Below are 72089 nucleotides of genomic sequence, written 5' to 3'. Positions count from 1 at the left end.
GAAGACAAAATCCCTGTTTGGGATCCTTGTCTTCTCCCAGACATTAGCCTTCCTCATTTTCATTTCTGCATCTGCTCTCTTGCTGGACAAGAAAGAACTCCAGACTTATGGTCTGTGACAAAGAAGATCTAACAGTTGTAAATATTTATGCTCCCAACTTGAAAGCACCCAAATACATGATACAATTAATCACAAACATAGAGAAACTTATTGATAATAATAGAATAATAGTAGGGGACTTTGACACCCCATTACAACAATGGACAGATCATCTAAGCAGAAAATCAGCAAGGAAGCAATGGCTTTGAATGACACGGTGGACCAGATGGACTCAACATATATTCAGAACTTTTCATTCTAAGGAAGCAGAATACACTTTCCTTTTGAGTGCACTAGAACATTCTCCAGAATAGATCACATACTGGGTCATAAATCAGCCCTCAACAAGTACAAAAAGATTGAGGTCATACCATGCATATTTTCAGATTACAATGCTATGGAACTTGAAGTGAACTGCAAGACAAAATTTGGAAAGCCCTCAAATACATGGAAGTTAAAGAACATCCTATTAAAGAATGAATGAGTTAACCAAGAAATTAAAGAAGACCTGAGCCAAAGTCAGAAGCTTAATTGACTGAGCCACTCAGGCACCCTGTTGGATTTGTATATACCAGTAATGAAGCAGCAGAAAAACAAATCAAGGAATACAGATACAACTGCACTTAAAACAGTAAGATACCTAGGAATACACCTAACTAAAGAGGTAAAAGATATATACTCTGAAAACTATAGAGCACTTATGAAAGAAATGGAAGAGGACAAAAAGAAATGGAAAAACATCCCGTGCTCATGGATTGGAAGAACAAACACTGTTAAAATGTCTATACTATCCAAAACAATCTACAAATTCAATGCAATCCCTATCAAAATACCACCAGCATTTTCACAGAGCTAGAACAAACAATCCTAAAATTTGTATGGAACCACCAAAGACCCTGAATAGCCAAAGCAATCCTGAAAAAGAAAAACAAAACTGGAGGCATCACAATTCTGGATTTAAAGCTACATTACAAAACTGTAGTCATCAAGACAATACTGTATTGGCACAAAAACAGACACATGGATCAATGGAACAGAATAGAAAACCCAGAAATGGACCCACAAATGTATGGTCGACTAATCTTTGACAAAGCAGTAAAGAATATCCAATGGGAAAAAAACAGTCTCTTTAACAAATGGTGTTGGGAAAATTGGATGGTGACAAGCAGAACAATGCAACTGGACCACTTTCTATAGCATACATAAAAATAAATTCAAAATGGATGAAAGATCCAAATATGAAACAGGAAACCATCAAAATTCTAGAGGCGGCAACTTCTTTGACCTTGGCTGGAGCAACTTCTTACTAGACACATTGCTGAAGGCAAGGAAAATAAAAAGTAAATATGATAACATCATGTTGACATCAAGATAAAAAGGTTCTGAACAGTGAAGGAACCAAGCAATAAAACTAAAAGATAGCCTATGGAACGGGAGATGATATTTGCAAATGGCATACCTGATAAAAGATTAGTATCCAAAATCTATAAAGAACTTATCAAACTCAACTCTCAAAAAACAAATAACCCAGTTACAAAATGGGAAGAAAACATGAACAGACACCTTTCCAAATAAGACATCCAGTGGCTAACAGACATGAAAAGAGGCTCAACATCACTCATCATCAGGGAAATACAAATCAAAACCACAATGAGATGCTACTTCACACCTGTCAGAATGGCTAAAATTAACAACACAAGAAACAACAGGTGATGGTGAGGATGAGAAGAAAGGAGAACCCTCTTGCTCTGTTGGTGGGAATGAAAAGGGGTACACCCACTCTGGAGAACAGTATGGAAGTTCCTCAAGAAACTAAAAATAGAACTACCCTATGATCCAGCAATTGCACTATTAGGCATTATCCAAAGGATACAAAAATACAGATTCAAAGAAGTACATCCACCTTAATGTCTATAGTAGTTTATCAACAATAGCCAAACTATGGAGAGAGCCCAAATGACCATCGACTGATGAATGGTTAAAGAAGATGTAGTATGTATATATGTACATACTATATGTACATATAGTATGTACATCCCACATTATATACATATATAATGGAATATTACTCATCCATCAAAAAGAATGAAATCTTGTCATTTGTAATGACATGGATGGAGCTAGAATGTATTATAATAAGAAAAAATAAGTCAATTAGAGAAAGAAAAGTACCATATGATTTCATTAATATGTGGAATTTAAGAAACAAAACAGATGAACATATGGGAAGGAGTGGGAAAGAGGAGAGATAGAAATAAACCACAAGAGACTTTTAACGATAGAGAACAAATTATGGGTTGATGGAGGTAGGTCAGTGGTTGATGGGCTAGATGGGTGATGGGTACGAAGTAGGGCACTTGTGATGAGCACTGGGTGTTGTATGCAACACTGAATTCTACTCCTGCAACCAATATGTAACTGTATATTAGCTAACTAAAATTTAACTTAAAAAAAGAACAAAAAAATTAAGATGTAATGCTATAAAATGTTAAAAAATAACATAGAAGGCAAGAAAAATAATCAGAGTAACAAGAATTAGAAGAAACAAATAGAAAACAAATAGTAAAGTGGCAGACTTAATCGCTAACATATCAACAATTTGATTGAACGCACATGGTCTAAATACAACAGCCAAAAGACAGAGATTGGAAAAGTGCATTAAAAAAATCCAACATGACCTACCTATATTCTGTTCATAAGAAACTGACTTCAAATTCATTGGCATAGGTAGGCTGAAAGAAAAAGGATGGGAAAAGTTAGGCTCTATAATTTTTAACAAACTAAAGCAGGAGTGGCTACATTAAGACCAGATACAATAGACCTCACTTCAAAGAAAATTACCAGAGACAAAGAGAACTATTACATATTTTATGAGGATTAATCCACCAGGAAAAATAATAATTCTAAGTATACACCAAACAACAGTCTCAAAACATATGAATAAAATGTGATCCAGTTGAAAATAGAAATAGAGAAATTTACAATTACACTTGGATATTTTCAACTCCCTTCTGACAAACTGATAGAACTAGTATGCAGAAAATAACCCAAGAGACAGATGAGCTGAAGAACACAATCAGTCAAAAGAGTTTTTCATATATAGAATTCACTCAGCAGTGAGAATATATACATAGTTTTTGTTTTTGTTTTGTTGTTGTTTGTTTGCTTCTTTGTTTGTTTTTTAGGCTAGACTCTAAGGTTTGCCCTGCACCCAGGAGGGCTCTTAGCCATCTTTCCTCCTGGTTCTCTCTGGTAAACTAGCCAGCTGATGGTTTAGCTTGTTGTCTTAGAGCAACAAACTTCCTCTTAATTGCTTATCATCAAAATCTCTATTGTTTGAAGCATACCCTTAAGTTTGAATTTCCTACACACTATTCTAAATAAACTAATTCATTTGAAGAAGTGTTCAGAGCTCTGTGTTTTATTTTTCATTTATTTTTATTTATTTTTAACATTTTTAAATTTATTTTTGAGAGAGAGAGAGAGAGACAGAACATGAGCGGGGGAGAGGACAGAGAGAGACAGAGACACAGAATCCGAAGCAGGATCCAGGCTCTGAGCTGTCCACACAGAGCCCGACGTAGAGCTCAAACCCATGAACTGTGAGATCATGACCTGAGCCAAAGTTGGACACTTAACTAACTGAGCCACCCAGGCACCCCAGAGCTCTTTGTTTTTATGGCTTGCCTCCTGCTCTGTGCAAAATATCTGAGCAACTACTCCAGAACTGGAGATAGAAACAGTTGTTTGCTTATTCTCTCAGAGAGACACATCTGCATTACTAGTAGTCACTGGGCTTGGGCAGTAGCCTCTAGGTTTTTAGGTTTGATGTACCCGTCCTGTCATGAAACCTCCTTCCTATGAATGGTGTGATGGAAAGCAAGATAGGGATTTATGGCTGTTAGCTTGTTGGGTGATGGGTAGAGCTTGGCACTACAGGTAGGAATGGGTAGATGAAGGGAACCACCTACCTCTTGGCCAAGTTCACTTGCAACTTAGTCATGCAACATAGAACAAGAGATCATGAGATATACTAATGGCCTGCCTACACAGGAGAGATACTGTAGCCTTTGACAACAAAGAGGGGGTACTATTTTTATGGCCTCCTCTGCCCAGTGTTGACCTTCTGCCATATTAACCTGGAGGAGAAGAAACAGAAGGAGCAGATTGTAGCTTAAGTAGATCAAGACTCTCACTAAACCTAGATTATGTTGATTTTTTTGAATGAATGTTTCTTCACCTGTTTTGTGTCCTTGGGACAATTTCAGAAAGACTTGAATTTTTTTAAGCATGTAATATATCTGAAGAGGGCCTGATATCTGATGGCCACTTTTTAAGTGTGTGGGATTGAGTCAAAAGCCATAGCTTCCACATGGCTTCCACTCTGACCTTTTCGACTGCTTTAAGACAGGGCCCTCTGTTGACCTGCCTTTTAAGACTTCTGCCCACTATGGCAGGGCCAAAGCCAAATTTAGTAGAAAGGGACTTACCTTAGTGTTTCTCCCTCTAGTTTCACTGCCTGTCAATGTTTGTAGATGTCAGAGTGGTACAATTATGTGTTGTCTGCTTTCAATTGATGGAGGATAAACAGACATCCTCTGGATGCCTTCAGGAAACATGCATTTTGTTGCTGGTTAAGAGTTTTTCCAGATTCATACTTTAATAGCCATTCAGGAAGTAATTTTGTATGAATCTTAAATTCGTTGTAAAGGCCCCAAATTCTAACATAGTCATTAAATGTTTAGAAGATATTGTTATGTTATACTTAACCATTATTGACATCATCATTAACATTAATAATAAATGGGGTAAATGAAGAAGTGTTATTATGAACATCTTTGCTGAACACGAACGAAACTAGAAGGCTCAAGGCTGCACTTTCCAGCCTATAGTTGGGTCAAAGTTGCGTTTTGTGAATTTGGTCTACCCGAATTACTGCTTTGTTATGAATAATAAAAGGTCATTGGCTTGAAGGCAGGCAAATATCAACCTCTGTGAAAAATTTAGGGAAGCAGACTTAAATTCTGTGTTCACTCTATGCCCACATTGGAATCGCAGGCAGAATAGCTACCTGTGTAACCACCATGCATAGATTGAGTTTGAGAATATATTTTGTCAGTGAGTGACAAGAAGCAGGCATCCTATATAATTTAGAGGAAAACAGTTACAGTTGCCCAGAACCACAAATTCAACTGCTGAGTATCAAGAAACAATGAAATTGAATGAAGCATTAAGTAAGGGGGCACTATTTTTACCAATGATTTTAGCCAAACACTGGAGATACTGAAGATGAAGCTTTGAAAGACCAAGGTATATTACAGTAGCCTTTGGATCTGCCCATGAAAACACATTTTGCCATATATATATATATATATATATATATATATATATATATATATAAACACACGTGTATAGTGTATGCTGTGCATTTGTAAAATAAGATTACTTTCAGTGAAAAATGAATCTGGATATTTTTTCAAATGGAATTGTTAAGGTTGCTTATATTTAATCATGTATGAATAACACAACATTGAGGCTTTTTGTTTTTGTTTTAAATTGTTAGAACTCTAGATAATAGATCAAAGAAGTCCTGATGTGGTTCTTACAGGCCAAGATTTGGTTGTCATTGTTTGAATAGCCCATAATACTGTTATTATAAATAATGGAGGGGATACACATAATGCCTCACAGAGTAATGATCTATAAAGATCAACAATCTACATTTCTGAGAAGAATCCAGAAGACCAGAATCTTCCATAGCAGCATGGACGATAAGAGGCATATCCATAGCCACTGTAGTAGCCATATCCCAGGCCTCCATGGCCATAGCTCAGGCCATCATAGTAGTTGCTGTAGAAGCTCATGTGTGAGAAGAAGGCTCAGAAGAACAGAGTCAGTTTCTAGAGCTTTAAATTTATAATATACCCAGAACCTTACAAACGAACTGAGTGGTATGTGGGGCAAACCACAGGCACTGTTGGATTCATGTTTCAAACTAGTTGGTATTAAAACCATCTCAAGAATTTCTCATGACCAATATATTTAAGACAACTTTACTGTGTGTCAGGATGCCTATAATGAAATCATGTGCCTTTGATGAGAGATTCTTCTACTTTGGTGACTTGTTTATTCCAGATTCCAAATTTAGACTATGTTATTGCTACCATGCCATCATATAACCTATGCAGATTCTACCTGTGTAAAACCCTAGTTTTATTTAATAATATTCTCCTTACACCTGGATATTTTCTGTCTTGGGAACAAAAGGGTAGTTTAAAAGGGGGAGAGAAAGATGGAAAAATTGTGGGAGAGGAGACATAGTGCCAGGATTCACTTGTAAACATTGAATGACTAAGTGTTTTATCTTTTTTTGGGGGGAGTAATATTATTAGCTTTGGTTTTTACTTCACATGTACATGTAATCTATAATTTTATACATGACCCCAAACCAGACAGTGACCTTGAAGTTTGACCCAATTACCCCTAAATATATAGAAAAGAAGGGACTTATTTTATTAGAAATTTGAGTTTTAAAGGATGCCAGAAACTCTCAAGTGGTTTATTGATGTCATGCACTGTTGGGTATGTTGCCCCCAAAAGACACGTCTCTTCTGGTTTCCTTGCTCAAAATGTATACCCTCAATCTAGGTATGATAAAAATTCAGACAAATCCAAATTGGAAACTCTTCTACAAAACACCCAAATCTTTCAAGCTGTCAAGGCCAGGAAGGCCAAGGAAACACAGAGAACTGTCACTAATTGGAAGAGACTAAAAAGATCCTGCAACTAAATGCAGTGTGAATTGGATTCTGAAACATAAAAAGGACACTAATGGAAAAAAATGGTGAAACAAAATCTATAGTTTATTTTATTTTATTTTATTTTTAATTTTTTTAACGTTTATTTATTTTTGAGAGACAGAGAGAGGCAAAGAATGACCAGGGGAGGGGCAGAGAGAGAGGGAGACACAGAATCTGAAGCAGGTCCCAGGCTCTGAGCTGTCAGCACAGAGCCTGACACAGGGGTTCAACCCATGAACCGTGAGATCATGACCTGAGCTGAAATCAGATGCTTAACACAGGCACCTGTAAAATCTACAGTTTAAAGTATTGTTCAAAGTTAATTTCTTTGGTTTGATAAATATACCATGGTTATGAAAGATGTTAACATTATAGAGCATTGAGTGTTGGGCATATAAGAGTTTTCTGTACTATTTTGGCAACTTTCTATAGGTCTAAAGTTATTCCAAAATATGAAGTTAAAAAGAAAAGTAAAAATAATCTTTAATTTTATTGACTTGGCCATTTACTGATTCACTTGTCAAATTTTATTGAGAACGAACTATATACTAGGCACTATTATGAGCACTGGGATGGGGCAATGAACAGGACAGACAAGGATGCTATTGTTACAGAACTTATGTTCTAGACTAAGTAGGGGCAGAAATTCAAGACAGACAAAGATTAAGGGAGTGAATGAGATAACTTCTGATAGTGACGAGTCTATGTAAATAATAAATTAAGATGAGCTAAAGAAAACTTCAAGAGTTATTGGTGAAGGATTACTTCAGACTGACTGGTCATGGAAAGCTTCACTGAAAGAAGCAAGAGAAAGATAAGCCATTCTCGATGTTACTTCAAGAGATCAAAGGCAGAGACTTTAAGGTGGAAACAAGCTAGCGCCATTTGAAGAGCTGAGAAACCACTGTGATCTATAAATTATAATGGAGAGAATCATATGAGCTCATAGATGTAGTCAAGGCTCTGAGATGCAGGGTCATGTCGGCTGTATTTGCTAAGCTTCGGGGTTGCTAGGTGTAGCAAATAAATATTGAAATTCAAATTTAACTGCATGCCTGGTAGGTACTCAAGCCATCCTAATGTGGGTAGTAGACACTGAAGGATTACCATCAAGGAGGGCCATGATCTGATCTGTGCTACGCATGCTTTGAGACATAAAAGGAAAGAATGAAAAAGTCTGGGTAGTATAAATAATCATCAACTTAATTTTGTCATGTTAAATTTCTAATGATGATTAATCTATGAGGATATATACATTTATATATTAAGATTAGAAGTATATGAAATATTATATATAATACACCTGCAATGAGATTGGAAATATACATAGAGACTGATTGGAGAAGAGAATGTATACAAAGTGATCCATCTAACAAGAGTTTGGGTAGAGACCAGAGACCATAAGTGGGGCAAATACCTAGCGAGACATTCTCACATTTGAGGGTAAAATCTGAGACGTAAAAAGACAGGACACTTAGAAGAAGCAGTTACTGAGGTTGGGATTAAACCAAGTGTGCCTGGTAGGTTGAAAGTGAAGGTTGGAGAGCCTTTCAGGAATGAAGACAGAAGTTGGTGAATCTGAACGCTGCTCAGAGGCTGAGTAAAATAAAGACTTGACCTCTAGATTTGGCAGGACTGCGGTCTTGATGACGTCAGTAAGAGCAGTCTCAGAAGCATATTGGAGATGAAATATCGAAACACAGGACCAGAGCGATAAAGGTTCTCAGAACACTGCCATGGAAATACAGTTGTGAAGTTTTGTTATGAGGCAGGATATAGAAATGGGGATTACTCGGAAAAGTACTAATTTATGATAATAGAATATATTGAGAATGGAGTATATTTAGGACAACACACCAGAAAAGATAGAAAAAAAGAAAAAGGCAAGTGCAAAGCTTTCATTGCTATTATCAGAGAGAATAACTTAATTTTTCAGGAGAACCACATTAATTTTAGGAAGTAAATTCTAGAGAGATAAATGTCTAGCAAATGTTATTACAGATATCATTTGCACAAAATGCAATGTATTCGATATCCTTTTAAATCAAATACAAAAACCTTAATTATAGTTTTTTTTTAATTTTTTAATTAACTGATGCAATTCATGTTTACCAAATTTAGGCAATGTTTTAAGAGCGTAAGTATCTTTGAAGAACAATAAAAATCATGCTATTTCCACTATTTTTTCTTAAAAACTAATTGTTTGCTAAGGCTCTGAACTCTGAGAATTGAGTTTATTGCTATTTACTCCGTGGGAAATTTGAATGTCATGTGGTGAAGATGTCCTACACCTATATGTTGGTCCAGCCGATAGTGACTAAAATGTCACAATAATGTGGCACTTTACAAAAAATGCACCTACCAAGAAATGCACCTGGAAAGTACACTCAAAAACATTATCACTGAATGTGATGAATGTGTTGCTGTGATCATTAGTATGAAACAACTTTTTGTTTAAGAGGCTATTTTTTTTTTTTTGACTCATTTGAAATAATTACCACGTAAGACAAATTGAATAATTTGGGAAACTCTGTCGTTATTCTGATGATCTCCAGAGAGAGTTGATTAAAATGCAGAAGGTGTCTAACTTCTTGAACCATCTTCATGGTGATATAAAGCAGCCCCAATTCCATTCTACAAACCCTGCCTAACATTACTTGAGAGAATAGATAAAATGGCATTTTGCCTAAGAACTATAACCCAATATCAGAAATCAATGTGACTACATAGATAACACTGCCTTCCCACATGCATTTTTCTCAAATACACAGCACTACATTTTTTAACTCTAACATAAAACTCCCCCTCCCCACTTTTCTTTGGCATCACTTTAAGATGAGCTATCACACTATTTGAATGAAGATAGTTATAATTCAAGGGTTATACAAGAGGGCTCAGCATGTCGGGTCATAAAGCATACTGTTTTGAGAAAGAAACAGTTCTCTGTCTAAATTTATTAACAAAAATGCATGATGCTAAGCTTATTGGACAGTTACTTAGAATAGTAACTAATGATAGCATATGTAATTAGGACAAAAAAAAAGAAATGTAAAAATTGGATTCCACCAGAATAACTTGCATTGTCTTGTCCTTCAATAGAAGTTGGACATAAATGAGAGTAAAACTCATTGGTATAAGTGCAAAAGTAGAAGATATTTTGTTCAGACCTGTTTCCCTTGAAATTTTAATGAGTTAAATTATTATCAACATTATGAGCATGAAAGATGCATTATGTTTTCAATATAGAAAAAGCCACTAAATCCCTGAAGAAATTAATTATTTGGATCAAAAGAGAAGAAAAACTCATGAATGAAAAGAAATGCTATTCTCTGTGAAATGTTTTACAATAATATAATTATTTGGGGGCCAAGACCTGAGCAAATGTATTCTTTCTTGAAATAAAGGATGATTATAGGAGGTTAAAGTGAAGGTCTAGTTTGGGGTAGGACTGTGTAGATGTGATTGAGTGCCTCCCCTCATTCAAGTTCTAAACTGGATACATGAAGTCCGGACAAAGCAAATCACCGTAATACCTCTGAAGCTTTATCTTATGTTTGAAGAACAACAAACTAACCCAATTAGTCATAAAATTAGCCAATGACATGACACATGTAGCGGGCGACACCCACATCGAGAGCATATAAAAGGTCTCTGCAGGAAGAAATGTTCACAGTGAAGTGACACTTCTCCTCGCCTTCTCTACCCAAGCACAACCTCAACAGCCAACACCATGTGTGGAAGCTACTACGGAAACTCTTATGGAGGCTGCGGCTATGGAGGCTGCGGCTATGGAGGCTGCGGCTATGGAGGCTGTGGCTATGGAGGCTGTGGCTACAGAGGCTGTGGCTATGGAGGCTGTGGCTACGGAGGCTGTGGCTATGGAGGCTGCGGCTATGGAAGTTCTGGCTACAAAGGCTGTGGCTACAGAGGCTGTGGCTATGGAGGCTGTGGCTACAGAGGCCTGGGCTGTGGCTATGGCTCCTGCTATGGCTGTGGCTCTGGCTGTGGCTACTAGTAACGAGGGCACCGTGGCGGACTCTCACCCTCTCCTCTACACCTGGATGTGGCATTCACCAATTCTGAGCCTCACACTGTTGGGTGCTAATTATCCTACATCACAGGTTTTAGACACCACTTTTCTGAAGAGTTGAACTCTGGTTCTCTCTACGTCTGAACGACAAGTCCTTCCTTTCTTGAATATAACGCGTGAAAAGTAGAAGAATGTGAAAATTATCCTCTGAGCTCCTGTGTAGTGTTTCATCCGGATGAGGCTGTCATGGTTCCTGTCTTTTGATTTTCATACTGAATATTTTTCTCCATTTCTCTAATAAACTTCTTCAATTTGGCATAACAATCCTGGTTTTCTTATTTAATATTAATAGTTATCTTTTTGGCTTGTGAAAAATTATTTGTATTAAAGGAAACAGTAGCCTTCTTTAGGGGATATTTTCTTTTTATATTTCTAATTCCGTTGTCATACCAAGTCCTTGATTTGTGATATGAAGAAAGTAACAATCTTTGTAATGGTCAGTTTTCTTCTCTGGTTAAGCAGTAATAATGTGTGACGCTGGGCTATTGTTAAGAGAAAGAAGACAGTATTTGCCAATTTAGTTAAGCAGTACTATATATCCCATGTACTTTTACATCAACATTTTCATCTATGTGAAATTCCTTACAAGATATGAGTTTTGATGCATGATTCCAATATCTAGTCTTTGGTTGGGGCATATTTAAGCAACAAGTGTTTCTTACGCTTGTTCCACTCAAGAGTAAAGTGGTTCAAATCCACCCCAGCCTGTTTCCAGCTAACAAGTCTTGTTATGGTTTAAAAAATAGTTCTTAAAAGATTATGCCATTTCTAAAACCCATTATGTATTTTTAAAAAAAAATTTTTTTTTTCAACGTTTATTTATTTTTGCGACAGAGAGAGACAGAGCATGAACGGGGGAGGGGCAGAGAGAGAGGGAGACACAGAATCGGAAACAGGCTCCAGGCTCTGAGCCATCAGCCCAGAGCCCGACGCGGGGCTGGAACTCCTGGACCGCGAGATCGTGACCTGGCTGAAGTCGGCCGCTTAACCGACTGCGCCACCCAGGCGCCCCTAAAACCCATTATGTATTTATGTTTAAAGCTGTTTCATGGCATCCCCCATGAAAACAGGGTACTTGTTTATCCTCAGTTGTTTCTTTCCATTAATTGGGTGGTTTCACAGTTGTAGCTGTAGTTATTTGCCTTTCCCACGTGTGTGTGTGTGTGTGTGTGTGTGTGTGTGTGTGTGTGTGACTCATATGTCTGTAAACTTGTCAATTATTTTTTCTTGAAAAGTGATTTCTAAATCTTGGACATGAATGAGTTTAAGTGCTGTGCTTAGTTTAAGGTCATGGATATGCCCCAGTTCACAGGTTGATAGCTTCACACTTTGAAATTATTGACCTTGCAAGAAGGAATTAAGATAACTGGAAATATCAAACCCCCAAAGAGAGCATATTTTCCCCAAAGTATACCTATGTGAGGACTTGTCTTTCCTATTTATTCTTGAAGCTTAGAATTTTTGTTTAGTATTGAGTAAAAATTAGCCAATCTATGCTTATACATCGAAAGAAATAGTAGATTTTACAACTATTTTAACTTGCTTGGTAAGTCAAAACAGTTGGAGACAAGCAATGCCTTTGATGTAGTTCATGAGTGAAGATTGTTGGTTATGATTTTCCAAGATCTCCGCCCAACATACGTTTTAATGTCACCTAGAATTAATTAACATTCTTAGTAGCTCTAACATATTGAATCTGATGTTAAATGTTACCATTATCATCCCCAAAGAAACATCCATTTTTGTGCTCATATTTGTTGGTTTGTGTCTTCAAAGTCTTCAAATTATGAATATCTCTAATTGAAACTGAATTATATAGGCATCTTTTACACATTACCCTATTCCTTATCCGTGTCTCTCTTTCTCCAGAGTGACAAACCTCCACCCCAACAACGCTGTTTACCCTATCCAACGATATGCACAAAATATTTCCTAAATTACCACCCTAAAATGTAAAACATAGGTCTCATGACATTTGAAAAATTATGGAACCCCTTGGAAATTGGTGTTCTTACCTAAATGTGAGGTATAACGGTAGAACCAGTCTTCTCAGATTGCTATGAAATGTTAGTATCTAGTAAATGTAACTTTTTGCTATCTCATGCATGGCTTATTTTCTGAATTCTTTGCATATAAAAGAACAATTTTCTGTCAAGCTTATTCTGTGCTCCTTCTGTAATTCATATGCCAAAGCTCTGTATATATTTATATTTATAATATATATTTATAATCTAAATAATAATAATAATAATGTAGCGTTTTTAGCTGTTTACCATAGGACAATCACTTGCCAAGTCCTTATGCATATCATCCCACAGAAGCGCCAGAACAACTCTACAATGTGTTAAAATTACCCTGCTTTACAGCTGAATAAACGAGCAATGAGTTCACTCACTTTCTCACGGGCAGTTTTAATGTGGCAAAGGAATGTTTTATAACTACTTGTTTGTTTTCTCTGTCGTGTGAATATAAATTTCTATTGGTTTGTCCTGCTTACATAATTGCCAGGATTTTTTCCCCCCACTAAATGCAAAAGAAAGATAAGTTGAGTTACTAGTAGCATTTATTATTAACTAATATTAAATTAGTGTATAATGTGATGACCAAGTTTGTTTTCTAACGCTTCTTCCCCATTAAAAAGTCTTCCATTACATTCTTCCTTCCCCCTTTATTCTCTTCCTGCCACTTTGGTTATGAAATTCCAAGTCTCCTTTGCTAGTCATCTAGAATCATTGACGTATATGTCTTACTCTACTTGGCACAATTGTTGTCTTTTTCTGCTTTTGCTCCAAATTTTAGGAGAGTCTTTCAGTCCTTCCCCCCCATCTCACCTTATGTTAAATTTTCTACCTCCAGTAAATTTAGTACATTTTTCATGACAAATATATGTTTCTTCCCTTTATATTTTGCTGTTTGCTTGTATACTTGTAATAGTATCATCTATGCCATGTGTCCTAAACATTATGAATTCTAGAATAAAAAAATATGTTAAAGGGTTCTCCCTTATTTTGCAATAGCACTTTGACAGATGGGCTTATTCCAAGCCCTTAGATAGATTCTTTGATTTTTGCAACTTTTTTTTTTAAGAGAGAGAGAGAGAGAGAGAGAGAGAGAGAGAGAGAGAGAGAATGTGAGCAGGGGAGAGGGGCAGAGGGAGAGAGGCAAAGAACCTCAAGCAGGCTCCACACTGAGCATGGAGCCTGATGCAGGGCTCACTCTCACCACCCTGAGATCACAACTTGAACTGAAATCAAGACTTGAATATTTAACCGACTAAGCCACCCAAGCATCCCCCAACTAATTTCTTTCTCAATGGATATATATCCAATCTCTCTTTTTTAAAAATGTTTTTTATTTATTTTTGAGAGAGAGAGAGAGAGAGAGAGAAGGGCAGGGCAGGAGCAAAGAGAGAGGGAGACACAGAATCTGAAGCAGGCTCCAGTCTCTGAACTGTCAACATAGAGCCCGACATGGGTCTCAAACTCACGAACAGTGAGATCATGACCTGAGCCAAAGTCGGACACTCAACTGACTGAGCCACCCCAGATGCCCCGATATCCAATCTCTTTTTTAGGGAACTTTGGAATTTATCAGGGCAACTGAAGTCTAGGAAAAGAAAATATCTAAATTTTTAGAATGCTATTGTCATAAGGTCTGAGCTCACGTTTATATAGGGACCCTAAATACAAGAATTGTCACTATTAGGCTGGAGGCACACAAAGACCAGATGTCAGTCAGAGTTCTGATCCAAATCTGTCTCACCATGGGATTAATGGTTCCATAAACCCATTTCACAGTAATTTCGGCAGTCTTGTGGGCATAAATAGCATGGATATACGTAGAAGCTATGTTCCCTCACCAGTATAGTGGGAATGTTCAAATGGAAGACCCTGAAAAAATATATATAAAGAGAGAAAGGAGGATTTATGATAGGCATTGTCTCACAGAATTATGGAGGCTGAAAAGTCTCACAATTTGCTATCTACAAGCTGGGGAACTGGGAAAGCCAGTGGAATGTGAGTCCAAAGGCCTTGAGAACCAGAAGCACCAATGTCTGAAGGCAGACGATGGGCATCCTGGGTCAGGCAGAGAGCAAATTCACCCTTTCTCTCCCTGTTCTATTTATGCCTTCAGCAGATTGGATGATGCCCACTCACCTTGGTGAGGGTGACTGACCTTCCCTTTTTAGTTTATGAACTCAAATGCTAATCTCATCTAGGAACATCCTCACAGACACATCCAGAAATAATGTATCAACTATCTGGGCATCCATTAGCCCAGTCAAGTTAACACATAAAATTAACCATCACAGCATAGAATGACAGGGATTATTGCTACCATTAAAGACTTATAGGATGTAGGCATAGTGATACCCATCACATACACACTTGATTCATTATTGTTCCTCCTGCAAAATTCAGTTTTTGGCAAACCCCCATGTGCGAGTTGTAGCACAGATGGCTAGGTTTCTGGAGCAAGGCCATATTGTGGCAGAATATATTCACAGCGCAAAAAGAAGCTCCTGGCATACTAATGGACCCAAGCAGAGACTGAACATCTGTCACTATGCAACATCAAATGACGATGTGTGCTGACCTTCATGACTGGGTACTCTCAGACCCACCAAGTCATAAATTTCGGCAGACTTAGCGGCAGGAGTCTGATGTTAAGTGGTAATATAGATTCAGAGTCAGTTAGAGCAGGTGCAAAGGGCATGAATGAGTTGCACGTGTTCCCTGCCTGAAGACTTAGGGGGCCTAAAGCCTACCTGTAGCACTGAAGTCTCTCTATCAGTTCTCTGCTATAGCCCTATGGGGGTGTTCAATTGACTAAATGGCAGAGCAAGAATACATTCAGGCCTGGTTCATGGATGGGTCTTCTCAATATGTTGGAATCAGCCTGAAAATGGACTGCTGTTGCATTCAGAATTGCTCTGAGAAAGAATAGTAAGGGAAAGTGTTCCCAGGAGACAGAGCTTTCCAGAAGTATACCCAATCATGAAATTTACGTGGAGAGAGATGTGGTCTGAGGTAAGAACATACAAGGACATTTGGACAGTTATTAATAGTTTGGTTAGTTGTTCAGGGGTCAGAAAAAGTATGATTAAACAGAGATCTGGGGAGGAATTATACAGATGGACATATTGGAGTGGATACAAATTAAGTAGATATTTGAGCTTGATGTCAGTTTTCACAGTGCATCCACAACAGAGAACGTACAAAACAATCAGGTGGACAGTGACTCAGCCAGGAAATGTCTAACAGCTTCTGTCCTCTGTAATACCAGCATATGTGCAATGGGCCCAAGAATAGAATAGCCATAGTGGTAGAACTATTTCTTCTTTTACAAAGCTGATCTAGCTGATATTGGAATTGAATATCCAATCTGAAAGCATCAAAGGGTTTTTCTGAGCCCTTGATGTGGTACCATACTTAGAGGATTCCAACCAGCTCTTTCTGGCAAGTTGATTTTATCAGGCGCCTTCCATATAGATGGAAGTTGCTATTTAATAAGAATGATAGATATTCTGGGTATGGGTTTGTCTCAGCTGCCCACAGTGACATGATCATCACCAGTATCTGAGACATGTGGTGGCTTATTTATCATCACAGAATTCTGCACAACATTGCTTTGGACTGAGACAGTCTCTGAGAAGAAAGTGAAATAATGCACCCATTGCTACGAGATCTATTCATCTTAGCACATACCACATCAGCCCGCTGAAATGGCTTCTTAAAATGCTACGAATGAATGTGCTAAGGATTATAGTTTGTGAGATTTGGTATTGTCTTTACAATGGAGAATATATTTTTAACCAATGCTACCCCGTCCCCAATATCTAGAATATATCGGTCTGAAAAAAACACCTGTTAGGTAAAATTGCTCTCTTTCACCATGGCTCCCTGGGACCCACTAGTTAATGAATTAATATAGAGTTTTTGCCTACCTGATAATCGTGGGCTCCACCTACCAGTAGACAGAGAAATTAATTACAGTGTTGATTGTAATGAAGAGATGTAGTTCTGCTCTATAGTGGGAGTTTGAATGTCCATGGCAGAAACTCACAGGATCTACTGGGGTTGCTTCTATTCCCAAAGGACTGCTGTACACGGGCACACGACCTGAGGGGTCAGGCTTCTCAGGATAAAGTTTTAGCTACCAAGACCAGCAGAGGTGCCAGAAAACTCTGAAGGCAATGGAGAATAGGTAACAAAGAACAAAGACAATGAATGTCGATTACTGCTTAGAAAGCAGTTTGGAGCTGAAAGGAGACTGTGGCTGGTCCGACCAATCTTTTTGCTGTTCTTTAATAGTGTTTTGTTTTTCAGAATTCATGACCAGCTATTGTCTTTAAGGAGTGGTGACAGAAAAACTTGAACATGATATGAGATACGCCTGCACCTGAGTGATGTAAAGAATAAACTCTAGATAATGCTTGAGGGTGCTTCATCAGTGTCTCATTCATCATTTCACTCATGCTGATGGCTTCCTAGTGCAAGCCATTGCAGTTCTCAGAATGAAGTCTTTGTCCTTTCAAGTGCCAATGAAGTCACGTCTTTGGAGCAGACTTTAGCTGGTAGAAAAATAGCAGCTATACAGCCACACACACACACACACGCACGCGCGTGCACGCATTCTTACGCTCAGAAATGATGAAGATAAATAAATGTATGGAAACAAATATATGGCATACTTGCAAATGAGCTTTTATTTAATGAAAAATAAAACCGGAATTTTCCCAAATAAATATTAAGATTGGATTTGTGCACACGTATAGAAACGAACGGATATTTTTTCCGACGAAATCATTGGATAGTCTAGATAATGAATTGATTGGTGACTTTTTTTATCACAGGTGGCCTAGGATTTAGATATTAGTGTTAGAAGAGAAAATAATACTAATACAATAAACAATCCTTATATAATAACAAGAACTATCCAAGGTATCAGAAGTCTAGAATACTTCAATAGAAGCCGGAACACCAGTATCTTCCAAAGCAGCATGGACGGTGGCAGGCATAACCATAGCCACCATAGCCACAGCCGTAGCCACAACCCAGGCCACCATAGCCATAGCCCAGGCCACCATAATAGTTGCCGTAATAGCACATGGTGTCAGGAGCAGAGGGTTCAGTTGAGGAGCAGAATCAGTTCCTTGAGTTTGAATTTCATAATCTGCACAGGGCCTTTTATACAACCTGAGTGGTATGTGGGTAAACCACAGGCAGAATTGACTCATTTCCAAACAAATGACATTAAAAAAAATCTGAAGAATTCCTTATAACCAATATATTGGGGACTCTATTGCTGTAGTGTCATGTGCCTTTAAAACAAAACTTGTTTCCTAATTACACAGTGTTTGCTTACTTGAGAACCCAGCTTCTAAGAGATCTTATGAGCAAGGCTATAATGTTGTTATTTGATTTGAAAAAATATTTGAAGTTTTTTTTTCTTTTTTAATGTTTATTTTTGAGAGAGAGACAGAGAGAGAGAGAGAGAGAGAGAGCACAAGCAGGGGAGGGGCAGAGAAAGAGGGAGACACAGAATCTGAAGCAGGCTCCAGGCTCTGAGCTGTCCAGACAGAGCCCGATGTGGGGCTCAAACTCACAACCCTTGAGATCATGACCTGAGCCCAAGTTGGATGCTTAACCGACTGAGCCACCCAGGCACCTTCGATTTGAATTTTTTTAAGTTTTTATTTAAATTCCAGTTAGTTAACAGCGTAATATTAGTTCCAGGTGTACACTTCTATACAGCATCCGGTGCTCATCACAATTGTGTTCCTTAATCCCAATCACCTATTGCATCCACCTCCCCTCTGGTATCCATAGATTTGATTTTTAAAAGGTAAGATAGGTAGCTCCTTTTTTTAAAGTTATTTAGGGAAAATTGACAAATATAATGGTATACATTTAAAGTGTACAATGTGATGCTTCGATACACATATTCATTGTGGAATAATTACCACGATCAGGATAACTAGCATGTTTACATGTCTATCATCTTACATCGTTAACTCTGTGTGTGTGTGTGTGTGGTAATGAAACTGCTGTAGAAATGTAAAGATAGATGGAAATTAAGATGGACACCCTAGTGTCTCAGCAAGACTTGACTTTAAAGTAAACAAATTTTTCTCTTCTTTATTCTTGAAACCTCCCCTTCTCTCTCACTTGTTTTTCTGTAGAATCCTCTCTTCCAGGACCTCGGTATACATATTGGCAACCAGCTGACCTCAGTGAACACTTAGGAACAACACTCAGATAGACCGCACCAGCGCTGGTCATGAGACCACCTTGAAGGGATAAGGAAAGTGACTGGTAGGACTACCAGATTCCTATCAAAACCACTCAGGTCCTGTATTTTCCTATAAAACCCCTCAGCCTTTTACCCCTGGTGGATCTGCGATTTTGAAGGCATTAGCCTGCTGCAACATCATTTGGCTGGTAAGGTAATACAACTATCATTCCTCTTAATCCCCAAACACTGTCTTCATGTTATATGTTGGCTCTGGAACACATAGGTCGGTTTTCATAAACAGTAAGAGTGCATGAGATCTCTCAACAACGTTCAAGCATGCAACTGTTGTGAACGACAGTCACCATGCTGTACGTCAGCTCCTCAGAACTTACTCTTATAACTGAGAATTTATACTCTTTGACCTACATCACCCCATTTTCTCCTTTGCCCCAGCCCCTAGCAAACAATGTTCTATTGTCTGTTTCTATGAAATTGCCCTTTTTTTTTGTTTGTTTGTTTTAGCTTCCACACACGAGTGATACCATACAGTATTTATTTTTCTCTGTCTGGCTTATCTCCCTTAGTATAATGCCCTCCCAGTTGATCAATGTTCTCTCGAATGGCAGAAGTGCCTTCTTTTTTTATGGCTGGGTTTGTGCCATTTATCTTTATGGGACTTAGACATGGAGAGGAAATGTTTATTCTACTAGAAATCTCAGTTTAGAAAGCTATTCTACTTTGTTGCTTTTTTTTTTTTTCAGTTGTTTTTTTATTATGAACTTACTCCATGCCAGGGATTCATTTCAAGCATATGGGATGAGGAAATGACAATGATAGATATGGTCCATATTCTCAAGGAACTTGAATTTCTCATTGTAAGGAAGACAGTCAGTGACAGACACACAATAGGCAATTAAACTCTGAAAGAAATATATTAAATTCTGATAAGAATGACTACTTGAAAAACACAAAACCCCAATGAGTTGAATAAGCTTATTTATTACTTGGGGGAGTTAATTTTAAACTGAGTGGTCAGAGAAGACATATCTGAAGAGATAGCACTTTAATTGATACCTGCTCAAGGTAGGATTCAAGCATTCCTGCTGTAATTTCCAGACAGGGAGGCCAACAGTACAATGGCAAGGAGGGAGAAAACTTGGTCTGAGATACTGAAGAGCCACTGTGTTTGGCATATGGAAGATGAGAAAGAAAATGGTAGAGGACAGTGTTGGAAAGAGATAGTTTATTGTAGGATATTCTAAATGCAATGGAAAGTCTACGTAGGTATGCCCCAGGGAGAGGCTATGATTTAATTTTTTCTTGAGCCATGAGATTGAGATATTGGAAGAGAATACATTCGGTGTCATAATGGGCTCTTTGTGGGGAATGTTAAATTTCTGATGGCTATTTATGATAAAAATTGAATTATCAAGTGGACAGTTGAGTGGACATCTATAAAAGGGTGAAGATAAAGGATATAGAAAGGCCAAAAACAATGGTCTGAGATTTGGGTCAAAGTAGGGATCATATAATACAAAAATTTCTGAAAAAGTGAAGTTGGAGGCAAAATAAGTGAATAGAGTGTATCAGAATCCAAGAGAGAGAATATGTCAAGAACAAAGAGTTCAACTGACCTGAATTTTCAGAGCTTTGGTAAGATTAATACAGAGAAACAAACCATATTTAGATTTGGTAAGACATGACAGGCACGCTTTCAGTGGAGTGGTGGGTCAACAGTCTAAATGTTTGAGAGAAAAGGGTACAAGACAGTAGATGCAGTATCTTAGAAATACATTCCTGAAATTTCTATGAAGAAGAATAGTGAATTAAGAAATTACCTTGGAAAACTCAAGGAGTTTTGTTGGGGAAAGATTTGTCTGTTGTTTGCTTTGTTTTTCATGAGAGACAATTAGCAGTAATTATATTTCAAAGCATTGGCCAGCAACACTTAAAAAAAACCTGGAATGTCATGGTGCATACATAGGCAGAGCACAAAGGATTTTTAGGGCGGCGAGACTATTCTATGTGACACTACAATGGTGGCTATCTGTCATTGTACATTTGTCAAAACCCATAGAATGTATAAAATCAAGAGTGAATCCCAATTTAAACTATAGACTTTGAGTGTTAATAATATGTCAGTGTAGGCCCATTGGTCGTAAAACATATTCCATTCTGCTTCCAGATGTTGATAGTTATGGGACAGATGGAAACTTCCACAATCATTTTAACCAGTTACAAAACTACCCGCTACATAATTATTTTGTTAACTAATATAATTTAGTCATACACCCTTCTGGCAATGAATTTATTCAATATATAGGATTTAAGTCTAAAAAAATGACAATCACATTATTCCAACCAGCGTTCATTAAAAAATAAATTTCCATGGAAAGATAACTGATTGATGGAATCTAAAGTATGATAATTTGAAACAAGTATCTGATGTAGTGAGATTTTCTAACAGTTATTACCATGGTGAAGGAGGGACTGAAATGATACACGACTGTAATGATGTGTCTAGTTTGTGGAAATACACTTATCAATAAAATAAATAGAAAATACATGAAAAATGCATGGCAAATGGATAAGTGATTGTGTTTAACCTGATTATTAGTAGAAAAACATTGCTGTGTTCTATTTAGAGGCTATTTACCCTTGGATAATTTAAATTACTTATCAAAGCGGATGAACTGAATGAATTACAAAGATCTTGGGCACTGAATTCCACAGGAGGGTTAACTGTGGTTTTCAGTCTCGAACCCTCTTCGCTACTGCATAACCCAATCTTATACTCCTTGGTTATGTTTAAAGGTTATATGAAGAGATATGTAATAACAATCTTTAGACACAGAAAATCATTGTATTGTGACCACCCTGGTCACTGACTATGGATTTGTGTGTGTAATTGTACCTCCTTCCTGAATCATCCTGACGACATAAAATCTAGTTGTTTTCACATGATGACAAGATTCTCCTGGGTTTTCTGTACCTCCTAATAGCCTGGATTATCATAGTGAAAACAATGAAATAAAAAAAATTCAATGATTATTTAAGAGAGTTCCATGCGCCTGATTAAAAATAGGTTGCCTTTTTAACATTGTATATCTTTACAAATGAACTTTCCTTTGTATAATGGGCAAAATCAAGTATCTGAAGATAAAAAGAAATATCAGTTAGTCAGAATATTAGCTGATTATTATATATTCCCAAATGTGAACAGATCTCCCTATTGACTGGTGAGGAATTACCAAAAAAAAAAAAAAAAGTTTTGGGAAGCACTGACATTTCAGATAAATTTCTCAAAGTTAAAAAAATGGCCAATTGAAAATGGCAATTGATAGAAGTCTTAATAAAACAGGATTAATTATTATCACTCTTTCTGGTGGTAGGCTCTGAACAGAAATTGCAGTTCATAGGATAAACTATTTTTAGTGTCCTGAAGAAGAATTAGGCATAAAAAATAAAAGACTAATTTGTATAAGTGAAAACCCGGAAATGCAGTTGGCTCAGGCTGGCTCTCAAGACATGGGAATAAGCTGGCTGTTTGTTAAGTGTATTACAGAGATGGACAGGCATTGCGATTTTCTGTGCTGCGTCATTTCAGGGGAGGACCGACAGCTGAAACACTGAAGAGGAAGAATGTTTTGAAACAAGGTAGAGGCAAAACTCATTGGTTAAAAATGAGTGCTATTGGTTTTTGGAACAATAGGGAGAAGAATAGAGATTTTATTTTGTGCCAAGAGCAAGTCAAAATTGGCCTGCTGCAAATGCTACTTCTTGAAATGATGCCTGTTTCTTGAGGTTTAATTGAGTATTTGGTGTCATGCAGAGATTTGTATGTCTATCTGCTCTCATCGCTGACATTGAATTATTTCGAGGGAGTCCCGAGTCTCTAGATAAAAAAACAAGCTTCTTTAATGCCTCTGTGGTTTTATCTCATGGTTGAGAAACAACAAACTAATTATAGTCACAAGATTAGCCAGTGGCCTGACTTGTGTGGTGGGTCCCACTCACACTGAGGGCATATAAAAGGCCCTCTGCAGGGGAGTTGTCCACAGTGAAGTGACACTTCTCACCTTCTCTACCCAAGCACAACCTCAACAGCCAACACCATGTGTGGCAGCTGCTATGGAAACTACTACAGAGGCTGTGGCTATGGAGGCTGTGGCTACGGAGGCTGTGGCTACGGAGGCCTGGGCTGTGGCTATGGCTCCTGCTATGGCTGTGGCTTCCGCAGACTAGGCTGTGGCTATGGCTGTGGCTACGGGTATGGCTCCCGCTCTCTCTGTGGCTGCGGCTATGGATGCGGCTCTGGCTACGGCTGTGGCTTTGGCTACTACTATTGAGGACACCATGGGAGAGTTTTATCACCTGCACATGTAACTTCATGCTTCACCAGCCTTGATTCCCATGCCCTTGTGTTCCCACACTAGATTGGGATAATTCTGATGTGATTTGCAGATTACCTACAGTCTGGCGGCTCCTGTCTGGATCTGAAACCCTTAGTTATTTATCCCCAACCTTTGCTTCCTAAAAAGGGAGAATGTGATTTTCATCCTGTGAACCCACTTTACCTTCTTACCGGTCACTGATCCTACCTTGATAATTCTCATGCATGTTTCCCAGTGATCTTAATAAATTTGGCTAATCTGAAATAGAAACCTTGGTTTTCTTTCTATTTATTATAAGGAATAGAACTTATTGTATTTAACAATTTTTTTTTGTATTTGCTTGATTCCAAGAAAGGTTGAAATTGCTTGTTTTTGCCATATATATTTTTTGCTCTCTACGAGTTGCTCTACCAGTTCTATTGTGTCTCTGTTGCTGGGAGGTTTTAGACTAAATGACATAACATTTTTCAATTAGTTCATTTTGCTTAGCTCATGGTAAATATTCTGTGTATCTTTTTCCTGCATAAACCATCATCTGCAAAGCCTCCCTAAATCATTTTTTTATGTTTTATTTTTAAATTATAGACAGAAAAGTTCACTCCCTTGGTGTAGAGTTCTGTGATTTTGAAAAATGCATGATGTCGTGGTACAACCATCACAATCAAGATGTAAAATAGTGCCATCACACTCCCCCCCCCAAAATTTCTCATGCTTTGTTTTCTTTGTGGTTTCAAGTTTTTATTTAAACTCCAGTTAGTTAACATACAGTGTAATATTGGTTTCAGGAGTAGAACTTAGCAATTCATCACTTACATATAAAACCCAGTGCTCATCACAAGTGTCGTGCTTAATGCTCAACACCCATTTAGCTCATGCCCCTGCCCACCTCCCCTCCAGCAACCCTCAATGTATTCTCTGAAGTTAAGAGTCTGTTTTACCGTTTGCTTCTCTCTCTTCCTCCCCCACCTCTGGCCATGTTCATCTGTTTCGTTGCTTAAATTCCACATATGAGTGAAATCGTATGGTATTTGTCTTTCTCTGACTGACATTCCCCTTGGCATAATACACTCTAGCTCCACCTACAGCGTTGCAAATGGCAAGAAAAGATGCTCAATTCATCATCAGGGAAATACAAATCAAAACTACAATGAGATATCACCTCACACCTAGAATTAACAGAACAGGAAACAACAGATGTTGGTGAGGATGTGGAGAAAGGGGAACCCTCTCATACTCTTGGTGGGAATGCAAACTGGTGCAGCCACTCTGGAAAATAGTAGGGAGGTCCCTCGTGCTTTTTCAAAACCTCTTTGCAATCAAGCCCTCCTCATACTCCTAAACCCTATAAATAACGGATTGTTCAATCTATCTACACCTTTGCCTTTTCCAGGTCATATTGTGTTGGGGGGTCCTCAAGATCATGCCCAGTCTTGGAGATTTGCTAGAAAGACTCATGGGCTCAACATAGAATTGTGCTCTTGGTGAAGATTTATTATAGCAAAGTATGTCATGATACATAGCTAGATAATAAGGGGAAGGGACCCAAGCAGATTCTGGAGGTATCCTTGTGAAGACCTTCTTATTCCTTCTCGCTCTAGGAGGGGCCACACAGAACTTACTCTTCCCCCAGCAACAGAAATGAAGCAATCCATGGGTGTTATTTCTTCTCAAGGAAGCCCAAAATTTTAACTGAGAACAGATCAAAAAGGCTCCAGACTCCCACAAGGAAAACACTACTTCAGCAAAAACCACATTGTTTAAACAAAAAATCTAGGCACAGTGAGTCTTGCTTATCAGTTAGGGAATGGTGGGAACACTTCTGACATCCAATTTCCTGGATTTGGTATCAGGGTAATGCTGATTTCATAAAATAACTGAGAAATATTCCCTCCCCTCCTACTTTTTTAATTTTTTCTTCTCTCTTTCTTTTCTGGAGAGATTCCATATGGCTTGCATTGTTTCTTCCTTTCATGTTTGGTGGAATTTACCAGGGAAATTATATGAACTGTGAGTTTTCTTTTTTGGAAAGATTTTAATCACAAAATGTAGTTTCCCACGAGTCATTTGACCCTTCAAATATATATTTCCCTTTGAGCAAGTTTTTGGCAATGTCCTGCCTTTTAAGGAACAGATCCATTTCACCTAAGTTGTTGAATTTATGAACATGATATTGTTCCCTGTGTTCTCTTATTGTTTTTGATGTGATTATAGGGTCTGTAGTGATGTCCCTATTTTATTGCTACTCCTGGTATATGTATCTTCTTTTTTTCTTTTTTTCTTTGTGAGTCTTGCTACAGGTTTATCTTTTTTTTTTTTTTTTTTTTTGAGAGAGAATGAAGGCATGCCTGAATGAGTTGGGGAAGGGCAGAGGGAGAGGAAGGGAGAGACTCCCAAGCAGGCTCCATGCTCAGCACAGAGCCAGATGTAGGGCTTGATCTCATGACTGTGAGATCACGACCTGAGATGAATTCAAGAATCAGACACTCAACTAACTGAGCCACCCAGGCACCCCAGGTTTATCAATTTTATTGAAATTTTCAGAGTTGGTGTTTGGTTTCATTTATTTTCTCTATCTTCTGTCTTAAATTATATTACTTCCAGCTGTTAGTTCTATTATTCCCCCTTCCTTTTTTCGTACTTTCTACTAATTATTTTGGAGGAATCTTGGAATACTGATTTGAGAACTTTCTTAATTTTCAATATAAAAAATTGACTGCTATAAATTTCCCTTTAAGCACTGCTTTATTTACATCACACAAATTTTGATACCTTCTATTTTAATTTTCATTTAATTCAAATATTTTTAACATCCCTGTAAATTTTCTCTTAAACACACACACACTTTGTATTGAAGTGATTTTCTTATAAATGATACATTTATTATATACTTTAGCCAATTGACAGTCTAATTTTAGCCAATTTGACAATCTCTGTCTTTTAATTGATTACCTGAATATTCACATATTATTTAATTATTGTTACCATGGGAATTATTTCTACCATTTTACCATTTATTTCTGTTTCTATTTCTCAGTTTCACTTCACTGCCTATTTTGTATTATTTATGTATTTTTAATATTAGATTTTGTCTTCTGACTTTTTGGCTATATCTCTATATTTTTTAGTGGTTAATCTTGAGAATGCAATATCCATAACTAATATTTCAGAGTATTCTCAGAGCTCATATTTTGCTACTTTAACTAAAAGGTATACACCTTACAAACTTAAATGTCTCTTTACCATTGCTTCTTCTTATTGCATTTGTTATATATATATCAATATACCTTGAAACCCCCTCATTCAATATTATAACATTTTCTTTTTAGTAGTTATACATATTTGAAAAATTTAAGAGGGAAAGAGTTATCTATTTTATTTACTCAATGCATAAAATTTTCTATTGCTTTCCCTTTATTTCTGAAGTTCTGAGTATCCCTTTAGTATTATTTTCTTTTAGCTGGAAAATTTCCTTTAACATATCTTTTAGAAAAAAATCTCCTGGACACAAATTTTCTTATTTTTCCTTCATCTGAGAAAGTGTTTATTTCACTTTTGTTTCTAAAGCATATTGTTAAGTATAGAATGTTGGATTCTTTTCTATTAGCATGTTAGGTATATTTTCCACTATCTTTTGGACACTGTTTCTGACAAAAAAAAATCCACAGTAATCTGAATCATTTCGTATATGTAATATATTGTTTATCTCTAGCTGTTTTCAAGAATTTTTCTCTTTTTTTGTATATCAGAAGCTTGGTTATGATGTATATGTGTCACCAGCTAGACTCCAAGAGCTGTACTTTACTGCCCACCCGCTTGTACTCACTAACCTTTTTCTTACATATTCCTCTAAGCTCTTCTTTCTGGCTTTCCTTTAACTCAGACAAATGGAACCCAAAACCACCCCCAGGTGATGGCAACTGCCTTAACAAAATCTCCTGCCTGCTCAACACTGGTTGAGTTAACCTGACTTGTGCTTTTGCAGATGGACCAGGGAGTGACCTCTGGAATGACCTACAATTGTCTTTACCTCCTTATAATACTAAAATCTCTGTCCAGGGAGGAGCCTCAGCCTAATTTATGTGACATGCAATGTATGTATATGACTGTCTCCTCAAGGTGCATGCAAGACCTATGCCCGCCTCTACAAATAGGAGGCTTCCCTCTCTGAATATTCATCCTAACTCTAGAGAAAAGGAACCTATTCACCCTCTCCAGGGGAGTCATGGCTTTGGAAGCCATTCTCCATGATTTCCTTATTTGCTGCAAATAAGTTTCTTTGTGTGACCCCTCAGCCTGATGCAGTTTCTAACTCACCAAGGAGTGAAACTCACTTTGGTTCAGTAACATAGAATTGTAATTTTTTTTTTTTAGATTATCCTAATTGGGATTTATTACTTCTTGACTCTGTAAATTTGAGAATTGTACCAAATTTGAGAAAATTTAAGCCATTATTTCTTTAAATATGATTTCTGTGCCAATCTATACTTTTCCTCCATTTGAGATTCCAATGCCTTGAATGTTAGAAATTTTGGTAGGTCCCACAAACTCCTGAGGATTTTTATTCATATTTTTAAACTGTATTTTTTTTTTGCATTCAATAATTTCTCTTGATTTATCATCATATTCTCTGACTCTTTCCTCTGATATCTCAGTTCTGCTAGTGAACCCATCCAAAGAAACTTTTTTTAAAATTTCTGATATTAACTTTTAATTTCTGATATTTTTAGTTATAAACTTTTCATTTGGTATATTTAACAATTCCATTTCTCTTTTGAAGATACATTTTTTTTCTTTTCATTCAGTGCTTATCTTTACCCCGTGGATCACGGTTATAAAATTGCTTAAAACTCTGATAATTTGGAGGTTGGCATCTATAATAGTTTATCTGTTGTTGTTACCAGAAACTTAACATCTTAAAAATCACACACTTACTTATTATTTTTGCATTTTTTGTTAGTCTCTGCTCCAGGCATGGTTTAGAATGGTCTTCTGCTTAAGGATTTTTCACAAGGCTGCAGTCAAGGTATCATCTGGGTCTTAAAACACAGAATTTCCTCAAAGATTGACTGGGGAAGGATCCATTTCTAAGCCCACATGTTTGTTGGCACAGTTCAGTGACACACAGGTTATGGGACTGAGGGCCTCAGTTTCTTGCTGGCTATTGGCTAGATGCCACTTTCAGTTCCTTCCCAAATGGACCTCTTTGTTGGGCAGTATACTACATATCTGTGTGCTTAATCATAGCCTGTGAAGAAGAAAATATGGAAGAAAGATGGACATTATGATCTTACATAACACAATCATAAAAGCAACATCTTATTACCCTTCTACACTTATTGATTAGAAGATGCCACAGATCCTGTCACATGGAAGTGGGAAGGATGTGAATATCAGTAGCTGGGGGAAATGTGGACCATCTTAGTATACACACCAGAGCACCTCTCTCAATTGTCTCCTCCCTTGAGAATGTATCATAATTAGTAGGTTTTTGTATGCCATATGATTTCATATTGTACCTTGGACATTTTGAATATTATGTTGTGATTATCTGGATCTTGTTAAAAATCTTGTGACATTGTTATTTGTTATTGTTGTTTTCGTTAGCAGGAGATCAGCCTGGTAAGCTTCATTCTACTACAATTTGTCTCAAATTCATGATTGAGTATGATATATATATATATATATATATATATATATATATATATATATCAAAGCTAAAGAAGAAACCTGAAGCCAGAAGGTAAGATTTTATACATTCAGCTATGTTCATATAATATGTTCTCAGGCTGCAATATCTCCTGTCTATTATGAACCCATAAAAATTAGTGTCAAATAACTTGCTGAAATATTGATACTAACCCGTATCTATGGCAGATTCTAAATCTTTTGAATAGAGCACTTGGGCAAACTGAGCCATATTATTTTCCCCTCCACTCCTAAATACGATTTTCTTTTGCTGATCTGAATGGTTGATAGGGCCTGTGAGCAACTAGGTATAAGTGAAGATTAGGGTTCTGTGTGGATTCCAGTGGAGAGAATTCATACAGGGCTTTCTGCACTGTAGGTTTGGCATGCACTTGACAAAGTTCCATATGTCTTATGTAAGTACTATAAGTGAAACTTATTGACAGCATCAGTACTCTTAAATCTCTGGCCACGTAGGGGAATGTCAACTTCAGCCCCACATGCCAGGTCTCTGTTGAGACTGGAGGCAGCCTGAAGTAACCATTAAGCAACTACAGAAATCTATAGAGCAAGAAACATAAAGAGCTAAAATCATTATAAGGAAAAAGTATATTTCCCTCTCTTTACAAGATAAGAAATAATATTTACAAAGCTCACAGATTTTTCTGTAGTCACAAATCTTGGAAGCACTACAGTAAAACACAAGATGATATTGAGGACAGTTATTTCCTGAAGAAAAGTAATTGTTACCCCACTAATGACCAAAAAAAAAAAAAAAAAAAAAAAAAGCCAAACTCTGCATAATACATAAGTAGAAAAGAAAAAGTTTTCTCTTTCAGATTTATGAGGAAATTCAAAATTTATTAGGAAAACAGAGAAGCAAATTTAGCATAAAATTACAGAAACAAGCACTATAGCAACGTCATCTTGTTGGAATATGAATTCACAGGTTGAGTTTTATATTCTTCCAGACATTAAGTGACATCAGTTCCAGATATCAGACTTTTAGCAAATCATGTCAGAAGTTTACAGGGTAGTGTAGGAAAAACATCACTTAGGGGTGAGGCAGAAAATTTGTGTGGTTCAGAACTGCTGAATCATTAAGTGATGGTTCAGAGGGTGAATTTCTCATGATGTTCTCAGTAGTAATAGCCACAGCCAGAACCAAAGCCATAGCCACAGCCTAGTCTGTGAAAGCCACAGCCATAGCAGGAGCCATAGCCACAGCCCAGGCCTCCATAGCCACAGCCTCTATAGCCGCAGCCTCCATAGCCACAGCCTCTGTACCCACAGCCTCCATAGCCGCAGCCTCCATAGCCACAGCCTCCGTAGCCGCAGCCTCCATAGCCGCAGCCTCCATAGCCGCAGCCTCCATAAGAGTTTCCGTAGTAGCTTCCACACATGGTGTTGGTTGTTGAGGTTGTGCTTGGGTAGAGAAGGTGAGGAGAAGTGTCACTTCACTGTGGACAGTTCCCCTGCGGAAGGCCTTTTATATGTCCTCACCCACCACACATGTCTTGTCATTGGCTAATTTGTAGGACCAATGTGAGTAATTTGTTGACTTCTGGTTTTAGACATGGCTTCAGAGGCAATGACAAGATCTGTTTTGTTTCACCACATCTGAACCAGTTTGTGGGCCTTTAATGAGAATCAGTTGTCTCAGCCTCAAAGCTGTACTCACAAGATCTTTAGTTGCCCTTTGTAACCAATCTCTATGGCAAGAAATAGCTTTTTTATTGACAAACTCTGACCTGCTCTCAACAAATAATTTTACCTTCACGGTATTGACATTCAGCAGATCATGCTATTCTACCTTAACCTCAAATCTCTCCACCTGTTATTACCTCCTGCTCCAAACCTATTATTTTCCATGAGGGATTCTTCCCATTTTCATGTGAGCAATGCTTTACTACTAAAAGCCAAAATTAGTTACTTGGCTTCATGAAACTTTTGATAAAAAACAAATAGTTTGGTATTCGGAAATACTTAGACTTTCTCATTTGCATTAATGTTTCTTAAGCTTTTAACACTCTATTTTTAAAGCATGAAATATTTTCCTCATGGTTTCAAATTTATATCCTGAATTCACAGTGAGGAAAAGGGGAAATGATGAGATTTCATTTGATTTATGCAATGACATTTTCATGAAATATTTTTTGAAGAATTAGATGTTTATGCTTTTTGTGATCTGATGGGAGTATGGCATTTTTAATTTAAAACAATAATATTGGCAGAGATAATGTCTCATGGAACCTACTAGATTTTCCCTAATAAATAAACTCTTGGTAAAATATCCCATACCATGGGAAATATGAGAAACACATTGCTACTATTATAATTATTATGTTATTGCTTTTACTACAATGAAGTTCATTGTTGAATTCAATGATAAAGTCAAATAACCACTTTGAACTTCTACGTTCCTAGAAAAATCAAATCATAGGAGTCAATAGAGCATGTTTGATATATATAAACTGAGTGTTACTCTATGTTTTCACGTATTTACCAAATTTTTTTTCAGGAAAAATTTTAATTTAATTTTTACTAAATATAAGCTCCTTTGGAAGCATATTTTTAAAATGTATATTCATTAATCTCCACCATTTCTCTGTGTGAAGGTATGTGTATTGTATCTGTGTGTGGGCATGCGTGTGTGTGTGTGTGTGTGTGTGTGTGTGTGCAGCTGCCACTTTTCTTTTAAAGGGGGTTGGGCCACTTCGAATCTTTTCCACTTGCAGGGACAAAGCCCTCAGTCTGAATGCAAGGGGTTTCAGTAGGAGACTTCCAGCATGACTAAAATGATTAATGCAAAGGAATATGGTTGACTTACACAGGTATCTATCTCCTATAAGAATCTGGAGATTCAATCTGCTTGTTGACCTACCTACAAAAAGTTAGGATGAAAGATAATCGCAATAGCTTAGGGGTTTGTGTATAAGAAAGCAAATCTCACCTAGGGAGAAGATAGAAGGAATCTGAAGTAGAACATCAATGAACATGTGTATAAAGTCTTTTACCCGGTATTAGAAATAACTAACTCTGCCTGCCCTGAGAGTAATGGGATATTCCTAATGAGGCAAACTAAAAGGAGGTAATCTGAATACTTTTCTTTAAGTTGTCTGTGTTTGAGGGGTTTACATATGAACACACATACATTCTGATAGAATAAATCTCTAGTTTCAGTAGTGGGTGTGCATAGATCAATCTTTTTGTGAAAGGAACTAGCAGTTCCAAATCAGAAGATCAATCCGGGGATGCGTAATGACTCCAGCTTTCACAAGAAGACAAGGGAAACACTATCGGCCATTTTTTTTTTAAGTTTAGAATGGTTAAGAGCCACATAATTTAGAAAAGCATAGCAAGCATCCATGCAAATGGCAAAATCCGAGAAGAGAAAATACATTTGTCATGAAAGAGTTGATACCCAAATGTAAACATTCATTAAAGGCAGAAAAATATGAATATGGGGTGAGATGGAGGGCAAATTCAGAAATTCTAAAATCTCGACTAAAAGGCTAATGAGAAAAATGATACAAAAATATCCCACGCCGGGCTCTGCGCTGACAGCTCTGAGCCTGGAGCCTGCTTCTGATTCTGTCTCCGTCCCTCTCTGCCCCTCCCTCACTCTCCCTGTCTCTCTCTCTCTCTCTCTCAAAAATAAAATGAAAACATTAAACAATTTTTTAAAAGAATCGTACACACGCAAGGTGACAAACAGAGAAGAGGAGCAGGGAAACATTTAAGGGCATTTTCAGGAGGGGAGTTCCTATTTAGCTTCATCATCAGACATTAATAATTAAAGGATACTAATATTTAAATGTCCTGGGAGTTGCTTTGCCTTTCCTGGGGAAAATAGCACCCAGGAGATATTACCTAAAATATTTTCTAAAACAATATTACCTACACAATATTTTATATTTACATACAGGAGACAAAAATCAGGTAGTGCTGAGAACTGCCGCCTGAGTCTGTTACTCCTCTTTACTTTTTCGCGGGTGTAAAATGTCAATGGTTTTTACCACATCTCAGAGTCTTTCTGAGGATTATGTGAGGTAATGCACCCAAGGGGTTTCACGCAGTAACTGCTCTGTGGTAAACAGCTAGTAACTGCTGTGGAATGGTCATTATTATTAAAATAATAATTATACATTGTTAAATAGAGTTCTGACATAAGAATTCCATGATCAGCCCCAGGCAAGATAAACAGACAATATTCCCATGTATACAAAGAAGCAGAAAATACACCATGCATATGATAGTGCATGATACCCCATCGACAACATTTATTAAATTCCAGGCATGGTTTAAATGCTTTACATGTCTTAACACATTTCATTCCCATAAAAGCACTAAAATGTAGGTGGTGATTTTTATATTAGAATGGCAAGGCCCAAGAATTTGCATAATTTGCCCAATGTCATAGGCAGCCATGTGATGGAATCGAAGTCTCACACAGTGCAATGTTGCCGGAAGCCGAGCTCTCCCAGCCTGAGTGGAAGGCCCGGGCTGTGGACGGATTGGTGACTGCAGGCGGCCCGCCGACAGTGAAGCTTCCTGTCCTCCCGCTTTTAGGTAATTTGGCCTTAAAACTACCTGGGGTATTGTCTGTTGTGGAATTGCCCTCGGCAGGCCCCCTGGGAAAAGAACCATCAGGGAAGAAAATAAGGTTCCGCAAGAAATTGTGCGGCCTTACGTCTAGCCCTTGCCATCCCCTAAGGAGACTCCTCTACTTACAGGAAGGATAGCCTCATACGTTTGCCAGCAAAGAGGGCCTGTAAAGGAGAGACATATGGATTTGAAAGCCGCACTCCAGCAACTAAAGAGTGTATCTCTGGGCACAGGTGATTTCAACCCCTAGGCCCACCTGGCCTCCCGGAGGCATTCCAGATGATGACTGAACCTAGTCGGATAAGGTACAGAATGGTTCATTGGTTCCTGGGTGCACTGTCTCTCTGAGAATGTATGGGGCATGGGTTTCTAAGGCTTTTTCGGCCCCTTTCTGGCACCTCGGACCGAGGCAAACACATTGTTCTTCTGGCCTCATGTGGTTAGGAGGTCATGTCCCTGTAACTGTTCCACTTGAGGTGTTGAGAAATGGAGGGCCTTTCACGAGAACAGCAAAGCAAATGCTTTGTAGATTATAGATAAACGCAGATGCATAATGGAATAATGTAAGAAATGAATCAAGAATCAAAGGGTATGTAAGAACTTTACGAGAAAATCGCCCTGTTATTTCTCTTAAAGGTTGATCACACATAGGAACATTTTTAAAATGAGGCAATGTTAGAAAAACATGGATGATGTATGTTACAAGGAAATCACTAGCATATATAATGCCAAGTTTGCTACAATAAATCAGCCAGTTCAACACACAGCTGTTGTCTGTGTCCCTTTTTATTTTTGTTTTAGTTTTATTTTCACCTTTTTGCGACGCCGTTCATCCTTTGGGAACCCCTGGACCTGCTGGAGCCGGACTCTGGCACAATGTATTTATACATACTTTTTGTCTCGTGAGACAGCCTAGGAGTTGCGATTCCTGCTATAATAATGGATTATTTATAACGGAAATCCATGAATTTACACTGATGTAAATAAAGGAACAATGAAGCAGAAGGAAAAAATTCCTTGCAGTAGAATGCCAGCCAATGTAATGAAAAAAGATGAAAATCAGAAAAATCAACATTTGCAATCCATCATCATCATAAATAATTCAGGCAAGGAAGAAAAATTAGTGGTTAAGACTAATGATCAATTTGGGGATTTGAATGGAATATTTATAAAGTCACAAAATATCTCTACCAAAGTACTTCTTAACGGCTAACAGAATAATAAAAATACCTTTCAAGTCGAGAAACCTGGTCCTCACCATAAGGATCAAGTGTAAAATTATCACCATCAGTATTGGAACAAATCAACTTCGAGTGTGAACCGATAGAGTATAATGACAAGAAAACATTTGCACTCCCTTTATTTGCTTGACAAAATGCATAATCTTTTTCTAAAGTAGTTACATTTTTTTTTGTTTATTTATTTTTGAGAGAGAGAGAGAGAGACAGAGACAGAGAGAGACACACACAGAGTGAGAGCAGGGGGAGGGGCAGAGAGAGAGGGAGACACAGAATCCAAAGCAAGATCCAGGCTCTGAGTTGTCAGCACAGAGCCTGACACGGGGCTCAAACTCATGAACTGTGAGATCCTGACTGGAGGCAAAGTCAGCCACCTAACCAACTGAGCCACCCAGGCACCCTACATAACCTTGTTCTAATCATGAGGAAACATTAGGCAAATCAGAACTGAGGAATATTCTAAAAGAAAAAACAATCTCTGGTAATCTGTAAAAATATTAGGGTCATAGAAGAGACTAGACAGCGTGACAACTGGGTGCACTGTGTGACCCCAGATTAGATTATTTTTCTACGAGACCATTGTTAGAGCAATTAATTCCTGGAATGAATATTGTAGAAATGAAGAGGCAGAGGCAGACTGGATGGGGCGGGGGGAAGCTGAGTTGGCTGTAGGCTCAGTGGAGGGCTCAGGAAACAATATGGGAGATTCTGAAGTTGGGATTTCCCAGAAGAGTAGTTGGAGGTTGGGGTGAGAAGGCATGTCATTATACCCTACACTGATCCATCACGGGAGGCTGGCTGCAGGAAACAGGTATTGTCTTGTGCCAGGGGTACTCTTCAGCTGAAGGCACTTTGCTTGTAACACCCCCAGCAAATGGAGAGTCATTTCTTCATTGCTGAAAAAGATACAGTACTATTGCCCCCCAAAATTCGAGGAAATGGGGATCCAAGGTGAATGCACAACATTGAAACTTACGTGTGTTAGGGGTATAAGCATCATAAATGTAAAAAAAAATTAGTGTAAAGTTCTTAAGTAATTCACCTATTACCCAGGATTCTCGGAGATACAATTTTGATACTTCATAGGTGGAATTTTGGTCTCAGGATTTATTATAAGGCACAAAGTTGCCTTATGTGCATTCAATGCTTGCTTGACCTTTCGGTTTCCTAACTTTTGGCATATCTAATGATCTTAATCTTTGTTTCAGAAAATATTGGTTTATGAGGGGCACCTGAGTGGCTCAGTCGGTGAAGCATCCAACTTTGGCTTAGGTCATGATCTCATGGTTCGTGAGTTCAAGCCCCACCTCAGTTTCTGTGCTGACAGCTCAGAGCCTGGAGCCTGCTTTGGATTCTGTGTGTGTCTCTCTCTCTGCTCCTCCCCTGCTCTTGCTCTCTCTCAAAAATGAAAATAAAAATATTAAAAAATTTAAAATATGTATTGGATTATGAAATATATGAATATTATAATTGATGCAATCAGAAAAAATAGATTTTGACATGTTCTAGTAAATAATTATCTTGCAATGTTAAGAATATATTAATGTATTGGGGCACCTGGGTGGCCCAGTCGGTTGGGATTCTGACTTCTGCTAAGGTCATGATCTCGCGGTTTGTGAGTTCTAGTCCTGGGTCAGGCTCTGTGCTGACAGGTCGGAGCCTGGATCCTGCTTCAGATTTTGTGTCTCCCTCTCTCCCTGCCCTTCTCCTGCTTGCACTCTGTCTCTCTCTCTCTCTCTGGAAAATAAACATTAAAATTAAAAATATATATATTTATTAACATTGTGAAATAATAGAAGTCTGGGAAGTGCTCTAGATTTCATGAAATGTTAGATTATAATAAGCAATAAGTTGCAAAATATGATAGTTTTTATGAATTGAATTCTGTATCAGAAATAAAAGCTATATAGGGGGTGCCTGGGTGGTTCAGTCAGTTGAGCATCCGACTTTGGCTCAGGTCATGATCTCAGGTTTGAGCCCCATGTCAGGCTTTGTGCTGACAGTGCAGAGCCTGCTTTCGATTCTGTCTCCCTCTGTCTCTGCCTCTCCCCAGCTCATGCTTGCTCTCTCTCTCTCTCTCTCTCTCAAAAGTAAATAAACATTTAAAAAAGAAATATTAAAAAACTGAATCTGACTATGAATTATGTAATAGTATTGTTCAGGAATGATTGCATGTGCTTGTGCATTTGTGTGTGTGTGTGTGTGTGTGTGTGTGTGTGTGTGTGTGTGGTGAGAGTCAGACACAGAGCCACAGAGAGAGACAGAGAACAGACAGGCAGAAAGGGGGAAACCAACATGGCAAAATGCTAACAATTGTCAAATCTAGGTAGAGAGTACTTAGCTGTTCATTATACTGCCTTCTCCACTTAATTGAGGGTTTGAAATTTTTCAAAAATAAATGCTGGGAGAAATGAGTTTATATAGAGAAAAATACTATTTTTTGGAGTACCAAAATCTGCAGTGAGTCACTTCTTTAATGCCTAAATGTAAGTGACTCCTGTTTGAAAGGCTGAATATAAGCATAAAGGATAAAAAAAGGAAAAAGGAAAAATAAAACCCATAAAATAGAATGATGAAAGAGTGCAAAAAGTATGCAACCTTTGGGTAACACAAAAGGAAACTAAGAATACATAAATACAATATTTATGCTTGCTTCTGCACTAAGAAAGCAGAAGAAAATGAAAATACAAATGGGGTGAGTGCAAATGGATGGGAGGGATAAATATAGGCATGAGACTTCTCTGAATATATCTTTTTATATAGTTTTGATTTCTGAACCATGGAAATACTTAATATATTAAAAAAAACAGAATAAATACACCTGAAATTGAATATAAATGGAAATAAAAGAATGTCCTCCATAAAATGAATAGCATAACTACTCAGGAAGAAAATTAATTCATATAAATGTTGAACACAATAATCTGTCCATTCTTGGTGGGATCTCTTCTGATGCTAAAAATGCTGCTAAGAAACTTTAGAGGTTGCTCACGGGCATTGCATTCAGTGTGGCAATTCAGACTGTATATTGTGCGCAGGTTTGAATAGAGTTAACACAGCAATGTGTTGGGGCCCAGAGTGTTCACTGTAAGAAAAAAAAAAAAAAGAAGCAATGTGGAACAGGGAAATGTAAAGGAATCTTATGTTTTCCAGTTTCGGTTGGAGTCATTCATAATTTGAAGCTATTAAAGAAGTGAACAAACCAACGTGAATACAAAGTAGATGTTTGCTTGGGGCTGTTAGCAGTGGCATTTAACCCGAAGTGAAATATGTTAGAGAAGATAACAACGTCAACCAAATATGGTCATGTTAAGACCGTGTAAGGCGCAGGGGTGCCTGGTTGGCTCAGTCGGTTGAGCGTTGACTTTTGATCTCAGATCACGCCTTGAGTTTAAGTCGCATGTTGGGCTCTGTGCTAGGTGTGGAGCCTACGTTTAAAAAAAAAAAAGCTTAAGGGCAGATCTTGGAAAATTATAATCAGCAACAATTTTGTCTTGTGAGTCTATAATGAGGGGCCTATTATCTAATTTGCATCAATATCTAATTTATTTGTGTTCAATTATTATGACCTATGAGGCAGGCCAAAATAGTTTTAAAATCTACCATTTCTTGGGATGGACAGCATAGACCATCCAAGCTTTTGCATACTATGAAATAGAAAATTCTAAGCTTCAAGAGTAAAGGAAATTAAGAAAGACAAGTTTTCATAAAATAATGGCTTTCTAAAGAAAAAAAGAAGGTGCTTTCCTTCTGGGTTATGATTTTTCCAGGGATCTTAATTCCTTCTTACGGTTTCAACTTTTTTACTACCTTGGGCCAGTCAAAATGAATTGGGACATATCCATTATCTTGCGCTAAAACACTACTTAAACTCATTCATGTCTGACACAAAAGCTTGAAATGCTCTATCAAGAGAAGATAATTGGCCAAGTTTACGGGGCACATTAGTCACAGAAAATTAGTGGAAAAACAAGTGATTACAGCTACCACTGTGAAATCACATAAATCACAGGAGAAAGAAATCTCAAGAAAACAAGAGTATAGAATGCCATCAAATGGCTCTAAAGTTAAATACGTAATGGATTTTAGGAAAGTTGTCACTTAAAAAAACTATGTATTTCCAGATACATAGGAGTTATAAGAGAGAGGTTTAAACCTCTCTACCTCTTGTGTCAAACAAGCATAGGAAATGCTTCTTATTTATGCCCCAAAACAGATTAGAACTGGAGAATCGTATGCCAACTTTTGTATCTTCTCAAGTATTTCGCCGGTTATGGTTTTGGTGTAAAAGCACTTGGAACAAATAGCGTTTCCAGGCAATGTTTAACTAAATCGACAAACACTATCTTTTCTCGTCCTCACAATAAACCAGCATAACACGTGCTATCAGTGCCTTACCCAAGTAGAAAAACGAGGACATTAAATGAACAGAGAGCTAGGTTTATTATTTCAGACCGAATAAGTTTATTAAGAAAACATAGAAATAGTTCTTGCATGAAAATCGAAACAGAGAATCTGTGACTGCATCAAGGCAAAGAGGAACCACGCAGTGCTCAGGGTGAATTTCAAATGCTCCCACTTTTCATGAGTTGAATATAGGAATGATAACTCTGTATTTGACCAAAAGGGCACCAGAAGGCAAGCCTTCAGCAAAGGTCAGACCGTGTGGGGCTCAGATTTGGTGAATGCCATGTCCAGTTGTAGAGGGTGAGAGTCCCCGACGGTGCCCTTGTTACTAGTAGCCACAGCCAGAGCCACAGCCATAGCAGGAGCCATAGCCGCAGCCCAGGCCTCTGTAGCCACAGCCTCCATAGCCACAGCCTCTGTAGCCACAGCCTTTGTAGCCAGAGCTTCCATAGCCGCAGCCTCCATAGCCACAGCCTCCGTAGCCGCAGCCTCCATAGCCACAGCCTCCATAACCGCAGCCTCTGTAGCCGCAGCCTCCATAGCCACAGCCCCCGTAGCCGCAGCCTCCATAATAGTTTCCGTAGTAGCTTCCACACATGATGTTGGCTGTTGAGGTTGTGCTTGGGTAGAGAAGGAGAGAAGTGTCACTTCACTGTGGACAATTCCCCCTCCAGAGGGCCTTTTTATATGCTCTCAATGTGGGTGTCACCCGCCATATATATCATGCCACTGGCTAATTTTATGACTAATCTAATTAGTCTGTTGTTCCTCTACCATAAAATAACTCTTGGCGGTGTTTGGGAGGCTTGTTGTGTTTGGCTCTCAGTTTGGACTCTCCTTATCCAATTGAAGGCTTCAAAGAGAGGAGATACACCCTCACACCAACGCAGTGTTGTCCCAAATTAGACTTTCATTTCAGCTTCATATAACAATCCTTTATGTCAAGAAAGAATACATTTATTAGTCTCAATCTTCTTTGCTCTTGGCATTGGTTGGTTGCACTAACATTTTTAACATTTCATAAGAACCAAATTACTTTTGACTCATCAGTTTTTCTTTTTCTAAAGAAATAAGGTTTATTTATTCATTTTGAGAAAGAGAGAGCAGTGCGGTCAGGGAAGGAGCAGAGAGAGAGAGAGAGAGGGAGAGAGAGAACCCCAAGCAGGCCCTGTGCTGTCAGCGCAGTGCCCGATGCAGGGCTTGAACCCACGAAATGTGAGATTGTGACCTGAGCCGAAACCAAGTTGGATGCTTAACCGATGGTGCCCCATCTTCTTTTGATCCAAGTTAATTGTTTTCTTCAGGGTTTCAGCTCATTTTCTATACTAAAACCATAATGTAACTTTCATCCTCATGATATTGATAATAATCTAGTTAAATTTTTCAAAATACCAAGTCTGAGCAAAATGTATTACACTTTTCTATGTATACCAATAGGTCTGATTCTCACTTATGTTCAGTCTCTACCTAAGAACTACAAGACAGATGTTATCCCTTGGAATCCAATTGCTCTGCTTTTTCCCCTCTAAATCAGGCACAAAATTATACAAATTAGTATTCTCATTAATATTAGAATTATATTCTAAGTAACTATCCAACAGGTTTAACATCACGTATTTATGTTTATCAGTGTATCACACAGAGGTCCGTTCCTTTAGCAAAACACCCAATCATTATTCTCTTTGTAACCAATCATATTGTGTTCTCTTGCATAACCTTGGCATTTTTATTAGTCTTTATTCAAATTAATGTGATAATGCCTCCCATTGGGAGGCACAGGAAAAGTGAGAATAGCTTCACATGACAGACTTTACAAGAATGAATTTGGGGAGGTGTCATTACCCACACATCATGTGTAATCTGTCAGTGTATTTCTGTTATTGTATTGATATTTCTGAGTCAAACTATTATTTTTATGTATCCCCTCATAACCATAGGTGGGGACAGAGAGAATAAGCAGTTGGACACTCTCTGTATTTTAGTTAACTCTTCTCCAGAGATCATAAGAATGAAGACACAAGATTTAAAACTTTTCCAATCCATCTGTCCTTTTAAGTGTATCTAATGAGTCAATGCCTCTTAATAAAATAGAACGTTTTCAGGGGCACCTGGGTGGCTCAGTCGGTTAAGTGTCTGACTTCGGCTCAGGTCATGATCTCAAGGTTCCTGAGTTCCCACATCGTGTTCTTTAGTACAGGACCCGCTTCAAATTCTCTCTTCCCTTCCCTCCACTCATGCATTCTCTCTCTCTCTCTCTCAAAAATAATTAAACATTAAAAAAAATAGACTGTTTTCATACTAAGGATCCTATGAAACACATTCAACCTGTAATTTAATGTGTGTGTTTGAATGTTCTTTCCATGCATGTCTTTTGGTAGCTTCATTTTTATGAAATAGACATATTATTGGGTCATTTTATTCACCATGTACTGGGTTGAGATATTACAAGGAGAGGACATTTTCACTATATCATTTTCAAATTTTTCATAAGGAAAATAAAAGTAACTTCAACTGTCACAGTGCAGTCAATCAAGTAATAACTTAGAATAAGTTTTCAAATAAAAACTAATTTAAATAACGTGATGATCAGTCTTCCTCGAGGCTAAGTTCTTAGAACATCACCTGAAATTTGTATTGCTAAATGGTAACAGTCAACTTAAAAAAAAAAAAAAACCTATAATTAACTTTAAAAAAAATTTTTGGTATTTGATTAATGTAGCTGCAAAAGACATTACTGTTCTGTGCAATACAATGTCTCTAATGACAACATTCACTAGGTTATTTCTCTATAGAATTTACTTCCTGGAGCTAATTTGTTTCTTCTGGAGAACTGAGTTCTTTCTCTGATGATAGCAGTAAGAGCTTGCCAGCCCAGTGAGATTCCGTTGACAATTTGTTTTCTGCTGTGATTTTCTGAACTATGTTTGGTTCTTAAGTACATCCCATAATCAAAAACAGAGTAAAAGAACGGTCCTTGCGTCCTCCTTTGCAGCTAATATCCAATTTTCTTCTGTTTCATTGCAAACCTTCACACGTGTTTCCATCGTAGCTTTCTGTTCTCTCTTTACATCTTTGATCACACCTTTTGGTCTTTGGTCCTTACCACGCCCCACTAAAACCGCCCCTGAATGTCTCACCAACACCCCAATCTTGTCACATCTAGAGATTCAGCCTTCTTCATTTTACTAAGTCTCTGAGAAGTGTTCAGATTCACCCGTTTCTCTTTTCCTTCCTGAAAGGCTCCCCGACACTTACCTACATCCTACCACACACATTTGATTTAATTTCAGTATCTCCAGTTGCTCCCTCTTAGTATTTTTTTTTTCTTTTCTCTTTTTCAGATTTTGTTTTCAAATATGAAGGTGCCCAGCTAGGCGCTTGACCCTCTTATAGTTTCTATAGAAATTCTCTTTTTGTAAAAAAAAAAAATTAATGTTTATTTAGTTTTGAGTTGAGAGAGAGAGACAGAGCGTGAGCTAAGGAGGGGCAGAGAGAGAGGGAGGCACAGAAACCGAAGCAGGCTCCAGGCTCTGAGCTCTGAGCACAGAGCTCAGCACAGAGCCCCACACAGGGCTCGAACTCACAAACCACGAGATCATGACCTGAGCCGTAGTTGGATGATCAACCGCCTGAGCCACCCAGGTGCCCCAGAAATTCTCTTTTTCTAAATTAAGTTTTTAATTTTAATTCTGGTGTAGATAACATACAGTGTTATTTTGGTTTTAGGTATACAATATAGTATGTAAGCTCTCTTCAAGGATTATTTTACATACATTATTTTAGCCAATTGATCTCATTTCACATTTCCAAGTCTGACACATATCCAAATGATCACTTGACATCCCTCAAGAATTTAATAAAGTGAAACTAAGTTCTTGATTCTTCATACCCCCCACAAATCTTTTTTTGCCACATCTTCTCCACAAGTTTTCCATCCTTCTCTACCTCTGTGAAACCATACTTTTGTTTCCAAAGGTGCATATTTGCAGATGGGAAGGAGGATCTTATTAAAGAAAAAAAAAAAGAATTTTGAAGAAGTGAAATCTGTATGGGTTATGTGATCTCGTGGTAGTTAGTAATATACTTTAGATCTCACATCTGGAACAAACAAGTCACCACAATAGGTGAAAAAACTTTCGTTAAAACACATGATTTCATTACAGGCATCCTGACACATGGCAAAATTGTGTTATAGATATATTGGTTACACGGAATTCTTGAGATGATTATAATGCCACTTAGTTTGAAACATGAATCCAATAGCTTGTGGTTTGCCCCATATATCACTCAATTGACATATAAGGCCCCTGTAGATTATAAACTTAACACCCCAGAAAACGATTCTTCTCTTCATCTGAGCCTTCTCCTCACACTATGAACTTCTACAACAATTACTATGGTGGCCTGGGCTATGGCTATAGTGGCCTGAGATGTGGCTACGGATGTGGCTATCGTGGCTATGTATATGCCTGTTATCGTCCATGCTGCTATGGTGGATATTGGTATTCTGGATTCTTCTGATAAATTCTAGATTGCTAATCTATTTAGGAAATTTTCCCATGAGGTACTATATGTACCTCCTTTATTATGTATAATAGACATGTTACTTACTGTCTGTTCAAATAGTGACAATCGAATCTTAGACTACCATGTAACATCAGAACTTTTTTGATTGAAATCACTGGAGTTTTCAACAATTTATAAATGTATTCATTTGATCTTATATTATTTTATGATCGAACACAAATAATCTTCACCATTTCCATTTGGGAAAATGTCTAAATTCAGTTTTCATTAAAAGCAATCTGTTTTGCATACCTACAACATTTTTGCGTATATTTATTTACCTAGGTTTCGTGTGTGTGTGTGTGTGTGTGTGTGTGTGTGATTGTTGACCATTTGGATACCTTTAGTTTGTAAGTTAGAGGTGTGGTTGAATAACTACATTCAACCACTGCTTTTATTTTTATTTTTATTTTTTAAAATTCTGATACAGTTAACATACAGTATTATATTAGTTTCAGTTGAACAATATAGTGAGTCAACAATTCCTTACCACCTACTTTTCATCAGGACAAGTATACTCCTTAATCCTCACCACCTATTTCAAGCATCCCCCCACACCTCCCCTCTGATAACCATCAGTTTGTTTTTCACAGTAAAGAGTCTTTCTTGGCTTCTCTCTCTCTTTTCCCTTTGCTCATTTGTTTTGTTTCTTAAATTCCACATATGAACGATATCTTATAGTATTTGTCTTTCTCTTAGACTTATTTTAATTAGTACTATACTCTCTAGGTCCATCCATGTTGTTGCAAATGGCAAGATTTCATTCTTTTTTATGGCTTAATAATATTCCCTGGTATATACATGCCACATCTTCTTCATCCATTCTTCTATTGATGAACATTTGGGATGCTTCCATAATTTGGCTATTGTAAACAATGCTGCAATAAAAATAAGGGTTAATTATCTTTTTGAATGCATGTTTTCATATTCTTTGGGTGAATTCCTAGTAGCAGAATTACTGGATCATATGGTAGTTCTATTTGTAATTTTTTGAGGAACCTCCATAATGTTTTCCACAGTGGCTGTGCCATTTTGCATTCCCAACAAGAGTGCATTAAGTTTCCTTTTTCTCCACATCTTCACCAACACTTGCTGTTTCTTGTGTTTTTTATTTTAGCCATTCTGACAGGTGTGAAGTAATATCTTACTGTGGTTTTGATTTGCATTTTCCTGATGATCAGTGAGAATAAGCATCCTTTCATGTGTCTGTTGTCCATTTGAATGTCTTCTTGGGAGAAATGTCTGTTCATGTCTTCTGCCCATTTTTAAATTGGATTGTTAGTTTGTTGTTGAGTTGTGTCAGTTCTTTATATATTTTGGATACTAACCCTTTATTGGATATGTCATTTGCAAATATCTTCTCTCATTCAGTAGGCTGTCTTTTAGTTTTTGTTTTGATTGCTTCCTTTGCTGTGCAGAAGCTTTTCATTTTGATATTGTGCTAAGGTTTATTTTCACTTTTGTTTCCCTTGCCTCAGGAGACACATCTAGAAAAATCTTGGTACAGCTAATGTCAAAGAGATTACTGCCTGTGCTATCTTCTAGGATTTTTTATTTCAGATATTCACATTTAGATCCTTAATTCATTTTGAGTTTATTTTTGTGTATGGTGTAAGAAAGTGGTCCAGTTTCATTATTTTGTATGTAGCTGATCAGTTTTCTCAACACCATGTGTTGAAGAGACTGTCTTTTTACAAATGTATATTCTTTCCTCTTTTGTCAAATATTAACTGACCATATAATCATGAGTTTATTTCTGGGACTTCTATTCTGGTCTATTGATTTATGTGTCTATTTTTGTGCCAGTATCATACTGTTTTAATCATTACAGGTTGATAATATAACTTGAAATCTGGAAATGTGATACCTCCAGTTTTGTTTTTCTTTTTCAAGATTGCTTTGGCTATTCAGGGTCTTTTGTGGTTCCATATTAATTTTAGGATTATTTGTTCTAGTTCTATGACAAATACTGAGGAAGATATAGAATCAGTGAAACTTTCAAGGGGTCAATCTCTGCTTGCCTCTTGGAAAGAGACCTATTTCATGACAAGGCAGTGGCTTGTGTGGACTACATATTATGTAAACATAAGTCTGATCCAAGATACAGGATGCAAAGTGTATCCTTGATCCTGGTAGTCTGTTCAGTAAACGTGTTTATGGTAACTTCTTTTAATTCACTAGATTTATTATTATTATTAATAACAATGTCAACGATAATAAAATATGAATCAACAGTATCTATTAATATTTCAAGAAGTAACACTGGAATTTTTTAAAATGAAGACTGACCATGGGTCCACACAAAATTACTTTCTGAATAGAGATGAAAATATGAGGCTGACCAAAATCTTATCCTGCCCCCAAACGCATGTTTTCTAAAAGCATCTAAAGAAGAGAATTAGGTAGCTATGTCTTCCTCCATCAGCTGAAGATAGCACGTGGGACTATGTATGATTTCAATCATCTTAAATTCATTGGCTCTTGTTTATGACCTAGCATGTGATCTATCTTGGAGAACATTCTATACGTGTACTTGAAAGAAATTTGTGTTTTCTTGGAGTTGGGTAAATGCTCTCTAGAAGGGTGTTAGGTCTAGTTGGTTTATAGTGTTTTTTTCTTTTTCAAGTTTGTACACTTTATAATCTTTTATGTAGTTGTTATAGCCTTTATGCAAAGTGAGATATTGACATCTTCAGTTATTATTATTACAGTCTCCCTTTTCCTTTCAATTCTGTCAATTTTTTTTTTACTTTAGCGCTCCATTTTTAGCACCAGGTGGATTTAACACCAGTACATATGCTGTATCTTCCTGATAGATTACTCTACTTATCTTTGCAAAATGTCTCTCTTTATCGCTATTAAATTTTTTTTGGCTTTAAAGTATATTTAATCTGATATTGTTATAACCATTCCAGCTTTCTTACTAGTTGTTATTTGCATAATATGTACGTATATTCCTATTTTACTTTCAAGTCATTCGTTTCAAGAGGATTTGATTGTTAAGACATTTTACGACGGTTACTTTAAAATTTGTTCATATAATTGGAAAACCTGATAGTGTTAGGGTCAGTTAATTATCTTTTCTCATCTGTGTTATAATTTTCTTGTTTCTTGGTGTGACGGTATGGTGGTAATTTTGTGTATTAAAAGCATCCTGATCCTATTAAAAGTGTTTTTTCAAAAGCAGGTAGTCACCCTGTTTAGGTTAAGCACATGGGTCTTGTGGGCTATGATTCATTATTTTCAGAGTTGCTGCGGTGTTATTTTGGTCTGTTTGGTTTATCTTGCACTGCCGGTTGTCCCACTGGCCCCTGCCATTGCTACCTGAAAGTGTGGAAGGAGTTTTGCCAGCTTATCCGCTGTGTGTCTCTTGGTGGAGCAGTGACATGGTGGGAATCCCCACTTACCTCCCTCACTGCCTAGAGGTCTTTTGAAAGGAGCATGAGAGCCTCAGGTATATGAGGACAGAGTCTTCCTGGATTAGGAAATAACTCCCATTAAATAACATATAGATGGAAAGAAACTCACATAAGAAGTTCGAAGATATTTTGAGTTGATTAATAAAGAAGTACAACATACCAAATGTGTGGCTTACCATCGAAAAAGTTATTAGAAGAAAATGTATAGCTTTATATATTTATGTCAGAAAAAAGAACATTTTAAAACTCAATGCTCTAAGATTCTTTCAAAAGCTAGAAATGGAGGAAAGATTAAATATAAAGTCAGAAGAATGAAGGAAAAATAAAGACAGGAGAGGAATCAATTTAACAGAAAATGAACAAACTATAAAGAAAATTAATAATATGGTATTTACCTTTCTCTGAGTTATTTCACTTAGCATAATACTCTCCAGCTCCATCCATCTCATTACAAATGGCAAGGTTTCATTCTTTTTATGGCTGAGTAATATTGCATCTTACATATCTGTACCACATCGTCTTTATCCATTCATCAGTTGATGGACATTTGAGCTGTTTTGATAATTTGGCTATTGTAGATAATGCTGTGATAAACACTGGCGTGCACGTATCCCTCTGAATTAATATTTTTGCATTCTTTGGTCAACTGCCTAGTAGTGCAGTTGCTGGATCGTAACACAGTTCCATATGATTTCACTCATATGTGGAATTTAAGAAAACAAGCAAAGGGAAAAAGAGAGAGAGAAAGATGCAAACCAAGAAACAGACTCTTAATTATAGAGAACAAACTGATGGTTAACAGAGGGGAGGTGAGTAGGGGGATGGGTTAAATAGGTGATGGGGATTAAGGAGTGTACTGTGATGAGTACCAGGTGATGTACAGAAGTGTTGAATCACTGTATTGTACACCTGAAACTAATGTATGTTAACTGTATGTCAACTAACTGGAAAGAAAAAACAAGAAAATCAATAATACCCAAAGTTGGCACTTTGAATAAACCAGCCAAATTGATAAATTATAGACAGATTGATCAAGAATATAAGATAGAGAGGCACCTGGGTGGCTGAGTCGGTTAAGCATCTGACTCTTGGGTTTTCGCTCAGGTAATGATCTCACAGTTCATGGGATCGAGCCCCACATTGGGCTATGTGCGCACAGCATGGAGCCTACTTGGGATTCTCCCTCTCTCCCTTTCTCTCTGCCCCTCCCTTGCTCTCTCTCTCTCTCTCAAAATAAATAAATAAACTTAAAAAAATAACTTTTGAAAAAAAATTGGTGTCTTCACTGGAAAATTCTTTTAAATATTTATACCACATTCTTACGTGTAACTTAAGAAAATCGCAGAAGCCTTGGTACTTGAACCCCAATATTTTTCTCCCAAAGTGATACTGAACAAGAGCTATTACACTTGTGAGTATTTTATTTTTGTGCCCCAAACACAGAACACAGAAACTGTTCTTTTCTTTAAATGATTATTTATTTATTTTGAGAAAGAGAGAGAGTGTGAGTGGGGGAGGAGCAGGGAGAGAAAGAGAGAGAGAATCCCAGGCAGTTTCTGCACTGTCAGCGCAGAGCCCAATGTCGGGCTCAAACTCATGAATAGTGAGATCATGACCTGAGTTGAAATCAAGAGTCGGATGCTAAACTGATTGAGCTACCCAGGTGCCCTGGAACCCAGAAACTATTTCTATGAAGAATACATATCTATGACTCTATCCCTTCTCTATTTTTCAAGGAGATGTAGATAGAAACACACTAATAATGAAATCTTTAATATACCATTCTCACAAAAAGTTAATAAAAGGTAGCACTTAAGGATATCTATCTATCTATCTATATCTATCTATCTCTACATTGATAGTAGAAAATAAACCTTCCCAAGCTTCCACATGAAATACACAAAAATTAATCATATATGAAGCCACAAAGGGGGCGCCTGGGTGGCTCAGTCAGTTAAGCATCTGACTTCAGCTCAGGTCATGATTTCACAGTTTATGGGTTCCAGCCCCATGTCAGGCTCTGTGCTGACAGCTCAGAGCCTGGAGCCTGCTTTGGATTCTGTGTCTCCCTCTCTCTCTGCCCTTTCCCTGCTCATGCTCTCGCTGTCTCTCTCTCTCTCTCTCTCAAAAATAAACAAACATTGAAAAAAAAATTTAAGTCACAAAGAAAAAATTAGTAAATTTTTAAAGTAAAAATACTGCAAAAACACTCCTTGATTTTTATGCAATAAAGCTAAAAATTGTTAACAAAAACAAAGAATAGAAAATCCCCTTCACCTGGAAAGTAATTCTTTGGTTAAACAATTCTCAAGTGAAAATAAAATATAATATGAATATTATATCATATTAATATACATAAGAGTATATATTAATATGATATAAATGCTATAGCATTTTAAAATAACAGTAATAAAAAGAGTAGTTAACAGAATTAAAGAAAATTCAAGCAGTAACTAGAGAAAAAAAATCATAGCACATAACGCTAAACACTTTCTGTCAGTGAAAATGAAAGAAATAACATGAATGAGTTAACAACCCAGTTAAGAAAAGCTTCATAACTAACAACTAAGTAAGCCAAATAAAGTGCAAGGAAACATTTTAAATGAATGATAACAAATAGATAAACAGAACTTAGTAGAGAAAAGACAAAAAAAAGAAATTTTAAAAATGACTCAGAATGCTATTATTTTAAACAACTAACATTTATAAATCACATGCAAACTTGGTCAAGGAAAAAAGGGAAAAGGCACGTACAAAATAAATAACAAGAAAGAAAGAAAGAAATATGGAAATAAGTTTTAAAATTATACAAATCTACTTTGCTCATTTTTATGGGTATAAATTTGAAAACCCAGATTCCTAGGGGAATACCGATTATCAAAATTGATACTGTTACACTGAGGAATTACAAAGAGATTAATTTTCTTAGAACAAACAAAATTATTAAGGAAGTGACCTGCAAAATATTCCAGATTCAGATATTTTCTCAGAGAAATTCTACCAAATCTTTAGAGACAAGGTATTCTGAATGTGTTATAGATGGTTCCAGAGCATTGCAGGGGAAGGGAAGCTTCCTACTCCCTATTAGGAAGGACACACAGCATTGATATCAGTGGTGGACAGACAAGGTGCCTCTGTGATTTCTGCCTCTTGGTGTCAGTGCCTTGTATCATCCCCGTCTCTTGAGTTTGAGCAAATCTTGTGACTTACCTATAATAAATAAAATGTGGCAAAGATAGTAAGACATATGTAATTGTGTGTATGTGATTATGTTGCATAGAATTGTGTCATATTGTGGCACCCTTCTTGTTGGAGTCTCTCTGCCTTCCTTCCTGGCTTTGAGAAGGCAAGCAACAGTATATGGGGGTCCACATGACAGGCACTTATAGGCAGCCTAGTGGAGCTAAGGGTAGCCTCCACGAGACAGCCTGCAAAGGCCTGTAGCCAACAGTCAATGTTGAGCTTCAGTTATACATAAGGGACTGAATTCTTCCGAGCATGTGAGCTTGGAGGCAGATCCTTTTTCAGTTGAGACTCAGATGAGACCAAGCACCTGGCAAACATCTTGGTTACTGCATTGTGAGACCCTGAAACTTTGCCTATACCTTCAGTGCTGTTTTTGTCCAATTATTATGGCCCACCATGCATGCCACATAGTTTTACAATCTACTCCTACCTTAGGAAGTAATAGATTATAAAAATTTTCCTTAGGTTGTTTCTTTTATTAAAATATTTTTTTAAAAAAAGAAGTGGAGAAGAATATAACCACATCCATTTGTTTGAAGAGATACATGAATATAACATCGGGGAAATTATTATTTTTCTTAATTATTTACGATGTACCGCACAAAACTTAACTTATAATTTATAAAATAATATCTCATTTGGTGTTAAGAGATACCCAGCGTGAAAAGATTATTTCCTCAGTAGCAGGGGAGGAAACTGAAGCTTCCAAAAAATAAGTTACTTTCCTAAGACAATTGACAATGGAATTGGTCAAGAAGCTGACCTAGGAATATCAGGAAACTATCTCCCTAAGGAGATAATTGTTACCTTTCTTGTAAACTGAAACCAAAATATGTTAGGAAGACACCTGGGCAGCAAATGAATGACATAAAAACCAGGGGTGCTGTTCAGACTGGACAATTTTATTAGGTCAACACAGAAACGAACTCCAGCATGGACATCATCAAGGCAGTCGCTGTGACACCATCATCCTGATGAAGGCGGAACTGTGGGGCCACAGGTGAATTTCCATCTTCCACTCCACGAGGTAAATCCAGGGAATCTGTAGGTTAGGCTGTAGGCAGCAACAGACCTACTAGACTTTCATCCTGCAGGATGTCACCCAAGGGAAAGGCTCAGAACGTGTGGGGCTCAGAATTGGTGAATCCCACGTCCAGGCGTAGAGGGTGAGAGTCCCCCACGGTGCCCTCGTTACTAGTAGCCACAGCCAGAGCCACAGCCATAGCAGGAGCCATAGCCACAGCCCACGCCTCTGTAGCCACAGCCTCCATAGCCACAGCCTCTGTAGCCACAGCCTTTGTAGCCAGAGCTTCCATAGCCGCAGCCTCCATAGCCACAGCCTCCATAGCCGCAGCCTCCATAGCCACAGCCTCCATAGCTGCAGCCTCCATAGCCACAGCCTCCATAGCCGCAGCCCCCATAGCCACAGCCCCCATAGCCACAGCCTCCATAGCCGCAGCCTCCATAAGAGTTTCCGTAGTAGCTTCCACACATGGTGTTGGCTGTTGAGGTTGTGCTTGGCTAGAGAAGGAGAGAAGTGTCACTTCGGTGTGGATTTCTCCCTGCAGGGGGCCTTTTATATGCCTCAGGGTTGGGGGGTGGCTCCCACACGTGCTCCTGTCATTGGCTAATTTTTTGACTCATCTAATTAATGTGTTGTTTCAAGACCAGAGCCCAATGCCTGAAGGCATTAAGGAGGCTTGCTTTAACCCCCCGAAGACCTTTAATAAGATGGTGGAGTCACACTTACAAAATTGTCTTTCATAACAAATCTTCACTTTAACATTCTATAACCAGATATCATATAATGCAGGGAACATTTTCAGTAGTTTCAATTGACTTGCTCTTGACTGCAATTCTTTTTTCTCTTTGACCTCCCCAAATTCTATTGCCCTCCATAATATAGTTTTACCTCTTGTTCTAGCCCGAGTCAAATTATGTTTTGTGGATTATGTAACAGTAATGAGATTAAAGTAGGGAACAAAGATTAAATATAGTATGAAACTAATTTGGGAGGTCCTCTGTATCTCAATCAGCTCTCCCCTAATTATCAGAGGTGCGAGGACACAAAATCATTATGTTACTGATTTCATCTGCCTTGATAAGGAATTCAAATAAGGAAAGAGGATTTTAACCCAGTCAAACCTATAAATGAAACAACGTTTTTCTTTATTCAAAATGTTTCCTTTCAATGTATGTCTTTGTAAATATATTTTTGTAAACAAAATACATAAACACATGATTGTTGTGAAATGTTAGTGTCCTTCTTGATAGGAACATATTAGCAGACAGATCTTGACCATGTCAGTGTGAATTTTCCAGTAAACAAAATGGAATTTTCACTCTGGAAATATTATACAATATTGTTATTGTCTGTCCAAATTTGACCAAATCTAATCTTTGACTCCTGTGGGTCATAAGTGCACTGATTGGTGGACTTTCCTATCAATTAGGGGGAAAAATACTTTGATATTTTATTATTCTCATATGTTTATGTATAGTGTTAACAATTTTCATGTGGGAAAATTTCTAGTTTTACTTTTCAAGAAAACTAGTAACTTTTACAGTATATAGTACTTATCATAAATATTCATGTCTCTCCATCATTTGCACCCTCGTGTGTGTGTGTGTGTGTGTGTGTGTGTGTGTGGTGGTGGTGTAGGGGGAGGAGGAGGAGACAGATACTGCTGCCCTTGTAGCTATTTAACTACTGGTGTGGCAAAACAGGTAAGTCATGACTAATGGTTTTTCTAATGGGCATCTACGTAAAAGTATTTTCACGTGCAGCTCCAAGACCTACTATGCTCTACATTAATCTAATGTAAGTCTCATTTTAGGAAAATTCAGTGTTTTATCCAGGTCATTGGGTAAAAATGGTAACACTATTGCCTATGAAATATTCTATTTTCCACCCCAATTTTCTCTATACTGATAGTATACATTTCAACATGCGCTTCTAGACAGATATAATATCACCCCTACCTTATGTATTCTTATATCTCCTTTTCACTCACAGATAAGAATCTCTATGCAGCTGGTTGATATGCCTGATAACCCGGTATTCCCCCAGCAAAGATGATCTCATTTTAAGGTCAGTCTCAATGAGTCTTTTGAGTGTGTCAGACTCTGGTCATCTCCTGGCAGAGTCCCTATTTCCAGGAAGTGGTGGCTCAGGTAGAATCACATCATACAAAGCACATGTTTGGCCCAAATGGAGGCTTAATAGTATGGTCTCAATCCTGGTAGCTTAACTGACTTTCAGTGAAGCTCCTGGTGATGAATCCCTACCTTTATTTTCCTTATTTATTGATAGTCTTAATTAGGCACTCATAATATAAAGAAATGGCAATAAAGTATAAAGAAACAATGGTGACTATTTTTTATTTGCCATTCTTGTAGATAGCAGGCCTGTTAATGAAAAAGGATCCATGTAGGGATTATACTTAGATCAACATGAGAGGCTGGCATTATCCTCTTTGGTCCCTAACTGCAGGCTTTCTAAAAGCAAACAGAGGCAAGAACCCTGTGTTGGCATCTTCTCCTTCCTCCACAAAGTGAAAAAGTCAATCCATTATGAAGTGCTAACTTGACTTTCCCAACTAGTGACTGGGTAGAGAAGTTGGTGATCATTCCTTTGAGAAAATATGAAGAGAAGAGGGAAATGATTTCTCCTTACTAAAATATATGTTGGGCCAATGCTGAGTATTTGCATACACTATCCCATTTAGTGGATCAACAAATTTATAGGTGAAGCATTTTAATTTCTATTTTAGCTACGCCAAATTAAGCCAATTCTCAGAAATGGAAATTTGAAGGATTTTTGGTGACATTGTGCAGAACTGAACATCAAATATATTTATTCTTGAACACACATCTGATTCCTGATACAAATTGGTGATCTAGAATGTGATGGAAGCCATTGTAGTCTTGAATAATATTTCTTAATTATTAACATGTTGTGAAAGTGGGTTTCAGGGTATTTGTTCCGGCAGCTTGGAACACAGGACCATAAGACAGCGAACAAAATATTTTGTATCTAATATACAAATCATGTATACCGGTGCCAAATATACAGCCAATATACTTTTATTTATATAAAGTTATAGGAAGCTAAAGGACAGGAAAAACATTAATTATCAGTGATAGCAATACGAATAGTGGTTACCTCTGGCTAACATGAGTGTGAATTCATTTCTTTAAGTGTTTTTTTCTGCATCTGTTGGGACGATCGTTGATATCTTTTGCCTTATTTATTCTGTCCATATTGTGAAATCTATTGATTGTCATATGGTAAAAAAAGCTTTGCATTCCAAGTTTAATTTTATTTGACAAAGATTTATTATGCAAATATTTCTTAAAACATTTTTGTTTGGTAATATTGGTTTTATGTATTGTCATGGAAAAATGTTCCCCCTCCCTTAATGTGACATAGATATTTTTAAATTCAATATTTGATGTAATTTATCATTTAAGAACTTTGACCTGAATGTTGTATGTGTGTGTGTGTGAACATTTAAAAAAATATGTGTATATTTTAAAGATATAAGGTTATTTAGATTTCATATTTATTTTGTACTAGTTTTGATTATGTGAGTCTTTCAAGAAATTTTTCTATTTAATTTAAGTTGTCGAATTTATTGTTACAAAATTATTCACCCATCCCTGTATCTATTAATCATGTCTATAAGATCTGTGGTGATGTTATTTCTTTAATCTACATATTGATCATGTAAATTTGTAATCCTTTTAAATTATCAATTTAGATTAAGATTTTTCAAAAAATCTTAATGTTAGTTTCATGATATTATTCTTTGTTTTCTATTTCATTGATTTCTGATTTTATCTGTTTTATTCCCTTCTTCTACGTAGTTGATAGTTTGTTCTTTTTTCTAAGGTAAAAGCTTAATTGTTGATTTTAAAACTTTCTTCTCTTCTAAGATATGCATTTGAAGCCATAAATTATTCTGCAGTCACTGCTGACATATAATCCCACAACTTGTAGTATCTTTTTTTATTGTCTTTGTAATTCTTTCAAAAATGTTTTTAACTTTCTTTGTGATTCATATTTGATCCATGAGATTTAGATTGTGTTGTTTTGGAGATATCCCAGATATTTCTGTGTTCTTAATGTTTTATTTAATACAGTGGAATTTATGCCTTTTAATTTATTGAATTTAATTTATTAGAACTTATTTTATAGTCCAGCTTATGATCGATCTTGGAGGATTCCATATGCATGTGAAAACAATGTACATTCAACCACGGTTGGTATAATGCCCTGTTGGTGCCAATTAGGTCAATTTGGTTGATATCTTCCTGTTTCCATAAATATGATTTTCTGTCTACTGAGTTCTATCAATAGCCAAGATAATTGTTTTGAAATCTCTAGTTAAAATTATGGATTTTTCCATTTTTCCTTTCAGCACTTTTTAGTTTATGCTTCACCTCATTTTGTAATTCTGTCATTAGGTGCAGGCACATTTAGAATTATTATTAAGGAATTGATTTTTCTATCATTATGACATATTACTCTTCAGCTTTAGTAATATGCCTTTTTCTGAGATGTATTTGATTGGTAATGATATATATCTGCTCCACCTTTATTATTATTTAGTCTTTCTGTGTCTTTACATTTAATGTGGATTAATTCTGGATAAGCCACGTTTGATTCTTATTTATAGTTAACATATTTTTACTTTCAAATTCATTGTATCTTGACACAGTTTTATTTAACTCTATACTATCTCATTATTTGTTTCCTATTTCCTAACCTATCCTTCCCCCCATCTGTTAATTTTTTATTGGCTTATTTTATTGTTTTATTAATTCTACTTTCTCTCCTCTACTGGCTTATGAGATATAATGTTATTTATTAGTCGTTACAAATAGTACAGTATGCATCTTAATTTATCACTTTTTTTTCAAATAATGTGATACTATTTCACATAAGATAAACTTACAGCAATGCACATCCTTTCTTCTATCCCATTCTTAATGCTATTGTCAGGATTCTTAGGGATTTTGTGTTTCACTGAAGAATTTAGTTTTTGAATTATTTTTTGGTTTGAGGCTTACCTTATCTGATATTAATATATCCTCTCCAACTTTCTTAAACTGGTGTTTACTATATATTAATAATTTATATGCGTAGTATATATTTATTCATCCTTTTATTTTTAATTTATCTGCATTTATATATGTGTTGTGGGTTTCCTTTAGAGCATAGATATGGGTCTTATTTTTAATTGTCATGTTTAGACCATTTTAATTAATGTAATTTTTGTCATGGTTGTGTTAGGGTCTATATCTTGCAATTTGGTTTTATTTTTTTTCTTTAAAATTATTTAATGTTTATTTTTGAGAGAGACAGAGATAGAGGCAGAGCACGAGTGCGGGAGGGGAGGGAGGGAGGAAGACACAGAATCTGAAGTAGGTTCTGGGCTCTGAGCTCTCAGCACAGAGCCCGACCCGGGGCCCAAACTCAGGAACCATGAGATCATGACCTGAGCTGAAGTTGGCCCCTCAACCGACTGAGCCACCCAGGAGCCCCTTGTTTGTTTTCTACTTACTACATTTGTTATTTCCTTTTCTTACCTTATTTTCTTGTCTCCTTCAGATTTTTTTTTAGTGTTCCATTTTATTCCTCCATTGATTTATTAGATATATTTACGTTTGTGATTTTAATGGCTTCTTTAAGGATTACAGTCCATATTTTAATTTGCCACTCCATGCTGAAAGTAATATTATACCACTTTACACATATATACTAACCTTATACCAGTGTACTTCCTTCCTCCCACTTTTTGCTATTATAATAATATTTACTATTTTTAGTGTAAGGTTAATTAACATTTAAAGAAATTAGAAAATGAAAAAAAATGTTTCAGTTTACCCAAATATTGATTATGATAATACCTGTCCTGGTTTTCTTTGTGTTCTTATTACTTGGTGCTTGTTGAGTTCTTCAGTCTCTGAGTTTATGGTATCTTTTTTTTATTAAAAATTTTTTTTAATGTTTCATCTATTTTTGAGAGACGGAGCATGAGCAGGGGAGGGTCAGAGAAAGAGGGAGACACAGAATCTGAAGCAGGCTGTCAGCACAGAGCCTGATGTGGGGCTCGAACCCACAAACCATGAAATCACGACCTGAGCCAAAGTCAGATGCCTAGCCAACTAAGCCAGGCGCCCCTATAGTATCTTTTAAAAAAAATTAACTTTAGGAATATTTCAGCCATTGGTTATTCAAATATTCAAAACTTGTGATGTTTTTGAATGGGCGTGTTCCATGTGATACAAGTCACAGCCGCTCATATTCCTTACATTCCAGACATGTCACATGGCAAACCCAGCATCAGTGGTATTGGGAACATATAGTTGTTTTACAAAGAAGAGAGAGATTTTGGGGAAACAATAAAACATTTCACCGCACTGTACCTGTACGTGCTGTTACAGGTACTGCTCTGGTGAAAGTTTTGTCCATATACACTTGCACTGTGGTGAGCTATTTACATAGAAGCTTCATTAGTGTCCACTTAAACAAGAAACCTTCTGGTCAAGTGAGCCCGAAGCACTTGTCAGTCTGTTCTTGACTTCCTTCCTTCTAGTCTATTCTCCTCTTGCTGCCTTTTCTTCTAGCCCTTTCTACATTGGCTTTTAGTTTTCACAGCACATCCAAATACATTCCCCTACATGTATAGCATGCAACATTTTAGATTAAAAGTCAGAGGGAAAGGCTTTTATTTTTTTAAAGTTTATTTATTCAGAGATAGAAGGGGAAGGGCAGAGAGAGAGAGAGAGAGAGGGAGAGAGAATCCCAAGCAGGCTCAGCACTGTCCGTGCAGAGCCTGATGGGGGGCTGGAACTCATGAAATGTGAGATCATGATCTGAGCTGAAAACACGAGTCAGAAGCTTAACTGACTGAGCCCCAGGCGCCCCAAAAGGGAAAGGCTTTTAGATTCCACATTCAACTTCTAATGGCATGATGATGATGTTGATGATGATGATGGTGGTGGTGATGCTGATAAATGTTAACACCTGCATAATACTGTGCAAATCTAAGTGTTTGACATACATAAACTCATTTCATACTTTAGATAATGCTATGAAGCAATTGAAAATGTCATTTTAACTTTATAGATAGGAATGATCCAAGATACAAGTGTCAGAAACAATGATTCCCTCGAAACAGACTTGTGGTAGGAAAAGGAAGTGGAAGGTGATCGTTTTGTTCTCTACCGTATTTTTTTTTATTTTTTATTTTTAATTTTTTTTTCAACGTTTATTTATTTTTGGGACAGAGAGACAGAGCATGAACGGGGGAGGGGCAGAGAGAGAGGGAGACACAGAATCGGAAACAGGCTCCAGGCTCTGAGCCATCAGCCCAGAGCCTGACGCGGGGCTCGACCTCCCGGACCGCGAGATCGTGACCTGGCTGAAGTCGGACGCTTAACCGACTGAGCCACCCAGGCGCCCCTCTCTACCGTATTTTTGAAGCTGACCTCTTTAGCCACTTATTAGCTGCTTTTTTCCCCCCTGTACTGAATCAAAGGGTGGAGAAGGAGAGTAAGAGGATAGAACAATCTTATTTGGCCGTGGCCTTTGTGTTCTCCATGCTCAGCAGATGGTTAAAGCTGGCATCTCTGGCATTACGTCCTGGGAGACACTAAGGATGACATTTCTCTCACTGGGTACTAGGAGACTGCTCTCGTAGGTTCCCGAATCCTTACTTCCCTTGGTCCGGCATCTTGCCACGTTTTCTGGCATGTGTCGTTTACCACCATCACAGGCTCGAACTCCGAAGCTTTGAAGACCGTGGCACCTCGCGCTCAATTCTATTCTTACGCTGAATCCATCAAATCACATGTTAATGCAGACAATGATTTTAAGCACTCTTACCTCAAAATCCCTTGGTACCCTCGTCACGTTTGCTCTACTAGCAAATCACTCCCAGATCCACACTTGTCCATCTTAGAGGGTGCTCCTTTTCTAAAAATGAAACCAATATTCCTTACCCTCTTATTTTTTCCCAATTCTTCACACCTCACTGAAGGCCATGTCATTTCATCTAGACAATCAATATAATTTTTGTTCTGGATCACCTCATTTTAAAATTTTTTTTTTTCAACGTTTATTTATTTTTGGGACAGAGAGAAACAGAGCATGAACGGGGGAGGGGCAGAGAGAGAGGGAGACACAGAATCGGAAACAGGCTCCAGGCTCTGAGCCATCAGCCCAGAGCCCGACGCGGGGCTCGAACTCACAGACCGCGAGATCGTGACCTGGCTGAAGTCGGACGCTTAACCGACTGCGCCACCCAGGCGCCCCATGGATCACCTCATTTTAATGTTATGCTTTTCACATAATTTCTGATACGTGCTCTGGTTCATAGCTATTGTCCTGGGAGTATTCTTAATAGTGCCACCTTCGATACAAGTGTATTTAGTGTGAACAGCAAATTATATGGCCTTAGATCTACGGTTTGTCTCATTCGTTACCTTTCTTTCAGCAACCTCTTTTCTCCTTCTAGCCCCCTTACCTGGTCAACTGTCATCTGTGCATCAATGCAAGTCTTCTCTACTCCAAACCCAGGCTCCCACCTGCTGCCGGAGGAAACCCCAGTGCCACAAGGGGTGGCACCACTTGCGTTGACAGCATTCTCAGTGTAGGCTGAGTCCCCAGTGCCACTTGATCATCCTTCCCCTTGTTCTCAGAACTCTTTCTTCTTTCTTTCTTTCTTTCTTTCTTTCTTTCTTTCTTTCTTTCTTTCTTTCTTTCTTTCTTTCTTTCTTTCCTCCACAGCTATTCATTCCACCCTTCACCATCAGCCCTAAAGCCTCTTCAGTGCTCACTTCTGCCTCCACCCTCCTCTGTCTGTAACTCTTGCTTCATATTTCACAGAGAAAAGAGAATCTATCAGGGGAAAACTCTATCAACTCTCTTCCCACACACTTATCTACATTTGCACCTGTCTCTTAGCCTTTTATCTTAGTCTCAGAGGAAACCATATCCTCCCTCCTGTCCAAAAAATCATTCTTCCATTTTGCGTTAAATGCCATCTCTTTTAGCACCTTGTTTGATAAATTATCCTCTCTGTTGCTATATTTCCAGCTCCTTTTTTTTTCCACTGACACCTTCCCTTCAGTCTATAAACATGCTCAAGTCTTTTGATAGTAAAAAGCCGGTCTCAACACCAGATCGCCCCTAGCTGGCTTTCCCTCAACTTCTTTCATGTCGAAGGTTTTAAATAGTTTCTTCTGATGCCTTTCAGTCTTCACTCTGCTCTAACCTGTCTCCAGCCCTCTATAAGCCAAGGATTGTTCTCCCTCAGGTCACCGACAGCCTGTTGACTATGCAGTCTCCTTGACGTGTCTCGTGTTGGTCCTCTTTGTTTTAGGACATTTGGTGCCGATGACCACTTCTTTGCTTGGTTTCCATTATATGCTTTTCCTCATTTTATTCTCTTGCTTTGATAATGTTTCTTACCAGTCTACCTATAGGTCTGTTCTTCCTCTGTCAGCTGGAAGTCTGCTCCTGGTCCTCGTCTCCTCCACTAAACACACAAAATGGAATCTCATAAGCAGGACATAAATTCCATTCTGGTGCACCTCCTGGGTTAGTATCTAACACCATTCCCAGCTAGTCCCTCCCTAGTTATTGGCAGCTAGTATGCCAATAACTGTTTTATCCTGTTTTCCCTTAGAGTTTTCTGATTGTGACATTCATTCATAGACCTTCCTGTCCGGCCAATCTCTGAATCAACTGGTAAGTCTCAACTTGAGCATCACACCATCTGAGAAGAGTTTCCTTGTCTGCCTCATACACAACCTACTTAGGCACATCAGCAGATCCAGGTAATTTCATCAGTCATCATCCACAGAACCCTGACCTTTCCTTACTATCGGACTTAGCATTTGTATTACAGTGGTTTATTTTAGGCCTACTTCAATAAGATTTATTAATTCATTAATACGTTCATTCATTAACACATACATATTATATAAACTGAACACTTATCATAAAAAGAGAAATAAAGCATAAAACCTGCCCTGAATGAGCTTGTATCCTAGTGAGTTGGACAGGCAGGTGAGTATACACTTCAGGTAGGTGCTCCGAGAGAGGTGGCTATGAGGGGTATCATGGGATCATAAAAAGGGAGACATCAGACTGATAGTAAGGTAAATGATCCAGAAGAAAGAACGCACAGATTGAGTTTTCTATGACAGTGATGGAAGTCAAATAAAAACAAGATGGGAAGTTTTTCTGGGTAGAGGGCATGACATATAAAAAGGCATATATTTACCAAACAACCTTGTTTTTCAAGAGATATACGTAGTGATTATAAATTCCTTAAATGTCTTGTCTTGTTTATTTCTGTATTCTCAGCATTAAGCAGAATTTCTATGACAGAAGTTTGGCTTCTAAATGAATAAACGAGTTACGAGATCAAGAAATAAAATACTAATTATTGGAAAGGCCAAATTGGGACTGTGTCTGTTTCTTGAGTAACAAAACACTGCCCAACAATTATTATCCCCTCAATAGTTCTGGACATTGATAAAGGTTTTTCATAGTTCAAAGTCAGCAGAAGAATGAGATTCACTGTACCTGTCATGTGAACTCTACCGTCGTCACTTCTGTGCCAACTGATAGATGAGTTTGGGTTTGATACATCGCCACTGAGAAAATGTGATAGAACTACAATTCCGTGGGATGCATAAAAAGCTATGCTACAGACTTCATATTATATTTGTAAACAATATAGTGCGCATATGTGTCTGATGTCTCACACATCCTACTTCTTAAATTAAAACATTTTTCTTTTTTTGCCAGAAGGCGCTGCCTTGTCAGTGAGGTTGTCGAAGATGATGACAGACTGAAAGGGCTCTATGAATAAATTCTAGCAAAACCTGATAGTGTGAATGCCTCTGGAGGGGAAGTTGTTTGTAAGAAAGAGCTATGCTTAGCCAAATTTGGTGATGCAAATGTAGTAACTAGGTTGGAAAGGAATCTGTGCTCTAATCGGAATGTCAGAATCTGAAGGAATATTTCTTTAATAAATTAATAGAAAGTAGACTGAGGTAAACTTATTGAGTAAAATTTGACAATAGTGATATGTATCTTGATTCTGGGCATTTTTTTTTTTTTTTGCTGTCAATTATTAGTCACATTAAGATTCTTTTTTTTTTTTTTTTTTTTTTTAATTTTTTTTTTTTTAACGTTTATTTATTTTTTTGGGACAGAGAGAGACCGAGCATGAACGGGGGAGGGGCAGAGAGAGAGGGAGACACAGAATCAGAAACAGGCTCCAGGCTCTGAGCCATCAGCCCACAGCCCGACGCGGGGCTCGAACTCACAGACCGCGAGATCGTGACCTGGCTGAAGTCGGACGCTTAACCGACTGCGCCACCCAGGCGCCCCTAGTCACATTAAGATTCTAAGCAATATGGTTTTTATTCTTAAAGGAATTTGTCTTATTTGTATAAAAACTTTGAGCTTTTAAACAATCTCTCTAATTACTTTTATGTAAATATACTTAAAGCTTACTGAGGTGCCTAAGTTGTTTAGTTAAAGCTGCCCAAATATCTCCCTCTTGCTTTCCTCTTGGTACTAAGGTCCAGGAGCATGCGGTAATACCGTTACCTAAATGTGCTATTATCCAGATAAAAAAAAAAAAATTATTGTAACACACCCACAACGATAGCAATGATGCCTTTGAGTGACACGGTATTCTTAGCATTACTTGATTCTTAAGTATAAAATGTATGTATATCACTAATTCATAAAGGATGTTGGCCATCTAGATCCTTAATTGCTCTTCAAACATTTGGAAACATTGAGGAGGTCCCATAGGTGGAGTTCATGCCAGCTAATCAATACCTGTTAAAATATAAGAGGAGAGGGGCGCCTGGGTGGCGCAGTCGGTTGAGCGTCCGACTTCAGCCAGGTCACGATCTCGCAGTCCGTGAGTTCGAGCCCCGCGTCAGGCTCTGGGCTGATGGCTCGGAGCCTGGAGCCTGTTTCCGATTCTGTGTCTCCCTCTCTCTCTGCCCCTCCCCCATTCATGCTCTGTCTCTCTCTGTCCCAAAAATAAATAAACGTTGAAAAAAAAATTAAAAAAAAAATATAAGAGGAGAGAACGACCTTTGGTTGTAGAACAATTTTGGTCCTAAGACAACAAAATTGTTTGTCAGATTATGCATTACATTATTTCCCTTGTACCTCTAATCAAATAGGTGTTCTAAACTGTAAACTGATTCTGCGATCTCAGATATCATTAAGAAACCACTCAAAGTGGGGTGAGCTGGATACATGTGATCCTTTGAAAACTGGTGGTGGATTGCCACAATCCATTGTGGGCAAATAATTGGCAGAATTTAACCATAGAAGGTAGTTAATATGAGTTATCTAGTATAAAGAAGTTTCTTTATTTAGAGTATTCAGATCAGTCCATGTATTTCTTGTGAAACTTCATCCATCTGTCCATCCATCCATCCATCCATTAATTCATTCAGCAAATACTGAAGTACCTACCATGTACCTGACACTTGGTGAGACAATGGGGTATGGAGATGGGTAACCTAGGGTCTGTGCCCTGAAGTAGCTCATAGTTTCTTATGTGAGACAAGAATATAAGCAAATAATCAAAATAGAGTTGTCACGTTAGGGTGTCAGAGAGATACAGTGTGGACCTGCTGAACTGTCTGAAGGAAGGAAACAGAGAAGAATTTAGAAATGATGGGCTATTCAGGCCATACCATTAGGACACCAGGTGTCGCCTCTGGTTTGCTGCAGTCACTACTGAGCATATAAAAGGTCATGTGCAGATAAGGACATTCAAACTCAGGAGCTTGACTCTGTTCTTTGAATTGACCTTGCACTCCTTATACCATGTGTTATTAAGGCTACAATTATCGTGGTTTGGCCTATAGGGCCATTTTTATAAATGCTGCCATCCTTCTGGTGGTGGCAGATGTTGGTGACACAGATTCTACTGAAGAGCCTCCAAAACCCGTCAGCCTATTGGATTCATCTTCCTGTGAAGTGCTGTTAGCTCTTTTCCCAGGGTTCATCATCTCATCAATGCTATCAAAAGGTCAACAACCCATCTAGACCTACAGTTGAATTGCTTTAGAATAAAAATCTGCAGAATATGGATTAAACAAGAAGTACCTCAAAATTTTTATTTCTTTTGAAATTGTACTGTTTTAATAATCCCACACACTGCCAGTTAATATTATTTGTGCGAGAAGTTCTGGTTTTTTTAATTAAATATTATGTAATCTTGTAACGATCATTTTATTTTTATTTATATTTGTTGATTGCAATAATTTTGCATCAGTGTTTTTATACTTGTGTTTTCATGACCAAGAATGCTGTTGGTACTTTGAAGTCAATTTGGTTTAATTACACAAGTATTTGTGGGATGGTTGCTTGCTAGGTACGTTACCATCCAGGCCCCATAGATACAGAGACGGACAAGACGGATATGGTCTCTCTCCTCTTGGATGTACAATCTACCTGGGGAGGTACTCTTTATCTATTAGGCAATTATTTTACAATTTGATATTTGAAATTATTAGAATAGCATCAGATATCCTGGGACCATAGATTGCAGAGAGGTGAAAGCTTCCTGGAAGAAAGTTAAGTAAGTGAGTGGGAAGAGTGCTGGATGAAGAAGGTGGGTCCTGTGTGTGTGTGTGTGTGTGTGTGTGTGTAAAAGAAATGATGGCAAGAGGGTTGTGGGTTCTGGAATGAAGAAACAGGAGAGAAATAGAAAACATCATGAGTTAAAGTAACTGGTAGACATTCAATGTGAATGGACTCCTAAAGATTCCATGAGAATGAGAGAAAGAAAGAGAAAGACTTAATATTGACACGGCCATATTTTAAATCTTTGAATCACTGTGGAGCTGAAGTGTCATGTGTTTTCAGCATTTTTTTTTCAAGACTGTGAATACAAACATCAATCCTTTTGCAAACAGGGCTGCGACTGTTAATCACAGCTGAATAGATTAAATCATCAACTTCCTAGACTCACCTTGAGGTGAATGGTATTGCTGCAAAATAGGCCGTCTTTTCTTATTGTCACATTTAATTAATTCTGCTATTAATTTGCCAAACATTTACTGAATATGAGCTCTCTGTCAGCAACTATCCTGAACCTGGGGAAAACTGAACAATGGACTGTCTCGTCTAACAGGATTCTCCTGGTCTTGTACGTCTTTTTCACTTGCCTCTTTTCCAAAGAGGCTATGTTCTTAAACTTACCAGAACCTTATCTCTCCACTTTTCTGTATGCTATCACTTCCTGCCTTATTAGGAGCTCTGCTTCTCTTGTGCCTTGAATATTAAATCTCCAGGGTCTTCACATTCTCTATCTTCTGTATCCTCCTGAAATTCAAATATTATGGGACAATGTAAAATGTGGAGTATGTAACATACAAACACACCAATAATAAATAAACATAAAATTATAACTTAACAAAACTTATGCAAAAAGAACAAATAATACACACTAAAGATGCCAGTTCCCTAGAGACTCATTTCTTTATTTTCTATCAGGGGCAAGTTTCTCAAAACAATCATGTGCACTTATTGTAACCAGTTCTGTCTACCCAGATCAATTCATTTTAATTTGTTTTTTGTTTGTTTGTTTTTGTCCTGACCACCACTGAAACGTCCCTTGATGATGTGAAATTTGATCCACCATAGACTACACTTCCTTTTACTCATCTACATTATTTCCTGGGTCCCTGTGGACATTTTCATGGGAAGTCTCTCCTTCGTACTTTCTTTATAGTTGCCTTAGAACAGGTTTCACCCAAGTGGAGCTGGAGAATGGGCCTTGTAGACAAATGTTTTATTGGGGTACTCTCCAAGGAGAATTCTCTAAGACAGCAAGGGAAGCAGAATGGGTCATGGAAGAAGGCTAAGCAACTATGTTCTTGAAGCTGAAGTCTAGCCTCTGCCTGATCTCACAGGAATCAAAAAAATCTGAAGGGTACCCCAGAATTATCTCCCTTTGAGGCAGGAGGGCTGGGCCTTGTACTCCCATATCAATTAACCATTGGCTGTGGGCTACTCTTCATCGAAGAAGGGATGGATCTCGAGGAGAGGTGGCTCTTATCAGCTGAGGGCAATTCTCTGAGGAAGAGGACAGCTGTGGGCCATTAGTATCCAACACAGTGCTTGGCAATGGGTGCCCCAACTGATAAGGGGGAACTGGATGATGTAGCTGCAGCATCTTCCCCATTAAGTAATCTTTGCCCCCCTCTCTGCTTTACATACTGACTACATGCAACACACTCCACATGGTCATTGTTAGCCCAGACCTCTCAGCGTGACTTGCATATCTAATTACCATCTTATCAAAGACGCATTTAGACATTTCAAACATAATCTTTTCCTCATATCCTTAATTTTCCACCAATACTTTAGATCTCAGAAAATTCAATAACTTCCTCCAAATTCATCATGCCCAAACCCTGGAATTTGGTGAAGATAATCTCTTTCTCATCCCTGAATTGAATCCATTACCCATTTCCATTGATTGTATTTTGGAAACATCCTAAAATTATCTGTCTTCATTGTCATGTCCCTCGTCTAAAATGCATCATTCTCCACTTGGACTACTGCTATAGACCCTTGTCTGTCTCTTCACTTTATTCCTGCTCCCTCTCTAGAGAATATTTTCTAAAGCCTATCTCGTACCTCACTCATAGGAGGCCTGGGCCTTGTATTCCCATATCAATTAACCATTGGCTGTGGGCTACTTTTCAAACTTTTCCACAATGGAGCTTCTAAGGATAGAGTATGTAAGATCTATAAAAACAGGTATTCATTTTGCTTCTGCTGTATCACCAATTCCAAAGTAAGACTGTCTTACACATAATGGGGGCCCAATAAGTAATTTTAAGTGAAGTAAAGTTTGAAATCACAACCATGCAATGCCTGGGATCATCTCCGGAGCAACTCATTCCAAGCATGGTATTTATAGTTACTTTTGTGATTTTTCTATTTTTTTCTTTTTCAGATTTTGCATTATATTTATATGTAGTCATATAAAATCTAAAAAAATACATAAGTATCAGGGGCGCCTGGGTAGCTCAGTAGGGTGAGCGTCTGGCTTCGGCTCAGGTCATGATCTCACAGTTCGTGAGTTTGAGTCCTACCTTGGGCTCTGTGTTGACAGTTCAGAGCCTGGAGCCTGCTTTGGATTCTGTGTCTCCCTCTTGCTCTCTGCCCCTCCCCCACTCGTACTCTGTCCCTCTCTGTCTCTCAAACATATATAAACAATAAAAAAAAAATTAAAAAACACGTAAGTATCATGAACTACTTAGGCTTTTAATACCTTAAAAGTTGTGTTCTAGGCAGATGCTCCTTTTTTGTTCCGTGTCTTGGGTAGCCAAGGCACAATGAATGAACACTTCAGCGTGGACAAGAAAGATTGACTTGTAGGGCATTGCTTCAATGCCCCAGCACGACATATAAACTCACCCATACTTTCATTTTTGCTTGATTTTTCCAGCCTCACCTCCTCCTTCTGTTCCTGTTATAGAGCTTACTGATATAATCACATGCACCTGAGTTTTAGCATGAAACTTAAGCACAGAAGTTCGCAAAATTAAAACTACAAGCAACATAGCTTAACAGAGTGAAGGTTTAAAGGTTGCAGTAATGGTACGCCATTCCTGTCAGAGTCAGTGCCTCTTTATTGGATTAATTTCTCTTTGTTCTTGTAGGTGATGGAATGGAGTGACGGATAGTGGAAATCTGGAAACAGGCTGTTAAGGTTCATGTGTTCTAATACTTACTACCTGTAACGTTTGGGGAAACTTCCTAGCAATCTTATCTTCCGTAAAATGAAAGCGATACACATCCTGCTTCAGCGTGTTGAGAATTAAATGAGATGATGTCTATAAAAGATATAGCGTAGTGCCTGGAATATAGGAAGTGCTCAAGATATATTAGCATTTTTATTAATACTAGCTTGTTACTCCAGGCTAATGACCACATATTGTTTCTAGGCACTTGTTTTCTGCAAACTATAAATAGAATATGTATTTTCTTTTATAACACTTCAATTTCATGAAGATCCTGACCTCTTTTTAGATACGTAGAACATCATGGCATTGGAGCTGTGCCCCTTCTATGACATCTCACTATAAAATTAAAGTGAACACAGCCACAGAATGTACTAAGCTCTTGGTAGCTCAGACAAACAAAGTTGAAGTCACTTCAAGATTTCCTGGTGCTATTAGGGGCGCCTGGGTGGCGCAGTCGGGTAAGCGTCCGACTTCAGCCAGGTCACGATCTCGCGGTCCGTGAGTTCGAGCCCCGCGTCAGGCTCTGGGCTGATGGCTCAGAGCCTGGAGCCTGTTTCCGATTCTGTGTCTCCCTCTCTCTCTGCCCCTCCCCCATTCATGCTCTGTCTCTCTCTGTCCCAAAAATAAATAAACGTTGAAAAAAAAAAATTAAAAAAAAAAAAAGATTTCCTGGTGCTATGGTATTTATTAGATGGGAGCTTGTAAGAAAGCAATTGGTTTCACTGTGTTTCCTGTATAATGGATGTTAGTTGTCTCCTACATATTGTTTATCTATTTGCATAATCTCAGCTTCTGGAACACAGGAAAAATGTGGGAGTGGATGCAAGCAGCAGTAACACTAAAGATGACTTTGTTTCTTCGGTGAACCTTCCAGTAATGCCTCTAATGGTAAAATGAGGCCGTTTTTGTTTGTTGCCCTTGGATTATGAGCAGAAGTGAAAATGAAGCATATTAACGCCATAACCCAACCACCTCTCGAGTTACCCAAGCTCTTGTATCAAGTAAATTTGTCAGAAAGTAGTTTACTTTGATTACAATGAGTTTAGCTGTTTTGAAAAAGCAGTTGAAGTTCTAATATTAATCGCCTTAAGTTTTGTTGTACGTAGGGTCCAATGATAAACATTATATAATGTTTTGGGTCTTTTCTACAGCCACTGTGTCTTGTGTTGTCCTTGAGAATTATACAGGCAAAGGAGGAAACAGAAGGTAATATATGGAAGTGAGAAAAAGAGTAAGAAATTCTGGGGTCACAAGGATTCACAGGTTCACTGAGTATTAAAACTGGAAATAGTCTTACAGTTTTGTTCCAACGAGAGGATATGAAAGTTTAGATATGAGGGAGTCTCATGGCAAACCCACAATACAACAATATGACAAAAGGTTTAAGAGGAACCAAGTTCCTACATACATTTAAATACATCTGGACTATGTTACAAATAGTTATTTTGGGGGTCATGTGAGGATACTGATAAAATGTTCTTAAAGTAACATACATGTGGGTTAGCCAGGGGTCTGCCTCTATTTTTGATGTTCTTCTGGCTTTGAAACTGCCAGTGAGATGTAAACTATTATTTCCTATTATAAAACCAGGTATAGCTTGTATTAAATATGTGATATAACTGGATTTGAAGACAACTTGTCAGAAACTCTATCTTGTATCTCTCTTGCCCTAACCCTCAGCACAGCATCTGGCACATGGAAGGGGTTCAAATGTTTGGGACTGATGAGTGAGGGATGTGCTGTAGGAACTGGGGTAGGAAGGAAGCAAGAGACTTGTAACCCACATAATCATTCTTTAGTAAAAGTATATGGTATGAAAGCAGAGTAACCTTTAGTTTTAATGAGCATGCAAACCTTATCTTATCTGAAGAAATATATTAATGCCATCTCCTCCACACCATACAATTAGTCTGGAGACGGTGATGGGTGCTTGCTTCATATCCCTTCTACTGAGCGAGTATAAGAGGACTTGTATGGGGGGTTCTCAGAAGATACTCCTGAAACCTCATGCTACTATGGCAACTACGAATATGGCCCAAACTGTGGCTCTGGATGGAGATGTGACTTTGGCTGTGGTGGATGTAGACGCAGCTGTTGACAACCATGCTACTTTGGAGCATGTTGGTCCCGTGGATGCTACTTAAGGTCTTATGGTGTAGTGTATGCCTCTGGATTCGTTTCTCTTTGAACCTATGATTTTACCTCTAAGTTGCTTTGTATCTTCTGCTTTATGTTCAGTCGGGCAATAAATCCTCACCTACAGCATGCAAAAGTATAGGATTTCAACCTCAGCCACCAGAATGAGCAAACTATGTTTTTGAAAATTGAAAAAATTGATAGGTTCCATTTTATTTTTTACTTTAGCTTTTCCCTCTTATGTGACCTTCACACATTCAAATAGTTTTAGCTTAATATCTAATGTAGAAAAATTTTAGCCTTCTTTTTCATTGTCACTTGATTTCTACATCATGACCGCATGTTACTTTTGGTTATTTCTCTCAATGATATTTATTTGCATCTGTGGCTTTGTGATTATCAGAGTGAAAAATTTCCCTCAATACTAAAAGGTATAGATGAAGATAGTTTTAAACATGCTAATGTGTTTTTGTTTTCTTTTGCAGGTAATACTCAGGTACCTGGTATTTACTATAAATAGTTCAATTGTTCTTTATTGGGTACCTGAGAGCATATAACCACTCACCGCAAAAAGTTGAATGTAAGATTACTTACTGTTGATAAATAGACATGGAAACTAACATAATACATTGCAAACTTATTAACGAGAAAGGTGGTTTTTAAATTTTTTTTTTTTTAACGTTTATTTATTTTTTGGGGACAGAGAGACAGAGCATGAACGGGGGAGGGGCAGAGAGAGAGGGAGACACAGAATCAGAAACAGGGTCCAGGCTCTGAGCCATCAGCCCAGAGCCTGACGCGGGGCTCGAACTCACGGACCGCGAGATCGTGACCTGGCTGAAGTCGGACGCTTAACCGACTGCGCCACCCAGGCGCCCCAAGAAAGGTGGTTTTAAATAACAACCTAGCTGGAAATCCCTCCCTCTCTTTCTTCACCAAATACTGAAGACTTATAAAATCCTCATTTCTTTACTAAGTTGGAGATACAGAATTGGGAAGGGACGAACATAGACTGCCGTGCCAGAGAAGATATTAGGTAAGTGTTCCCAAGAGACTGAGCGAAAGCAGGTCCAAGACGAAAAGCAGGAGCTAGGACTTTCTTGTAACTTTCCTAAACCAATCAGAACAACTTTTCCTTAATCTTATCAAGCAGAATTCACTTTCTTTCCTTTGAGGAATTTGTTAATCTGAGTCATTGCACTGATTTTTCAAAGCATCCTGTAGCTTAGTGATCTCGTTTACCCTAAGAAGGCTAAACATCATTTGCATTCCCATGAAATCTTTCTTTCCAGCCCAGATCCCTCATTTAAAAACCAGACTCATACATCTGACTTTTT

General features: G+C 37.8%; 3 protein-coding genes across 3 annotated transcripts; 1 reads left to right on the top strand and 2 right to left on the bottom strand.

Moving 5' to 3' along the window:
- Nucleotides 1–5816: 5816 nt before the first annotated feature.
- Nucleotides 5817–5963, bottom strand: LOC147577581 (keratin-associated protein 20-1-like). The gene has a single exon (XM_086676352.1). The coding sequence runs from the start codon at nt 5961–5963 to the stop codon at nt 5817–5819; it is 147 nt and encodes a 48-aa protein (XP_086532478.1).
- Nucleotides 5964–17673: 11710 nt separating this feature from the next.
- On the bottom strand, nt 17674–18137 carry LOC112850456 (keratin-associated protein 22-1-like). Its single transcript, XM_086675830.1, has one exon. The coding sequence runs from the start codon at nt 18099–18101 to the stop codon at nt 17955–17957; it is 147 nt and encodes a 48-aa protein (XP_086531956.1). The 5' UTR covers nt 18102–18137; the 3' UTR covers nt 17674–17954.
- A 25796-nt stretch (nt 18138–43933) lies between these two features.
- On the top strand, nt 43934–44080 carry LOC112850481 (keratin-associated protein 22-1-like). Its single transcript, XM_025914137.1, has one exon. It carries the CDS (start codon nt 43934–43936, stop codon nt 44078–44080), a length of 147 nt encoding a protein of 48 aa, XP_025769922.1.
- The last annotated feature ends 28009 nt before the right edge of the window (nt 44081–72089 follow it).

The sequence above is a fragment of the Puma concolor genome, chromosome C2 (genome assembly GCF_028749965.1).
Source record: "Puma concolor isolate L17-30 chromosome C2, mPumCon1.1.hap2, whole genome shotgun sequence".
NCBI lineage: Eukaryota > Metazoa > Chordata > Mammalia > Carnivora > Felidae > Puma > Puma concolor.
Note: the sequence above shows the minus strand (reverse complement) of the source record. Positions and strands in the feature narration are given on the sequence as shown.

Excerpts from the sequence above, each read along its gene's own strand:
- LOC147577581 (XM_086676352.1), bottom strand. The coding sequence starts at position 5,963 with ATGAGCTTCTACAGCAACTACTATGATGGCCTGAGCTATGGCCATGGA.
- LOC112850456 (XM_086675830.1), bottom strand. The coding sequence starts at position 18,101 with ATGTGCTATTACGGCAACTATTATGGTGGCCTGGGCTATGGCTATGGT.
- LOC112850481 (XM_025914137.1), top strand. The coding sequence starts at position 43,934 with ATGAACTTCTACAACAATTACTATGGTGGCCTGGGCTATGGCTATAGT.